At 42.4% G+C, this 72,089-nt stretch overlaps 1 protein-coding gene across 1 annotated transcript; it reads right to left on the reverse strand.

Annotated features, from left to right (window-relative positions):
- Nucleotides 1-14,997: 14,997 nt before the first annotated feature.
- Nucleotides 14,998-43,030, reverse strand: RND3 (Rho family GTPase 3). Its single transcript, XM_073545600.1, has 5 exons — nucleotides 42,687-43,030; nucleotides 42,062-42,149; nucleotides 19,169-19,278; nucleotides 18,067-18,201; nucleotides 14,998-16,724 (listed from the first exon to the last, which is right to left on the reverse strand). The coding sequence occupies exons 1-5, from the start codon at nucleotides 42,960-42,962 to the stop codon at nucleotides 16,473-16,475; spliced, it is 861 nt and encodes a 286-aa protein (XP_073401701.1). The 5' UTR covers nucleotides 42,963-43,030; the 3' UTR covers nucleotides 14,998-16,472.
- Between the last annotated feature and the right edge of the window lie 29,059 nt (nucleotides 43,031-72,089).

Genomic DNA, 72,089 nt, shown 5'->3' on the forward strand with positions numbered 1-72,089 from the left:
ACTGACACCACCATAGCGAATTAATGAGATGAATAACACAGGAGTTCCTCAATCAGGACTGGATTAGTGATGCAACAGATTTAACTCAGCAAAGTAGCAGAGCCGAGTTTAGAGAATCTCAGTGCAGAGCTGGCAGTGGAACAACAGAGTTGGATTAGCAGAGCTAAATTTGTCACAGAGTCCAATGCAGAATTTCTATGTTCCACCAAAGCAGTCCTGTTACTCCTCCTAAGAATGACAAAATGTGCAACAGCACCTGATGTGATGCAAATATGAGTTTGAAGTCACACTAAGGCTACTTGCACACTTGCGTTGTGAGGTGCAGCGCTCGTCCGCCGCTAAGCTCCGCCCCCTGCGGCGCCCCCTCCGGTCAGCTCCTCCTATGGGCGCATGACGCTGCATGCGACCTGCGTCCCCTATATTTAGCATTGGGTACGCAGGTCGTGCGCTGGTATGCTTTTGCGGGCGCATGCGCTCTTTTGGCGCTGCGCCGAGCGCACCAAAATGCAACACGGTGCATTTGGCGCACGTCAACGCAGCGCCAAAAGGGTGCATGCGCCCGCAAAAGCATACCAGCGCACGGCCTGCGTACCCAACGCTAAATATAGGGGACGCAGGTCGCATGCAGCATCATGCGCCCATAGGAGGAGCTGACTGGAGGGGGTGCGGCAGGAGGCGGAGCTTAGCGGCGGCCGAGCGCTGCACCTCATAACGCAAGTGTGCAAGTAGCCTAAGGGACCCAAAGAGACATATTTGTTTTCCATTTAGGGGCTTTTTTAACTTTTCACAAAAAAAGAGACCCAAGAAACTGTTCCTCGGGATCAAGGGCTTTGAGGATCCATCTCATCAGGGAAAACATAACAGTAAAGTTACACTCTGGTCACATCTGCATCATAGTTTTCCCTAATAATGATAGTACTAACACCACCATGGCATGGCATATTGACCTAAAGACTTGAGTTGCACTAGAGGTCCTAGGGTAGGACTGGACCAGTGTAATGGCAGAGTTAACTCAGCGAAGTAGCAGAGCTAAGTTTGCAGAAGTTGAATGCAAAGCTGATAACAGAACAACACAGCTGATTTAACAATACAGCAGAGCTAGGTTTGTCACAGAGTCCAAAGCAGATCATTTGTGTTCTGCAGCGTTTTTCTCCTCCCAAAAATAACCATCTGAAATATAGCTTCGGATGCAAATTTGAGCTTTATATCATGCTTTTGGACCCACAGAAAGTTATTTCTTCTCCCTTGGGGACTTTTCTAATTTTTAGCACAAGAAAAACCCATGAGGCCTCAGTGGAAAATAGCACAGACGTTTCTAATCTATTTTGGATTTTAGTGTAACATATTCTATTAGCTATACTTTATATTATAAACATATTTTATTGCACTGTTGACACTGATATAATACCACCATACAGGTGAATATAGCATATCATATTTCCTAGTGATTATGATTGGCAAATGGAGGAAAAAAAATCAATGACAGAATTATTACTAATCATTATTTGATCATGGTGCCATTTAAGGCCTCTTTATATAAAAATGTCACTGATAGTGACGGTTATAAAAAATGCTGCCATGGTGGATGAGCAAGCAGTCGCTGGGCAACAGATGACTATAGCAGAGCAACCAATCAGATGAAAGCTCTCATTTTCCCAAGACCTATTTGAAAATAAAAGCAGGATCCTGATTGGTTTCTTTGGACGACTGCTCCAGATTTTCCCTAGCGCTACTTTTGGGGCTCTGTTTTTTTGTGCAGAGTTCGCACTCTGATAATATACCGGCCTATGTTTTTTTAGTTGTGGCTTTCTATCACCTTGGATACCGGAGTTTCTGCTCCAGAACATTGTGTGCAGAACAAGTTCCTGGAATTTTCTATTTCCATGACAGGGTTCCTCGGAATCACACGTTTCCTGTACGAAGCAAAATGCGGAAGCTTTCCTGACAGAAAATGTGGTTAAAATGTCAGCAGTTTCCTCTGACAAAGGAGAGCAAATGCAAACAGTATATAGAATTGGCTCCTCACATATAATGCCCTAAGTGGCGGCCATCTTTGCTTCTCTCTTACATGGAAGGGGAAGTTCCTGACGTATATGAACATGTTATACTTTGCCTAATCCAAGCAGACGCCTCAGGAGAACTTCCAAAAAGGGCCGGCAACTATCCTAGGGGTCATTCTGATCACCTTCCCCCATTCCTCTGCTCCTCCTCACACTTAGGTATCACCACAGACAACGGCCGATCTGTGCAATTTGTGGATGTCGGCCCCCCAAATCACCAATGTCGGCCCCCCAAAATCTGATCATCACCAATTCTTGGGATAGGTCATCAATATATCAGTCATTGACAGCCCCTTCAAGGGGGAGTCTTCTCGGGGATCTTTATTTGAGGAAGTTGGGCCTGTGATTTGTATTAAGGGGAGGAGTATCTGGTCCGAGGGTCAGCATTTATTTTGGGGTCTGTATTAGTTTGTGTAGCCTGTGTTCATCTTTGGGTGGGTCATATGCAATACTTTGAATTTAAAGGGGTTTTCCATCCCTGAATATCCTTTTTTAAAAGCATCAAGCCTCCATCAAAATAGTAAACACTGCAATAACTGATCCCCCATGTCTCCTCTTCCAATGATGCCTGAGTCCCCGGCCCTTGTCCACATGTCCCCTTCCATTCGGATGGGTATGTAACTGCTGCAGCCAATCAATGGTCCCAGTGTTGATACATTGGTCACCCCTGTGATTGGTTGCAGCGTTATGTGCCTGTCCAGCAGTTAAAGGAGATATATAGAGTAGTGGTGGAGCCAGACAGTCCTGTTAGAAGGTCCTCAGGTAATTTGTATGTATCCTTGATCCTTGTCCAGAACAAAAATTCAGGGGTGGATAACCCCTTTAAATGCTGTACGTTAGGGATCTGCAAGTGGATTGGTGGATTGTTGTGCGGCAAGATGCATCAAATGCAACCCCAAATGGGTGTCTTTAAGGGGTTTTCTGGCTGTTCCCAGCTGGCTCATGGCCATTGATATATCCAAATTGAAATCAAGGCGTCCACCACTGGCGGAACGTATATGCATGACATGTACGATATTTGCCGCTGTCAGCTTTTTTAATGTATATCTGAACTTGCCAAATTTTCTTATAAAGTGTATAAAATTTGACAAATTTGATACATTTAGTCCAAGTTTCTAAAGCTTCTGTTTTTGCAGGTTTTCTTCATGTTGATGTTGCTTTGCCTGCAGTCCTGTGTAAAACTGCAAAAATAACACATTGCTGATACCACAATGATTTATGCCAAATAATAAAATCTTCATTGCTACATCCATCTGTAGAATATACTTCGGATGTTTTCGTGGGTCAGGCGGCCATCCCCTCTGTGATTAGATCTAGAGAAGGTTTCGCAATTTGTCCTGACCTCTTCAGTAGTCCGCAGAATCATCGGGGAAAAAAGTATAATTCTTGAGGATTGTTTAAGTGTATATTTCATGGCTCTGGGGAGAGAGAGAAGTCTACGACGAGCCTGGAGAGGCATAATGGTCATAGGAAAGTGGCTGAACTTTAACACGAATCTACTCACAGGGGCCGCTACTAATACATAGAATGTGGGCTAAATAATAGCGGCTGTGTACTACATACAGATGGGTTTGTAGAGAAAAGTGGACATTTTACATCATAAAAGTGATTTACACTATGGTAGACTATGCTAGGAGTTGTAGCTTTATGACACCGAAACAGTTTGCAAAACACTTTGGGCCGATTCATCATTTGCGTTTTTTTATGTTTTTAATCCACTTTTCTTTATTTGTGTCTAGTGGTATTTGTTCCAATTTATTGGTTTAGAATTCTTCAAAATAGTACGCATCATTTACACAAACTATAAAAAAAAATTCTTCATTTTTGTCTTTAACCTCTTTGGTGAATCTTTAGGGAAAAAAGTTGCAACTTTCGGCAAAAATTTGCACAAATATTTAAAGGGAATCTGACACCCCATTTTTGGCCTATAAGCTGCGGCTACCGACATCAGGGGCTTATCTACAGCATTCTGTAATACTGTAGATAAGCCCCCGATGTAACCTGAAAGATAAGAAAAACACGTTAGATAATACTCACCCGGGGATCCGGTCCGGTCCGATGGGTGTCGCGGTCCAGTCCGGCCCCTCCCATCTTCTAGAGATGACGTCCTCCTTCTTACTTCTCCCGTGGCTCCTGCGCAGGCGTACTATATCTGCCCTGTTGAGGGCAGAGTAAAGTACTGCAGTGCGCAGGCGCCGGACCTCTCTGACATTACATTACAGAATGCTGTAGATAAGCTCCTGATGGCGGTGGCCGCAGCTTATAGGCCAAAAATGGGGTTACAGATTCCCTTTAAAGTGTGAGGGACTGTAATAGATTTCTGCAAAAGTTTTGCAACTTATAAAAAAATTGTAATTGGATGAATCAGCCGGAAAACATCTAGAAAACCCAAGTCTGGGTCACTACAGTCATGGCCAAAAGTATTGACACCCCTGCAATTCTGTCAGATAATATTCAGTTTCTTCCTGAAAATGATTGCAAACACAAATTCTTTGGTATTATTATCTTCATTTAATTTGTCTTAAATGAAAAAACACAAAAGAGAATGAAGCAAAAAGCAAAACATTGATCATTTCACACAAAACTCCAAAAATGGGCCGGACAAAAGTATTGGCACCCTCAGCCTAATACTTGGTTGCACAACCTTTAGCCAAAATAACTGCGACCAACCACTTCCGGTAACCATCAATGAGTTTCTTACAATGCTCTGCTGGAATTTTAGACCATTCTTCTTTGGCAAACTACTCCAGGTCCCTGATATTTGAAGGGTGCCTTCTCCAAACTGCCATTTTTAGATCTCTCCACAGGTGTTCTATGGGATTCAGGTCTGGACTCATCGCTGGCCACCTTAGAAGTCTCCAGTGCTTTCTCTCAAACCATTTTCTAGTGCTTTTTGAAGTGTGTTTTGGGTCATTGTGCTGCTGGAAGACCCATGACCTCTGAGGGAGACCCAGCTTTCTCACACTGGGCCCTAAATTATGCTGCAAAATTTGTTGGTAGTCTTCTGACTTCATAATGCCATGCACACGGTCAAGCAGTCCAGTGCCAGAGGCAGCAAAGCAACCCCAAAACATCAGGGAACCTCCGCCATGTTTGACTGTAGGGACCGTGTACTTTTCTTTGAATGCCTCTTTTTTCTCCTGTAAACTCTATGTTGATGCTTTTGCCCTAAAAGCTCTACTTTTGTCTCATCTGACCAAAGAACATTCTTCCAAAATGTTTTAGGCTTTTTCAGGTAAGTTTTGGCAAACTCCAGCCTGGCTTTTTTATGTCTCAGGGTAAGAAGTGGAGTCTTCCTGGGTCTCCTACCATACAGTCCCTTTTCATTCAGATGCCGACGGATAGTACGGGTTGACACCGTTGTACCCTCGGACTGCAGGGCAGCTTGAACTTGTTTGGATGTTAGTGGAGGTTCTTTATCCAACATCCGCACAATCTTACGTTGAAATCTCTTGTCAATTTTTCTTTTCCGGCCACATCTAGGGTGGTTAGCCACAGTGCCATGGGCTTTAAACTTCTTGATGACGCTGCGCACGGTAGACACAGGAACATTCAGGTCTTTGGAGATGGACTTGTAGCCTTGAGATTGCTCATGCTTCCTCACAATTTGGTTTCTCAAGTCCTCAGACAGTTCTTTGGTCTTCTTTCTTTTCTCCATGCTCAATGTGGTACACACAAGGACACAGGACAGAGGTTGAGTCAACTTTAATCCATGTCAACTGGCTGCAAGTGTGATTTAGTTATTGCCAACACCTGTTAGGTGCCACAGGTAAGTTACAGGTGCTGTTAATTACACAAATTAGAGAAGCATCACATGATTTTTCGCACAGTGCCAATACTTTTGTCCACCCTCTTTTTTATGTTTGGTGTGGAATTATATCCAATTTGGCTTTAGGACAATTCTTTTTGTGTTTTTTCATTTAAGACAAATTAAATGAAGATAATAATACCAAAGAATTTGTGTTTGCAATCATTTTCAGGAAGAAACTGAGTATTATCTGACAGAATTGCAGGGGTGTCAATACTTTTGGCCATGACTATATGTTGAACATAAACAGGAAAATGCATATAAAATACATATTAAAAAAGCGCAAAAAAGGCAAGAACTAGATGCTTAATGCTTATGAAAAAAGGGCGAAAAATACCGAAAGCTAGAAAAAAAAGTGCAAATGCAGTAATGAATTGGGCCAATTATGTCTAGAAAAATACAAAGATGTATCTGTGCCTAAATGTCTGCACTGTAAGGACTCATTCAGACGTCCATCTTTTGTGTTTGTGGGTCGCCCTCCCAGGGCTGTGGGGTACTCGGTACCGGGCCGGTGTCAGGGGGATGTGTCACAGCAGCGGTGACCCGGTCCGTGGCCCTGGGCGCCCAAGTAATGGGGAGATGTAGTTAGTGGAATGGAATAGTTTGTGACGCTACCTGTGGTGTTTGGCAAGCAAGATGTTAAGCCAACGCTGCGTGCAGATCCTCTGGGGCTGATGGTGTGTTGCAGCATAGATGGTGTAGCTCCCCACAGGTGAAGCTGAAACCCCAGGGCAGTGTATAGGCGCAGGCGGTGTGAGGAATGCTGGTATCAGATGTAGCGGTGCTGACGGTGTTAATGCACAAATGAATGGAAGACACCAGGGCTTGCAGTTCCAAAGCTTTACTCACAGTTCGTGGTACACACTGGTACCTGCCTCCGCGCCGTGTCCTCCGGGGCAGAGACTCAATCAACCTCCCGGGCAAGTCAGGATTCTCCTCTCCAACACTCCGCCAACATGTACCTTTCCTGAACGACTCCTCTATTGCACCTTTTAGTGTGAAGAGCTCCAGTACCGTGGTACTCTGAAGTTCCTCCTGTCAGGTGTTCCTAACAACTCTACTTGCATGACAGACAGCTGTAGCCTCTCTCGGGGACTCCCTTCTCCGTAGTCCTGGCTCCCTATTCAGTTGCTGTTGTGCCCCAAGTCTTAGATGGGAGTAGTGCATTTACAGCCAACTACTCCACCGGTGTCTGCTGCAGAACCATAAGTGTCCATACAACCTTGGAGACCGGGCCCCGGCCTTGAGCTGAGAACCTATAGGCAGGGTTCCTCTTCCAACCCACAACTCCTCTATTCTCCTACTCCTTCGTTCCGCGTTGTTCCTTCTCTCTCTAAAGAAAGCTTAGGTTGCAGTTCTACGTCTTTCTCCTTCTGTTCCTTTCCCGTGCCAGCTGGCTCAGATCACTGAGGCAGCTGCAGCACTCCTTCCTCCATCCCTTCTTCCAGGGATCCCAGTGGCTTCCTTCCTCACTGACCTTCTGTCAGACTGAACCCCCAGACTCCTCTGTAATTCTAAACCTTCCAAACCTTTTATATGAATCTCAACTCCACCCACTTCCCAGCACATCTCGTGTTACGAAGCAAGGACCCACGAAAGGTGCTCTGCTACCCTCTAAGCATGGAGCCGCAATGTGGTCCTGCTGAACTATCCTGTGTGTGGGGTGCAGGTGTTGGAGTGTGGAAAGGAGTTCCCAACTTACCTAGGTGGTGGGGCACTACACCTTAGGCGAAGGTACAGTACCTCTGTGGCGACTGAGCCTCAGGGGCACCACATTTGTGTACGAATTTTATCCATGTCTTTCATAGATAGCACTCGTGGGTCCATGAAAAAAATCGGATGCCATTTTTCACAGACTGTAAGATGGGAAAAAGGTTTTTTTCGCGTACGAAAAAAAAACCTCATGGAACTTGAACCAAACTCATACTGAAATCGCTGATGAAGTTTGGACCGTTTTTTTTTCGTACGTGAAAAAACTGACGTGTGAATGAGGCCTAAGGGTTAGAAAGAATTTGATAAACATGTCCCTTTGCAGACTTCATGGCTGTTTCCTTGTTCTGTCTCGTTCCAGCCCGCCACATACGCACAGTACATACATTCATGCCAATCTTATTATTCTTTTCAGCACAGATAATCTCCAGGGACAGAATCCACATTCCTCTTATGGAAAAAGTTTACATTGAAGTTTACCATTGATTCTGGAGGATGCCATATAAGGAAGCCCCCCTACATACGTCTGGGGTTTCCTCTGATAACTCGGCCTCGGTTCATGGAGCTAGTTCTGCTTCTCTCTGGCTTAGCACATCTCTATATGACTCACTCAGCGGTAATTATAGAGTGAGATCTAAGCCTCAGTAAACAATAGCTGGGGGGATGTAGAAGGAGATATATTTGTCTATGTCAACAGTTTACATTGCGCAATTGTTTGGATCATTTCACTAATAACCTAGTATGGGCAAAGTAAAATGTGCATCTGAAGGCATCCGGGCTGAGGCATCACTTGGCAGCAACTAATGGATTTCTAACTTCTCAAATTTGACTTCTGAGTTACAGATGTAGAAGAGGGAGAGCCCAGTTTGGTGTTGAATTATTCATTATATGAATTCTCTGGAAGCCCAGAAGTAACACCCATGTTGTGAGTGACATCATGGCAAACTTAGCTCTGCTTCTTCTGTGCATGGTCAATGTCAAAAAGGGGGACAGCTCTGTAGAATATCATATAGAGTAGTTTTAAAGATACATATAATGAAAGTATTCATAACCCTTTAAGCAGCGAACACGTTTTCGTGCATTCGTTTTTTTCCACTTCTATTCCCAAAAGCGATAACTTTTTTTTCTGTAGGCGTAGCAGCATTTTTTATTTATTTTTTTTTGGCGGGACGCGTTTTATTTTTGAATGATGTCATTCGCTTTACCATTTAATATACTGAAGAAAAGGGAGAAAATTCCAAGAGAGGTTAAAAGATAATAAAAAGAATGCACCAATGTTTTTTTGAGCTTACAGCGCTAAGTGTGCAGTAAAAATGACCTGGCAATAATACAGCAATACCAAATTTTTATAGTTTTTTTCATAGGTTAGCGGTTAAAAAAATTCAGAATTTTGCATAAAAAGCTTGTTTGGCTATTTTCTCAGACACGATTCTGTCAATTGTGCTGCATGAAAACTTGTTTTTTTTTGCAGTCTTTATTAATCTAATATTTTGATTGCTTTTAATTGCCTCTTTTTAGTGGACATGCACTGACCAAAAAAAAACAAACAGCAATTCTATTGGTTTTATTTCTGCATTTACTTTATGAGATAAATGTTTAGCTATTTTATTATATTTTTAGCTATTTTTATTATATTTTACCGAATATGTGTTTTCTGTTTTATTTTTTTTGCATTTTGCTGTTGACGTTTTGGAAAAAGGGGAGTGATTTAAACTTATCTTTTTGTTTTTATTTTGCTTTTTAATTTGTACCTATAGGGGACTTTAACCTTTGATCACTTGATAGTTTATACCAGTGGTCCCCAACCTTTCTGACCTTGAGAGCCACATTCACCTTAGAGAGAGGGTCGCGAGCCACATTCAGCACTGAGAGAGGGTCGCGAGTCACACCCAGCTCCCACCCCCCTCAAAGTAGTGTCAACCAAAGCCCCCATTACAGGTATAATCATAACTAAAGCTTTTCCACAGATATTACTTCAAAGAAGTACACTGAGATCCAGGTATTGCACCATCCCCCCCATTCAGTATTCTCCCATCAAGCACTCTTAACACTCTGTCACATCCAGCTTTGAGCGCCCCCTCTAACAGATACTACCATCCTCCAACATACCATACCTAAAACATCTCTAAACCCCAAGACAGTATATGTGCATCCAGATCTTCTGTGCAGGGCCACTCACAAAATTCACCATTTTGAGCTCTCTTCATACCTGTTTGCTAGACCTGGAGCTAACACACCAAGCTGGCAGACAGTCGTGAGCCACTATTCATGGGACCGCGAGCCACATGTGGCTCCCAAGCTACAGGTTGGCAACCCCTGGTCTATATACAATATGTAATATTAAAAATATTGTGAAAGTGATGCTCTCCTATGGAACAAAACCAGTGGTTCCAACGTGGCCGACACGGCACGTCCCGATGATCTTTTTTACTTCCCTGCAGTGATAGCGCCACGTATCTCCAACCACAAGCTTCATCAGTTTTTTCCTTAAGGCCGGGGTCACACTGGCGAGAAATACGGACGAGTGAGAGGCGTTAAAAGCACGCATTACACACGGACAAATTATTCTCTATGGGTTTTCTCCCAACAGCCGTATATTTCTCGGGCGTATTCTACGGTCCGTGCCAATCGCAGCATGCTGCGATTGTCAGCGTACTACGCCCGTAATACGCCAATGCAAGTCTATGGGTGCGCAAAAAATACAGATTACACATGGACCACACATGTGACTTGCGAGAAATACGCACCCGGTGTCTTTTAGAAAAGCCGACAATTCAGTGCGCGATACAGTAAACTCACACTGACAGGTTTAATAAAGAAACGAAAGAATAGATATATACATACAGTATATATATATATATATATTTATATATACATGTCATTGTGACAAACATATATATTTATATTTCACAGAGTTCTTCATAGCAGAATAGCCGCTAATTAAATTGCCAGCTTCTATCAAATAATTCCCCAACCCGACATGAAATGACACATGGTTTACATTCAGTAAAGCATTTTATTTCATGTTTTTTTATATGTCCCTGACTAATAATTAGATGAGGGATGGTGTGCAAAATTTGGGAGTTGTAGTTGTTATTTTAAGGGGTTAATTCTTTGTTAAAATATGCGTAGGCTTCCCATTGCCCTATATTGGTGGCGAGTGGGTTAATCTAACAAAGGGTTAATGTCACCATTCGATTGTAAGGTGACATTAACCCCTTGTTAGAGTAACCCATTCGCCACCGCTACAGGGCAATGAGAAGCCCACGCATTTTTTAAAAACGAATTAACCCCTTAAAATAACAACTACAACTCCCAAATTTTGCACACAAACCCTCATCTAATTATTAGTCAGGGGCATATAAAAAAACATGAAATGAAATGCTTTACTGAATGTAAACCATGTGTCATTTCATGTCGGGTTGGGGAATGATTTGATAGAAGCCGGCAATTTAATTAGTGGCAATTCTGCTATGAAGAACTCTGTGAAATATAAATATATATATGTTTATCTCAATGACTTGTGTGTGTATATATATATATGCATTCTATGTGCCTATATCTATTATTTCGTTTCTGTTAGAAACCCTGTCATAGGGCTCCATTATATGTCCATTTTGCAAGGCGGCGAGAAAATCTTGCCATACGGATGCTGACATGCGCAAAATACGCAACCACACCATGCTTACGGATGACATACGGAGCACTATTTAGGGGCCATTCATCTGTATTACGCCTGTAAACTACGGACCGTATTTTGCGTCGGTTAGTGTGACCCCGGCCAAACTGCTAATATTACGGCATGTTAACGCTGAAGGTAAGAGCACATGAAAATGTGTTAGTAAATGTTATCAACTTGCATTTTAAACACATTTAATTTGCTGGACATCCCCTTTTAGGTCTTCTTGCTGTGTAACAGACTACCTCTCTCGGCTACACAGGCTTATATAAGTTATATATGTACAGATCCAGGAGACATCGTCACACTTTGCTGAATTGTAAAGGATTCTATAAACGTGGCGACAATCGTTGCAGAACGTGTCGACCTGCATATGTAACAAAAAATTACTCTTAACACGGACGGGTCAGTGTTCTGACATCAAACACTATATTACCGTAATTGTAACAGTGAAAATGCGGTATACTGTACATTATCAAATGTTCTTTGTGTGATAAAATGTGTGGGAGTAGCACAAGACGGAAATTAAAAAAACGCATCTCTGAACATTTGACTGACATCTATAATACATCTGATAGTAGTCGTACATGTCGGTATTTCATTCAACATTATAACGGCGAGACCTTGTCACTTCAGGTGTTTGAGATAGAGAGAATACTTACAACTCCAAGAGGCGACTGCGCGATTGTGAGGCATATTGGATGTATAGCCTGGACAAGTGTAACCCAAATAGATCGATCTCCTGTTTCATTATTTAGATAATCCACGTTACTAGAAGCCCTGTCCTGATTTTTTTGTTTTCACTTATTACTATTTTTGTCCAATGTTTTTATTTTCCAACTTTCTTGGTTTTATGTGGTGATCACGTGATCGTGCGTTGCACGCCCATTGCTGCTTGGTTACTCAAATGTCCTGCAACCATTCTGTATATAGCTCTGATAAAGAACGCTTTGTGTGTTAGAAACGCGTTGCTGCCCATGTTAATACCATGCATTGATTTTATTTTTTTTTATCCATTCCTTCAATAAATTTTGCAATTTAAGAAGCTGGATTTTTTCTACATTCGCTCTACAAGTGGGATTCCATACTTCTACGCGCCTAGAGCCTGAATGAGCTGGGTTTTTTTTTATCTCTTTTTATCTTATATACGCCACAGAGGAAATTTCCACCTTGCAATTTATTATCGTCAGACCCCAGAAACGAAAAGGGTTATATCTAAAATGTTCACATTTTCTGAATATACTTTGCGTCCTTCTTCCCGGAGATTTCATTGATCCATCATCCGACTTGTTCCCGTCACGTTTTCATCCACATTTATAATTATGTAATGTGATTAATAATTTAAGTGACACCACTGATGCCAGCTGCTAAAAACCATATTAGCATTTTATCCCATGGATACTGGAGGAGATCCAAAGCTCTGTCCTTGTAACGACTGCAGCAGAGGACATTACTTCTCAGGCCACCACTAAACAAGGACCAAAAACTAGGAAAAAAAGGCCCCCGTTTACCATCATTTGTTTAATGGAAGAACATTACATTGTGATAGTTATATTCATCAATAATTAGCTATTGACAATGTCTCTCTTACACCAATAGTATAATATGGCAGCATGGTGGCATTGCAGTACGGGGCCATCAAGAACTAAATCTGAAAGGAGTGTTTAGGTTCTTCCCGTATTTGATTGGAGTGTAGGTGGAACCCAGAGGAAACCCAATGACTAATAGAAAATATAGATTTTCTGCCTCATCTGGGCGTTTCATGCTGCCTACTCGGGCAGAGCCGCTCAACTCTGCTGGTGCGACAATAAAAGACACTGCCAGCAGCGGAAGCTCAGTGCGGCACCCGATGTGGTTCAGTAAAGCTCAATTTTTTTTAAAACAAAATATAAAATAAATTAATCTGATTGGTAAACAGCATGACGAGAAAAAAAATGAATTTTTTTTTGGTCGCTGAAACATAACTGGCAATCAAAATGGTATCAGTAAAAATGTCAGCTCAGGGTGCAAAAAAAAAAAAAAAAAAATTAATATAAAATATGTCTCCTCACATAACCCCAGATCCTGAAAAGTGAGAACATTACATGGCTCGGAAAATAGCAAAAGAGATCATTGGTGTAAAAAAAAAAAAAAAAAAAGAAAAATTAACACAACAACTATACATGATGTTTGATATCTGCGTACTCGTACTGACCTGAGGAACCATAGTGCCAGGTCAGTTTTACCATACATTGAAAAGGGTTAAAAAAAAAAAATACTTGTGAAATTGCACTTTTTTGCAATTTTTCACTGCACTTGGAATGTTCTTTGCATTTAGCGTAGCATTGCGTCGCTGACATAAAAAAAAAAAACGGAATTGTGACTGGAACTGCCCTTTAAGAAAATGGATGATGAAAGATACTGGATAAAGAAAAGATACTGAAGCATTTTCTGTCTGTACGGAACCTTGTACGTGACAATAATATCTGATATACGCCAGTAAAATCCATAAAGAAATGTTAAACTACCACCACAAAAATGATTCTTCTATGACTATTTATTCATCGGAAAACATGAAGCATGAATATTCAGTCTGGTCTCTCGGTGCTGACCCCGGGCATTGTTAATCTTGCTGAATGTGCCAATCCGCCTCATGAGCAATGTTCACTTGTGCGATTTCCATAACTCAATTAGGGCCCAACTAATGAGTTCCACCCGTCTTATGATACATTGCAGGCTCATAAGCGCACCATTATTTTCCTATTATGCGGCTTGCTTATTGTTCTGTGCCATCTTTTACAGTCATCCCTTATCGTAGGAGAGATGCTAGTCTAGAAATAATGATAGATGTGTTTTCCCGCCATGATTTCTTAATGGAAGTGTTGTGTAAATTAGGCCATAGTGCTGGTCTACCCAGAGATGATAAATGATCTTGACACCAACACAATGAGCTGTGATACATTAGTTATGTTTGGATGAGGATAAGTGAATGTATTAAGACACTTGTCTATAACACTGATTGCCTATCCTGAGAATGCATCAATATCTGATCGGTGGGGATGGGGGTGCGCACCCGACACTTCCACCGATCAGCTGTTTCGGCGTTGGCCAGAACAACTCCGTTATGGAGGTGCACAGCACAGCTCTTGTGGCGGAATAGTGGCCGTTGTCAGGTACTACACATCCACCACCCTATTAATTTGAATAGGTGGCGAGTGTGCAGTACCCGGCCACAGCCACTATTCAGTCTACACAGCTCTGTAACAGTAGTTCTGGCAGACACCGGGGCACAGATGATCGGCAGAGGTGCAGGGGGTCGCACCCCCCACCGATCTGACACTGATGGCCCATTCAAACCACTTTTAATCTTCAAATTCGGGTTTTTAATTCAGTCCCATTGCCCTCTAACGGTTTGCTGTTAAGAGCTGACCGATAACAGCGCAGTCCCATAATTGGAGCCACCAACTGTGAACCATATTACTGAGACCCGGAAGGAACCACAGTAACTCAACTATGAAGTGTAGACCCTGTAATGTTACGGAGTGAAGTCACAGTGATGAGGACCAAGCAGATCTGTGCATTTCATATACAGCCTATCGATTCGAAGCAATTCTTGATTTCCCCTTTGGTTGCCCTGCTCGAAAACTGAACCCTCCCAGTCAGGTTCTATTATAAATTACAGACGATCATTGACGTCTCAACTCATAGTCTCAGCTTGTTTCAGTAGGACCTTTCCAATACAGATGGACAGCCAGAAACAGTGACCTTAATGAAGCCTTTATTACATAAAGGGGGAAAAAAATAATGTAATAAATACTGCAGAAACATTACAAATCAAAACATACACAGAGTGACGGACATTGAACAAAGAAAGAAAAAAGAAACGTCCAGTTTTAAGATTGATATAACCAATCTTGGTTGTTACGATATTTAGAATACAGAGTAAGCACTTGCTAGCTATTTTGCTGTAATACTGCCCAAAGCACGTCGTATGGAAAGTGTACTGCGGTGTTTAATAAGTGGAGCCTAGCGGAGAAGGACAGGAGTAGGATCCATCATTGAACATTCCAGTAGAGGACTAACCTCTGGGAAGATGTCTGGAACGTTGGGTTTCTTCGTGCTGTTGTACAGATGTGACAGTGCTTGTCTACACATGATACAAGAGTGTTTAATGGTCATAACACAGATCTGTGCTTCAAATAATGAAGCCATTAATGGAGAAAATGCTTGCATTCAAACAAGCAACAGTTTGCAAGATATGCACTAGCTGAATTTTTTTCGTTTACGTGAAAAGGACCTCCCAAGAAAGGCTTAGAAGACTAAGAATTCCGACACGGCCGTCTCTATATTTTCATCTGCATCCTTAACAACTAAAGGGAGTTTAAGCTCCTTTGAAGAATGCTCAAATATTATGGCTGGCAAGAATCTTAAAAAAAAAACAAAACACGTGAATGTGAAAGAAAAAAAAGGAAAAGTATAAAATCAGATCATAGTTAAGTCAACTTCTAATATGTTAACTTTCAAAGACCTGTGATTCTTCAAGTCGCCGACCCTCTAACATCTAAGCACTTTCAAAAATCATTTGTACAAAATGGAATTCACGCGTTTCGATTCCCGGTTCCTTCCCAGTTGAAATATCAGCTTATCACATCCTCTTATTTAATTTTTGAAAATTACAAATTATAATAAAAAAAATATGACTTTTTATGATCTAGCTTTTTAAAGTACCATGAACTACCTAGGTCTACATAGCTGTGCAAGAAGATTATAGAACTTTGAAAAGCTGGAAGTGGGGAGGGGTAAAGGTTCCAAAATAATTTTTTTTCCTTCTGTAGAGCATTGCAATCGATCCTTGTGTAGAAGAGTGCAAACCCCAGAACGAAAGTCAACAAGAGTACTCAAAGAGAACTTTTTGGGTAATAAATGGCAATAGATATATGGAACTGAAATTTGAGAGATTCAGCTTTTTTTTTTTTTTAGAGATGATAAAAATGTTCTTTAATCCATCAACACACTTCCAATCGCTTCATATTTTTTTGGTGTAACTTCTTTCCAAAGTGTCCAACTTTCTTCTTCTGTTCGATCAACATGCTTCGTCGTTGCGTACCAAATCGAATTTGAAGAAAATCCTTAACGGCTCTGGTTTACCAACAGTATAGTGTCTAACCCTTTGGCAGTGACCTTCATTGAGTATTCAACCAAAATCTTCATTTAACTCCATCAACTAAGAACCTCATCACATTACACTGCAACTCTTGGCTTTGTCCTTTCTCAAGTCTGTGGACACTGAGGTCAGTTCTGGTCTGCTTGGCATGTGTGAAATTCTTTTTGTGGTTCTCTGCGTTTTATTCCTTTTCAGGTTTTTATTAGATTTATTTACACATGCCAGAGTTGCGACATGAAAAATGTCCCTTACACTGTTCTCAGACTGAAGGGCCGAACATTCTATATAGGTGGCTGCTCCAATTTGCTTGGCCATGTTTGCACCCTGTGGAAACAAAAACAAAAAAGTGAGGAAACGGGACTACTACCAAATATTTATTAAGGTAATAATGGAATCATGAAGAGGTCTAAAGCTGGGTCATACACATGAGAGTGTTGGCCAAGCATGCATGTTTTCAAAGGAGAGAGAAGAGTCACTACCACACCCCATGGAAGCTGGACATCTCCCCAAGAAAAAAAAGAAAGGATGAGGCACTGAAACTACAACTATCGGTTCTTTCGTTCCTCCAAAATCATCTGTTGGGGAAAGAGTCAAGAGGCCCCATGTATATCGGAAGGTCATCTGGTTTCGCCTAAAATTGGTGGGTTCATCTAATTTGCACGGAGTTGCTAAATCTCCTAGAAACATTTTGAGATTAGTCATCCTAGCCACTTCTAAACACTTAAAGGGGTTGACCAGTGATAAGTTACTGATCGGTGGAACAATTTTTTTGTTTTTTTGGGGTTAAAAAACAAGGCTGGAGTGGCAGGTTGGATACCGATTACATCATACATTATAAATACACTCCCAAATGCATGTAAATTTAAAATTTGGGTTAAATTTTACCACTTTTGAACAATTTTGCACAATTTTTGGAAAAGCTCCGTGATTGGGTTTTTTATGTACTGCCAATAATGAGTTGCTGTTTTTTCTAAGATGGCCAAATGTTTATCAGATAGTCAAAATGTGTGAAAGTAAATATTACAGTCAAGAAAAATATTAAAGTTGTAGAAAGAAAATGGCGAGTAGCAGCAATTCATTAGGACGACATAATATTTTGACATCACCAAAGTTGACAAATATGTTGCATGTAATATTGTAAGTCAGATGACGGTTTCCTAGTATACATTAGTGTTCACAAGAATGCTAATAAATGTTTTCTGAGAAAATGACAATGCAGGAACGAGCTGTTGCCCTTACTCATAGATGGCACTTATATAATTTTCTCGTTATATAACATTCACATGTGCCGCGGCCTCAATTCCAAGTCACATTCCAGAATTTCTTCTTCAAATTGTACAAAGCTAAACCCGTGAATCCAGCCAGATGATAATTGCACAGCATAAGACCTTCATCAGGCCTGACTTATAGGAAGGCCTAATGGATTTAGATAACATATTGTGATAAATCTTAACTACTACATACAGAAGGCAGAGAGCATGTAATTAGTCGAGAAGCATTATCTAAAATTAGCCATCTCGTGGGAACAGGGAAACCCGGCTTAGTTAGGAAAAAAAAAATGAAACCCACAAACACACATACTAAAAGAAAATAAATCTAGAAATCAAATCCACAACAAATTTCTAAAATATACATAAAACAGTAAGAGCCATATATAAAAACGCACCTGATCGTAAGATACCGGCGTCTGCCTGTGATTGGACAATTCCACCAGCGTCGTGAGGTCTGTGCGCAGATCAGATTTGCATCCAACTAGCAACATTTTGGTGTTGGGACAAAATTCCTGAATTTCACCTTTCCACTAAAAGAAGAGGATATTTTGAAAATATTAATTAAATTTTTTAAAAGCATAATAATATTATGAATAAATAATAAGGAATTCTAGATTACGTGTTGCCTTTTAAATAAAATGTTTGGGTTTTTTTCCTTTTATATATGAAAGTCACCAGAATAGTAAAATATTCTTTTCAATTGACTGATGACATTTTAGATAGTTCAGAATTTCTTACAATACAAAAAGAAAAAAAAACACACATCAAGAATGACAATTAAACAATTTCCTACAGAAGTTCAAGGAATGAGTAAGAGGCAACTTCTAGTAAAGTGCAGTTACATAAACATACAAGAATGACACTCATCTCAAACATGCCCGCCAGGGCAGTGACAAGCTGACGAACATGTGAAGAGAAGGAATCGCATAAGTTGCACGCACATACACCTTACATAAGTTTTGGTCTAACACTTGTTCAGCAGACTGCTCTCTCTCTACTGACTCCCTCAGCCGAATATTCATGTGATTCCTACCGGGAGAACAGAGCAAGCTGCTGCCAAAACTCATCTGGCAGCGGCTTATCTGCCCAAGAATGAATTGACATGGCAGGGGCTGTACACAGAGGAAAGCCCCTAAAAAAAAAAAAAAAAGGGTTGGGAGTGCATAAAAATATATTACATATCTACTCATCCTGGCTTCAGACAGAAGGATGCCTCCACCATAATATATATATATATATATATATATATGGTGGCACTATATATCAAGTATTGTCTTCAACAATACGGCACTGGATGCGCACGCTTTGACTCTGGCACCATTTTATTGAAGAATTGTACTCCAATGTCAAGATAGCAGTTCGCCATAGGGATCATGGCGACATCCGGCGCATGCGCACTGCTATGTTGACGTTGAAGTACAAAAATATAATATATATAAACACACACACACACACATATATACATACACACAGGCGGTTAAAAAAAAGTACGCTTACCTTCTTGAGAACACTATCAAGTGTCTCGGGGCGACTGATGTCAAAACATATTAAGACAGCATCGGAATCTGGATAAGAGAGTGGACGGACGTTGTCATAATATGGAGAACCTGAGAAGAGGAAAGAACATTTATGTTACTGTAACGGGTAATGAAAAGATCCGTAATGAATTTTTCAAGTTGCCAAAGCTTTAGAAAGAAAAAAAAGAATAATTCACATGTATAAAAAGGTGCAATAACTATAATAAGAAAATAACAAGAATGAATAGTTTCGAAGTACAATCAGTGGCAATAGTGCACATTCAATGTCCCTGTTTCCAACTACTCCCAAATACGGCATGTTTGAATTATTTAAAATTTTAATTATTTAAAGAAAATAAATAATAATATAAAAGATTTGCCTAGCCAGCAAGTACATTTAAAATGATTGAATTGCATAAAATAATGAATAACATAGGACATCGGATTCTGCAGTGCCACCGATCCGCTCCGTTGTTCCGTCCTACAGTGATTATGTCCTCCACTACCCAAGTGACCACTGCAGCCAGTCAGTGTCCTCAGTGTTCTCCCTCTGCAGCAGTCATACGGGTAGTCGGGGATGCCAACACTTCTGCACAGTAAACAAAGACCGATGCTACAGCGATGTCTAAATTTTTCATTCTGATGCTAGCGATTTCTGCAGGACAAACCAGCAGGAGACCCCGAGCTGTGGCACAAGAACCAAGTCATCGTGTCAGTAATGTGTCAGTTATGCTCTATACTAAGGATTAGAGAATAGCTTGTATACTAATTTAGTTTGTTTACAATTTCTCAAAATTCATGACTGCTTGCTGATCAGCATATTTAGCAATTTCATACATGCGAGTCCAGCAAAATGGCAGCCAAGGGTATTTAAAAAATAAATAATCACATTCATACCCTAGCCTCTCACCTGTCTCTAAAGCACCCCAAATGTCATCCTCTGACTTCCTAAGGCACCTGCTCTTCCAGCATTGGCTAGGCCTCTGTGACGCCCCTGAGGCTTCAGTCGCAACAGAGGTACCGCACCTTCTCCTAAGGTGTAGTGCCCCACCATCCAGGTAGGGTGGGAACTCCTTTCCGCATTCCAACACCTGCACCCCACACACAGGATAGTTCAGCAGGGACCCATCCATGCTTTATGCTGGAAAGGTCATAGGCTGCCTTTTGTGGTCCCTGTGGTAACACGAGAGGTGCTGGGGAGGCGGGTGGAGTTAGATATAAAAGAGTGGGAAGAGTGAGAGTTAGTGGTTAGTTGGTTAGAGGAGAGAGAAGATGGGTGTCTGAGGGACGTGCTGCAGCAGGTCCCATTGATCTGGGCTGCTGGCACGAGAAAGACCAGAGAAAGAGACTGATAATATTGATAACCTAACCTTCCATAAGAGAGATAGAACAGAACGGAACGAAGGAGAATAGAAGGACGGTGGGAAGCAGGTTGAGAAAGAGAGAGAACCCTTCCAGTCCAGAGAGCGCAAAGGCCGGGGCCCGGTCCCCGAGGTTGATTAGATCTTTATGTCCGGCAACAGACACCGGAGGAGTAGTGAGCCACTAACGCCTTGCTCCCATCATAGACTTGGGACACAACAGCAACTGAATAGAGAGCCGGGACGCAGTGAGGAGTCCCCGAAGCAGGCTACAGCTGTCTGTCATACAAGTAAAAACTAAGAACACCTAGAGAGAGGCATTCCAGGGTAACTAAGTACTGGAGTGATTCGCACCTAAAGGCGCATTGGAGGAGTTGTTCAGTAAGGTACATGTTGGCGGAGTGTGGAAGGGAGGATTCTATCCTGCCTGGAGGTTGGCTGGAGCCCTGACCTGGAGAACACGGTACAGAGGCAGGCAGTTGTGTGAACTGCAAACAGTGAGTAAAGCTTTGGAACCGCATACCCTGGTGCCCTCCAGTTATTCCCGCACCACTACACCTGGGTACCAGCCTCCATACCATTCTGCGCCTCTCCTCATCCATTGCACCTACACTGCCCTGGGACTACAGCTCCTCCTGTGGGGAGCTATACCATCTCTGCTGCACCACACCATCAGTCCCAGCGGATCTGTATGCAGTGTTGGCTTACTATCTTACTTGCCAAACACCACGGGTGGCATCACAAACTATTCTAATAAACTTTAACACCATTAACATCACCGCCATAGATATTGGGCGCCCAGGGCCACGGACCGGGTCACCGCTGCTGTGACACATTCCCGCCTTGACACCGGCCCGGTACCGAGTACCCCGCTGCCCTGGGTGTGCGAGGGCGACCCACCTCCACACGCCTTCATATGTGGGACTTCATATATCAGGACGTAATAATTTGGGTCGAGGCCAAGCTGGTGCCCAGAAATGCCAGCAAAGAGTGCATAAGAGACCAGCGCCGGAGCAGAGTGGGTACCTTGGGAAGCCAGTGGAGTACAGGTGGTGAGCGGCAGCGAAAGGAAAAGGTAAGGGTGGAGGTGAGCATGATAAAAAATATACAATACATTAACTCCCGTCTGACCCACCCGTGCATTATGCTTTGGGGTCAGGAGACCTCAGACCACAACAAAGTTTTTGTAATGGTAATCAGGGCACATTTGACTTGCAAAATTGAATTTCCGGCTGATATGCAAATACAAATTTTTGGATTTATACCTCCCCCTCTTTGGCTGAAAATTTTCAATAAGTGGGAAACCCCTTTAACTTGACTGACAATATAGGTGGGCTTGAGCTTTCCTAGCCACATGAAATAAAGCAGTGGGAGGATACAAGCACTTGGAAGCCGTCTGGTCTTGAAATACAACTTTGTATAGACAAAAGCAAAAGCATGAAGCCTCCATCAAGAAAACTATAGCAAGAAGATCCTGGTGATCTCACCCGGGAACATTCCCCAAGTGTTTGCTCTGTTCTACTTCAAATTACATTAAACAAGTGACAGAAGATTATTACAGTTTCCAAAAAATATTAAAAAAAAACAAAAAAAAACTGTCGTACGAGTACATGTTGTTCCAGGAGCTTCAGTATATAAATCCCCCATCATAATTTCACACAGTGTTGGCTGTGACTGTGGAATTTTACATGTAGCAGGCTCTGACATTGCAGCTCCCCAGCTGGTGTGAAATACCCATCGTAGCACGCTCCACCAGGAATGTAATGTTCTTGGAGAGCTAAACTTTTGCATGGTTCATTTGTTTCACTACAACTTCTTTTAAGAGCCGATCTGTTGAATGACATACTCTGGGCATGATATCACTTAGGCGGAAGGGAGTTGATAAGCGTAGAAACAAGTTTCGAAACATTACGTAGTTCCGAGGAGTAGAACAGTGGTGTCCAACTAGTGACCAAACTTGGATTTGGAGTTTCGGGAACCACAGGTTGAGGACCATTGCCACAAACCATAAATAAGAGTTATGCAAGTGGTTAAAATTTTAATTTTTTTTTTTTTGGTTTTACAGAAAAAAGATCTTCAAATGTCAGGCAGAGGTCCTGTAGGAAATCAGACCTATTGGATAGAAGGGGCATTTTATACAAAATTTTATGAAAATTTAGTATGAAATCCAAAAAGGAACGTAGCCAAGTGGGTTACTGGTTCACATTTTTATTTCCAATACCTAGATTATAACATTGAGCCAACCAGTATCAGAATGGAGTTTGTAGGTTCTTCCCGCTTCTGTGAAAAATGTATAGGGGTTGTTCAATATTGAACAGCCCCTTGTACAAAAAGTAAACTACCCCACCGCTCAAGAAAAAAACAAAACCAAAAACTCAGTCCAGCACCATTCCTTCCATTTCAGCGCTGTATCCTCAGCCAGTCAACTGATAATTAAAACAATATCACTTGGCCGCTGCACCCCTTTAAAGTTTTATCTATGCTAATGTTTCTATATTTTGGTTCCCTTATATTGAGAGAAAAACTAAAGTGATGCCCATGTCAGAACCTGCACTTGATGGACAACCACAAGCCCCGATAGGATCAGATTGACTCAACTGGGTTTTGTCGAGTTTCCATTGGGGTGGAAGTCACTGGGCAGGGCAAAAATAGTACAGCATCTCCAGAGATTTTAAAGGAATCTACTACACAGTCATGAATATCGATTAATCTGGATATCATAATTTACCCATATCCTCATAACATATACAAACCTGGAGGAAACGCAAAGATCAGCTTGTGCTTTGTAGGATTCAGGGTGACCATGCAGTAACAGATTTCTCCAGCATTGGCCACAGTACTGATCAACTGGAATATCTGCTGCCTGGATTCACATCACATAGGGCCTCTTCGATTTTTGCCATTAAAATCATAAAATATCTGATGGGTGCAGATCTCCCTTCAAGAACAGGATCCGCATTGTGCTGCTGCGAGTGGAGGTAGATGCATGTGACTTTAGAGATAATTCAAGAGATCTAATTTTTCTATTTATTTTGATCAATGAGGTTCATAAACTGCTTTAAAGACACAAAACATCAACCTCTGCACCCTCATTTCTTGATGGGTCAGATTTACACACTTAGGGTTGACCGATTTCTAAGAATCACCCCCAGTGATGGAGTGTGCTGGGACTCATTTTAAGAGAAGAAGCACAAGTCGTCTTTATAATGTCTGTCATCTGAATATACCTGGGGACGGGAAGCATAATCATGGCTCCCAGATATGGACATGTGAACTAGCAATGAAAAAGGCTGTGAAATCTCCAACTTCATTTACCGGTAATCAAGTTAATCCCGGCTTACACTTCAAAAAGGAAGCGATGCAAAACGGCTGCTCACCTTGTAGGCATTACGCAACAAGTTCATCCTCGAAATTTGATGATGTGATTCAACTGTGAATGAAAATGAATGCCATGTGTGATTTTCTCATACCTCGCCCATAGGCAGAAACTCCTAGCTGACATTCCTGCCCTCTGAAATCATCGCGGCTTCATCCAAACCACCATATATGTCCATAAACTGCACCCAAGATGGTGGTGGCATAAACCAAGTCCATTTGTCACACTGATTTCTAAGCATTCATTGAGCTCTTAAATTCTTTTTTTATGACAACGCGTGAAGGTTTTCAGGTTATAAACATACTCAACGGCTTTATAGGAAGGATATACGACACCTACAGACTTGTGGTGTTTCCCAGAGCTTCATTACAGGAGAAAAATGGGATTACGAGTCACTAATAGTAAGTCTATGAGTCTTACGAGTTACTAGTAGTAAGAGTCGTTGCAGATTTCTTTTTATTAGGATTTGTCACCTAATGGCTAGTAGTAATACATAATAAAGCACACGTCACAACGTTTCACATTTTTGCCCCCACCCTTTTCTAAAAAAAAAAATAAATAAAAAACCCTCATCGCAACCCAGGAAGCATTGTCAGGCCTACAAATCTCCCAAGCCAGCTGGCAGTCTCCACAACAAGAAACCACATCCCTCTGGACCTCCATCAAGGTCGCCAGCGTTCCCATAGACTGTAATGTGATATTTTTGCGCATTCCGTGCACTTTTGTGCGCATGCGTTTTTTTGACACAGGTTGGGCGCACAAAAAATGCAACAGGGTGCGTCCGGCACGCCTTGGCGCACACTGCAAAAAAACGCATACGCACAAAAACGCTTACAAACGCTAGACCATGCGTACCCATGTTAAACATTGGGGCACATTGCGCATGCGCATGTACGTGCACGATGAGCAGCGCAAAAAAAAACGCTAGTGTGAAACCAGCCTAAGTGTTAAAAAAATAAAAAAATACCCAACTGTACTTTCAGAAAACCCAGTAGAATTCACAACGGAATAAACAGTTTCTCTAAGAACTGGTGTAAACCAAGATCAATAAGTCATAATATGCAATGTATAGTTAAACAGCCAAACAGCAGTACCAGCACTATTCTGCGGCTGTAATCAGGGGCGGATATAGCATTGGTGCAGGCTACGCAGCCACATAATTATATGCATAATGTACATCTATACAGTGTACATCTAGAACGGTTTCCAGGCTACTCTTACGTCCTTAGCTGAAACCTCTAAAGACCCGAATCTCATTTTCACATTCCCACTTCATAATCTGCGTCGGCACGTATGGCAAATTTGAGTGGTGCTAGGACCCTGTAGGATCCCCGCTTGCACCCTGTAGGTAGGGCAGCCACAGGCAAGGAAAGATTTGCAGCCCATCAATCATCCTGCCTGCACGATTATCTTGTAAGGCTTGAATTTTATTAGGAAATAGGGCTGTAAAAGCCACTGGCAAGAAAAAAAAAAAAAAGACGAGGAGAAGGGCACATTTAATGAAGAGGATACAAATTATGCAATAAAAAAAAATATCTTGGCATATGTGCATGCATTATATCTCAACATGGCACTAGAGGTTACTAAACCCCCCTTTTTTGTAAGGTTTAGGGGAAAAGAAATGTAAAAGGTATAGGCAACGTATTACAGAGGTGGACCTTGCCCCTGTCTGGATCATAAACAGCAGGAAAATTACGATTACTTAAGTAGTAACTTGGAAGGTCCCTCATTCAGGGTCTCCATCCAATAGACCAGTGTTCAATGCCAAGGAAATCCTGAAAGCATGATCTGTTGCTCAGCTTTGAGGAACAGAGGGCAGAGCAGCTGGAAAGGGTGCCTCTGCCTCTGGAGGACTCCGCACCTTGTAATACTTCAGTTCTCCTGTGGAGGCACTGTAGGAAAACACTCAGATTAGAACTGATTTCCAGGAATCTTGGCAGTGAGATACCCTGTGATCATCTAATTTTCACGACACCTATACAAAAAAAGTAAAAAACCCTATCCTTTTTATTGTAGATGCCATTATAGGGTAAATGCAAAAATGTATAAAACACAACAGTACACAAGCAGCCGATACATCTCAGCTCACAGAATTCAGGACCAGGATTCTGAAACATATTTCAAAGTTTTTTCACTTTGTTATTCCCACCGGGCTTAGGAAAGCTAACATGTTCCACTGACCATGAAAGAAACTTTCAAGAACTGGCTGCTGCTAGTTACTCAGCATTATTAAAAAAAAAAATAAAAAAAATCTCCAGATTTCCTGTTAGCAAAAATAGGAAGCAGACTTTGCATACGAACAGATTCGGTTCTGTTGGCTGATTTCCAGGGACAATAAGAAACGTTATTACCACAGATTACTAAATATCGGAGTAAACATATAAGAGGATTAATAATTGGCGTTCATACGACAAGCTGCATGGTCGGACCACCGAGACCACCCAGCGGTACAAGTACATATAATGCATTTATGAGATTTGGAGTCTGAAAGGGTTGTTCCACCAAGTGGTGGCACATCGCCGAGATCTGGTCAAACCCCCACCGTTCCTGACATTTGTGTAGTGCTGTGACAACACTACAGAACCCCAAACGCGTTAGATGAACGTCATTCGGATCCGCCGATTTTGATGGGACCAGCAGATATGTCAGGGAGGGCCTCCTAACATTAAACCCCGTCCAGACTCCTAGTAGAGGCTTTTCTCCTCACTGCCCATTGAACACACACATGAATGGTTGGAAACCAATTATCTCATGTCCACGGCCAGCTTTAATTTCTTGTCTGTAGATACAGGGAACGGTAACAGATCCTACTTTTGTAAATGAGGTCACCAAGCAGTTTCCAGCACGCCGATGATTAGAGTGCCACTGCGCGGAAAAACAAAAACATGGCTGCCTTTTTTTTATCTCAGGATTGTCGGGTGGGGGAGGGGGGTCTTGAACTAAAGTGACGTAACACCATATTGTTAGGTATGACATCAAGATCGGTATATTTCAAATTATCACCAATCTCGGCACTGGGACCCCCACCAATTAATTGTAGTGGGGTCCAGAGTCATTCATTCCTTCTCATTGTGGAGGACATGCTACCTGTAAGAACTTTGAGTGGACTTTATCCCAATAGGCGTTTCATACACCATCCTTAGAGTCCAAGGGGCAACGTTTCTCATTGTGGCATGGCATGTCAGAGTGAGGAGACTTATAAGCCATGCATGCTCCTCTAGGAAATTAAATATGCAAATTGTCTCTTCACAGAGAAAGAGGACTAGAACTCTAGTGCCAGATATTTAGACATCCATGACCCAGAATACATCAATCTTACCCAGAAATAAATAATAAAAAAAATTATATATATTTCTGGGCCTGTGTATAATTGATGTATATATATTTTTTTTAATTTGGCAAACAGAGAATGAGAGAAATATGCCCTTTGTAGCCTTGCTTTTCTTTTAAAAACTTTAAAAAGTAAAGGAATGCAACTAACATGTGATAGACATTTTTTCCCCATAAAACTCCTAAAAAGTAGAAAAAGAAAAAAAAACCACCCCCTACCTCGCTTTCACTATACCATTTCACTAGTACCAGATTTCCATCTACACAGTACATCAATACAAACAGCTGTGTGGATCTGCAAGTTGAAAAGATCACAGCAAGATCCTGAACTAGGGGGTCCGAGATCTCAGCAAGGGGGATCAAATCGCTACCTGATGGAAACTACAAGCAGACAGAATTTACAAAAAAAAAAATAAATTGGGATTTCTTCCGATTTCATAATGTATCGTTGTCCTCTTCCACAATAACTTCTTACATTAAATAATTGCAAATTCGTGGTCAAAGTACCAAGAGCAGCTCTGAAACACAAACTTCTGCCCTAAGGCCGAGGTCAGACTTGCAAGAAACTCGCACGAGTCTCGCATCTCTATACCCAGGGGCACTGCCGGGATCGGAGCGCTCAGCTGCATAGAAATAAATGCAGCCGCACACTCGGGTCCCAAGTGCAGGCAGCAGTGTCGGGTACTGAGATGCGAGACTCGTGTGAGTTTCTCGCAAGTGTAACCCCGGCCTAACAAAGTGAAATGGTACATACATGCGTTATATGGAAACATCATTTTTTAGTTACAGAAGTTAAATAAAATGTTGTACAAAATTGGGAGGAAACTTTATTTTTCCTGATACAAAGCTCCAAATTACTTAAACAAGGAACGTTAGAGCACGTGCACACGTTGCAGATTTGTTGTATTTGTGATTTTTTGTTTTCCTGCGCAGATGTGTCACAAAACCAGAAGGGTTTCCTGATTCCAGCAAAGTGAATGAGAATCCTGAAGTCTCAATAACATGCTGCTTATTTTTATTTTTGACTTGCAGACTTAAATCTGCAACATGTCAATTCTTTTACCAAAACTACTTAACGTGTGCACATACCCTAAAAAAAAAAAAAAACAACCGCCCCACACACCGTATCTGTAACCAGAATTTATGACCAGCTTTTCTCAGCTCAATAGATCTTTTTGGGAGTTAGGAGTAATAAACTACAGTGCCATATATCTTCTAAAATTATCCTTGAAAAACCAATCGGCGCTTGTATGTTAAAGCTGCATTCTGGCGCATGCGCCGTGTCGGAGAGATTAGTTTCATTCTCTGCAGGCACCACTCCTGAATTCAGTCCCAGGTTATCAGACTCCCAATTATTTGTCTGCACGCATAGAACAAAAATACTCTGCCCACATGAGCGCATGTGTGTTGCGCATGCGCTACTTTACTGTTCTAACAAGTGTAGACAGGGGCCAAGTCCTGCTGGAAAATGAAATTTCCATCTCCAAAAAGCTTGTCGACAGAGGGAAGCATGAAGTGCTCTAAAATCTCCTGGTAGACGGCTGCACTGACTTTGGTCTTGATAAAACACAGTGGACCTACACCAGCAGATGACATGGCTCCCCAAACCATCACTGATTGTGGAGACTTCACACTAGACCTCCAGCAGCTTGGATTGTGGCCTCTCCACTCTTCCTCCAGACTCTGGGACCTTGATTTCCAAATGAAATGCAAAATTTACCTTCATCTGAAAACAACACCTTGGACCACTGACAACAGTCCAGTTATTTTTATCCTTGGCCCAGGTAAGACGCTTCTGGCGTTTTCTATTGGTCATGAGTGTCTTGACACAAGAAGTACGACACTTGTAGCCCATGTCTTGGATAAGCAGCAGTCCACTCCTTGTGAATCTCCCCATATTTTTGAATGGCCTTTTCTTAATCCTTTCAAGGCTGCGGTTATCCCGGTTGCTTGTGCACCTTTTTCTACCACACTTTTTTCTTCCACTCAACTTTCCATTAATATTCTTGGATACAGCACTCTGTGAACAGCCGGCTTCTTTAGCAATGACCTTATGTGGCTTACCCGCCTTGTGGAGTGTGTCAATGACTGCCTTCTGGACATCTGTCAGGTCAGCAGTCTTCCCCATGATTGTGGAGCTACTGAAACAGACTAAGGAACCTTTATAAACTCTTAGGAAGCCTGTGCAGGTGTTTTTTGCCAATTATTCTAATTTACTGAGATAATGACTTTTGGGTTTTCATTGGCTGTAAGCCATAATCATCAACACTAACAGAAATAAACACGCAAAATAGATCACTCTGTCTGTAATGACTCTATATAATGAGTTTCACTTTTTGTATTGAACAGCTGAAATAAATTAACTTTTTGATGATATTCTAATTTTGTGATTCATTTTCAGAGAAAGATTTTATTCATTTTAAAATCGATACGGACACAGTTTAAAGAAGGTATCAGACTCTCCAAACTGATATCTATCCTACAGGTCCCCAAATTCCCACAGTAGGTCCTATTATAAAGGAAACTCTGTGAACCTTGGCAAACACGGCAGTCTTTTTAGAAAGAGCCTAACATTTCTATACCCCACATTCCTGCCGGTATAAATTCAGCACATATGTTCCTTAGAACACATTGTTATTGGCTTACGTGGGAACGGCCTCTTGGATTGCGGCCATTGTGTAAAAGAATCCTTAGAAGTGGAATTTTGGGGGGTAATGTCAGTAACAGGCAGGAGCACAGGGCTTTGATGTAGAAGGGCAGATTTTCCTCCCCGACTGGTGAGTGAGGGGGCTGTAGATAGTGAAACTGAGCCTCTAGAGTTTCCACAGAGCAGTGACGATCAATGGATTTCCACTCCCAGGATCTGACATCTGTCTTATCTCCAGACTCGCTGAATATCTTTGCTAATCTTCAATTCTTGAGAGACGAGTCAAAATATTTCCAGTACGACAGTAAGCGCCACTTGTCCTCTCCCATTGTCTCCACACTGGAAAAATCCAGGGGAAAGTAGTGGAGCAGAAGGGCAACATCATATGGAAAACTCACTCATTCACAGTACCAAAACTTTAATTAATGCGCCGCTCTATTAGAGCAGGAAAGGATTAGAATTATTTTGGTTTGCAGTAATTTATACTCCCCGAGTTATCATCATCATCCAAATTATCAGTACCTGCACCTCACCTTGGTGTGCAGATTGGCCCCATTACCACCACCATACCCGCTTTAAAGAGCAAATGTCGTTTGAATTGTAAATTTCACAAATTAAATCGATTACAAAGTTGCCTATTTTCATACCAGATAAATCGGCTTCTTTTTCCTCCAGGATTGATCATTCGATCTCAATTTATTGGTAAGAAATCTGTATTCAATGAAGAAAGATGATAGTTGGTCCTTTTAACATTCTATGGAGGAGGAGAAGGAGCTAGAGGCTGACAAACGTTCTACTGCACGGTCTCCTGAAACAACAGATTTCTCCATACAACTTTATGAGCACCAACTGTCATCTTCTCTCTCAGTAATGGGAAAGTCTGTATTCACTAAAGACAGATTTTACCTGTGAATTTAGAATGATTGATCAGTTCAGGAGGAGAAAGACACATATTTAATCGAATAACAAATCAAAGTTTCTTAATTTTCACACATACTATTCATTTAAGGGGAAAAAAAAAGACACTAATGATTACTCAAAATAACTAGAGCAGGTCTGTACCTTGGATAAAATATTTTAAAAAGGTGTACTTCCCCTTTAACTGATTAGCTTTCTCAGCATTTGTCAAAGACTGGTAATAGCAAATATCAGGGTCTAATCACAACTGGTGGGGTCCTTAGAAATACACATATGGAGCGTCCTAGTTCTGGGTTGGGTCAAAATGAAAAGTACCTACCCGCCTGCTATGCCCGATTCCAATCTTTGCTGGCACAGAGCTCCTGCCGGCGATTATGCCGTTTCCGCTGACGTCATGTCAGCAGAGCATCAGTAGCTTTTCCGCCCAGCTCTGTCGAGGGGGCGTGAATGCCGATGTCATGCTGATTGACAGAGGGGTCTCTGCTTCTTAACTAGGGGAGCCGGCTGTCAGTCAGCATGACGTCGGAAGTCACATCCCATCATCATTGCAACCCGGAAAAGAAGCAGAGTGACCTCAGCAGAAGAAGCGGTCAAGAACAGCGCAAGGCAGGTAGCAACTACCTGTCGGTTAGTGTTTAGGCTTTCCCCCCCCCACAGAGTCCCAGATACCCCTATAATATGCACACTAGTGATGAGCGAATGTGCTCGGATAACGTGGCAACCAAGCATGCTCGGGTGCCAACCGAGTGTCTGTCTTTTCATGCTCGAATAATATGTTTGAATCCCCGTGACTGTTTGACAGCTGCAACACATGCATGGATTTCCTAACAAACAGCCAATCCCTGCATGTGTTGCGGCTGTCAAACAGCCGTGAGACATGCAGCCGTGGGGGACTTGAACAATTTTTCGTGCACGCCAAAGACACTTGGTTAGCATCAGAACATGCTCAGATAACACCTTATTCAAGCACGTTCTCTCATCACTAACGCACTAGCCTATTAATGAATTCGGAGCATCTTACAACTAGTGTGCTCCTTGTCAGGAAAGATACGACAGCCAGAGACTGTTATACATTTCCGCCATAATTTATACCCTACCCCTAATTTTTTGTGATCACACAATCATTGCCTACCCTTTGGCTAATTAAGGCGAGGTCCAGGACTACGATACCGATGAGCTATCCTTTGGTTAGATCATCTATAATCAGACCAAGTTGGAGGTCCTACGCCCAACATCACCCGCCGCTCAGCCATTAGCAGGGCCACGTACTATAGTGGCCATTCTCGGGTACTGCAGCTCAGCGGCGCCTCTCTCTTCCTCGATTGGCAACGAGCTGTAATGTTGATCCGACTAATTGTCCCTTCTCAGAAACAGTTTTTTTTTTCTTTACATTTTTCTTTAAAGAAGGGAGAACTGCAGAATAAAAAAGACTGCAGTGCATAAATTTAGAAAGGGATTACATTACCTTCTAGAAGCACAAAAAAAAAAAAAAAAAAAAGTACACAGGGTCATACTAAAGTTAGTTTTAATAAAGACCAGATCAAGGAGATCATCTTTCTTAAAAAAAATTGTAAGAATCTGGCCTGGGCCACACAAACTGTAGGGCTTATACAAGAGTCGGGAAGCGATTTGTCTGGAATGTCACATAAACAATCCCATACAATATCCATCATATACTGCTGCCGAACATTAGCATACTCTCCTCTCAAATGAAGCCCATAACATGTCCTAGCAGGGGCAAGTTGCACAATCGAGACTTGGAAGCCGTCCAGATATACTGGGGGTCTGACATTTTTTTGGCAGATCTTTTTAATCATTTTCATGCTTTGCTCGAAACTTCAAGCATCCCAAAAACACAAAAGGAGCTCGAGCACAACTGGGAGATAGCAAACATTTTTAATTAAAACGTAATATCCTTTCACATATAAAATTGCATCAGATTCTTTACACCAAAATTGGAAAGTACAAAGCCAAAGGCCAACTCTCCGCACAGGAACTGGAAGACGAAGAATCAAATGTTTACCGAGCCTTTAATGGGAGGAAGGATCTTGAGAGAACACGTCTGGAATCCGAATGTTCACACAGATTGCGTTTGGTTGGATCTGAACAAAAATAATTACAAAATCGCTATGGGGAATCTAAAGTAGATGTAACTGATATGTTCAAGAGTCGTCAAGAAGTAATGGGAGAGACATCCAAAGATAGATCGGTCATGTATTTCCAGGACTACGACACAAACGAAATATGACAACCACTCAAGATTCCATTTTGTGTCTCCAAAAGTTGACGATTCCCTTTCCCCACATACAGGAGTGAGGAAGAACAAAGTCAACGAAAAATGTCAAGGTCTAGAACGTAAATTCACCTTCTTCGTTAATCAGATATGAAAAATATTCACCAAGGGACATGTCATAAATTCCCTTGACACCAGCTGCTGGAGGGGACTGTAGATTTGGTAACTGTAACCTCATCCGACAAGTCAGAACTAATCAATCAGTAGCCTAGAATGTGATGAAGACATGGGTGGACTGACAGGCCCTGCTACAACCCTCAGGGGTGAAATCCGTAGCATTGACCCTGCACCAGGTGCCAAAACGCCGATAGTCCTCAGTGACCAGGAACCTAATCTGCTCATGTCAACTCTGATGAGGACCAATTACTGGGTGCCACACCATGGTCGTAAGCCTTCAGGAAACCATCATAGTGCAGTCAGCAGCCATAACGAGCATTCACTTGATAATTTGGAGAAGGACATATTTTGTAAAGACACTCGAGTGATAATTTTTCTTGTTCATTACAACCTCTGGAGCACAGTATATGGCTCCAATATCTACAGCAATGCTGAGCAAATAGCTCGCTCCATATTGCCTTGTGGATCCTACGGCCGCACTGATGTGTGATAAGAACCCAGGAAATTGCTTAGATTGGTATCAGACTTGTGGGAAAATGGACTCCCTGTGCTGGAGGTTAGGTATGATCGCATTAATAGGCCGCAGGGGAGATGTGGATATATTCCCTGGGTCTTTGAAGACTATAAGGGACATAAGTCCTGCCTATTAGCGCTTGAGCTTATTAATAGGACTTAATAGGACAGATCAATGTTGATAAAAGCTTCAAAAAGGACACCCGCCACCAGAGGAGACCACCGCCTCAGGTTAGGGCATATAATGGGTGAAGCTGAATCTATTAAACAACTTTCCAAGGTGCAGAAATGGAACAAACTGCTTAAGTAACTGGTTCCTTTTTCCTTCTGTATGCAAAGCTCCCGCTTCAAAAAGTTCACAATCCATCTGTCTGTATCTAGTCAATCTCTCCGGACACTGATTTATTGTAATTTTTTTTTTCTTTTTTTAATGGAGAGACCTCCTCTTTAATAGGCATTGATTTTAAGTGTCAGAGAAGGTTAAGCAAAATGATTTGCAGGGCCCTGATTCAGCAGTCACAATGGAAGACTGCAGCGGTCAGATCAGGCGCCTATGTGAAACTTTTTTTTTAATTATTAGGCCCAATCATAGCGTGATGCAGGTCATGATGTAATCACAATATCACATGGGCCTACCACTCAGAAAAGGCGCCCAGAATGTCGGCGGGTATTAGAAAGTTCATAGCACTCTGGCCTTCTGCTAACCAGTACTGACATGGCCCCTGCACCGGGGGTCACATGAGGCTTTTTGGTCAATTCGTACCCTAGAAAATAAAACAGAGAGTCTGTTATTCCTCCAGAAATGTATAAATAAATTGACAACTGGGAGTTACCATTCCTCATCAATAGGGTGTATCTTTAAAAGCACTAAGTTAACGGTATCAGCGTATAGAGACAGTGTAGGGATCCTCCCTATTGTTGTGGGAAAAGTAACACCCAGTTGTCAACTTATTCAAAACATTTCCAGGTGGTATTACAGAGGAAAAGCACAACAGGAGAGGAAAAAAATGCTCTAGAAACATTTAGGAGTCAAGTTAGCTCTTGCCATGGTCTTCGACCTATGGCCCAGTTGTTTAAAATCTACAACTACCAGCATGCCCTGACGGCTGCAGTGCTGGTATCTATCGTAAGCACTAGTACAGCTTCACTAGGAGAATAATGCGATCTTTTCTCCCTGGCATATGTAGAGATGGGTACAGCAGTAATAGGCGACAGGGGATGTCATTGTGCTTCGCTTTCATTACACGGCTCCACATTGCACATCTTTGCCATGCTAAGTGTGGCAGCAGCTGCTGGATGTAGGATAATGATGTGCCTGATGCAGACATGTAAACTTTCTTGCAGACCTTGGCACTGACACTTGGGAAGTCGCAGCAGGTTCCAACTACAGAAATGCTAGGAATTGATAAAGCAAAAGGCAAATGGCTCAGGCAGGAAGGAGGAGGTCTAGTGCTCTTAGGATGGTCCTAATAGTCCCTAATGAAAAGAGGATTACATATAGTGCTGTCTCTGTTACCCCAAGATCAGCTGTAATCTATGGAAAACCCACCAGCAAAAGTTCAGTTCTCCTGCAGCGCCACCACTGGGGAAATGAGGTATTACACAGTAGTTACTGAGCTATACAGGCTGTGCATACAACGCATGGAGAAGCTAAATACAGACTTTTTGTAGCCTCTCCCCGATCTGATGTGGAAACAAGGGATTGTCCAAGATTACAAAAAACAAGGCTTTTTTTCCCCAAAAACCAAGCACCCGCCTTCTACAGATTAGAATTGCATATTGACTTCATTTAAAGTGAATGTAGCAGAGTTGCTATACCTCATCTAGCCTGCAGACAGGAGTGGCACTTTTTTTTTGGTTGTTTGTTTTTTTAAATGTATCTAGTAAAAGATGGGGAAATTTATATATATATATATATATATATATATATATATATATATATATATATATATTTAAAGGGGAATTCCACAATACACAGTTGCCCCATCACATACTATATCCATGCAGTTACCATTGGAGCAGTTCAACTTTTTAAACAGATATTCCTAAACAGGACCAAATATTGGCTGAAAGTTACCCCCCTAGGGCCTAGGAGGTTGTCACAGCCTTGCCCCTGCCATTAAAAAAAACAATACGCATCATTAAAAAACAAAACAAAAAAAAAAAACACACACTAAATATTCTGTTACTGTGTAGCTAATTAAAGTCACATTTTTGGGTGGAAACAGCTTTCTAACAAGGAAGAGATGCCAAGAGAAGCTTTAAATGTGGTTTAGGAACTTTTACACAGGGTGTTCAAACTTTGAGGGGAACAAAAAAAAAAAAAGGCATCCGGAAGATCTAAACTTCCAAGTATGTGGCCTAATCAATGCCATACTTGTCTAATTGTTAACACAATTCTTGGCGGAAGGATGAATATACAGAAACCACAAGAGACGTCCTTGCTCTAGAACACTGGTTCCATGGAGAGGGGGGTGGACTTGATCAAGCTATACAGATTTAAAGCCCCCCCACCATACACATTACCAGGACCGGACGATCATCTGATATGTATGGTGGTCTCCCAAAGCTACAGGCAGATGAGGTTTGTGGAGAGAAGGATCAGGCACTTGGAATTTGTCTGGCAGCGTCTTTCTCCTCTGTCCTTGTTGAGGACACATGGACGATCAGTTGAGCTGAGCATCCATGAATGTGGTAAGGTTTTAAAACTAGAGACAGGTTAGGACCGTCCCGATGGGTACACCTTGTCACGGTGGGCACACCTTATCATGGTGGGCACACCTTGTTGTGGTGGGCACACCTTGTCGTGGTGGGTACACCTTGTCGTGGTGGGCACACCTTGTCGTGGTGGGTACACCTTGTCGTGGTGGGCACACCTTGTCGTGGTGGGATGGCCTTTATGCCTTTAGATCAAAATAGCGCTAAGTACATGTACTATTACTAGTTATTTGCTGTAGGGTATATGCTCATTTTTAGTTTTTTTTCTTGTGCCTTTTCTTAGTTATGAGTTTGCAGCTTTATGTGCAGCACATCCACACGTGGAATAGGCCCATTTAAATGGACGAGTGGCAGTCCGCAGGGCTTTTCCCATAAGTGTGGCCAGTTGCCCCGGTTTTCTCAGAACTTTTGGGCCAGAGGGGGATGGGTTTAGAGCCCACCCAAAAGTAGCCATTTCTGGATGGGTTGGTGTGGAAGATAATTGCCAATATTTCTATCGGTGATTATGAAAACAACAGTCCCCCACCCTGAAATAATTTTCCCCCTGCAAATTGTGGACAGGTTTTTCATGGACTTCAGTGCAGAATACACGCCAAAATCCACATGGAAATTGTGGTGTGTGCATATACCCTTAAATTAAGAATGTCTACCTTTGGGGAAAATTCTATTTTCTTATGTAAAACGCATGTATTTTGAGTTAAAAATTATTTTTGCAATCAGGTTTCATTAAGAAATTTTGACCGTTCGCCTTCTATAATCTATTGCTGGCTGCAGAATGAGCTAACTGAAAAATCTGTCAGTGAGCTCATACTGATAGAGGAGTTACAAACTCTATTAGTCATTTTTTTTTAACTCCTTTCAGCTGATTTATGACCAGAGGCTACATTAAAGGTGAAAGTATAGAACACAAAAAGAGCCTGCAAAAGACAGACTGTGCAACATTTTTAATGAAATGCAATTGCAAAACTTGATTTTTAGCCCAAAAGACACATGCATTTAAATAATAAAAATGTCCCCAAAAGATGGTCAACCGCTTTACCAAATAAGGGTCAACACACAGTGACATTGCAAAAAAAAAACACCACTGCAGAAAAATATTTTTGCAACTTTTTTTTTTAGGCCGGTGTGGAGCGCAGTTTCTGCAACCACCTTGAAGGAATGTTACCGTAGATGCATGAAGCATATTAGATATCAGGATACAGACAAAATCTCAGGACAAGGAGGTGAGAGGAGACACAAGTCAGAACAGGAGGGATTTTCCCATTCCCCTCACTTCCTCCTCCATCCGCTTTGGCCTGGGATCAGCTTTCAGGATCTTCCCCACCCTCTGCCCCCTGCCCCCTGAGATCAGCTTACAAGGACTGCACATGAGACCAGGATGTCCTTGAGGCTGCAGGACACAGATCCCCTCCCTGTCCCCTACAATGTGATGGGCAGGTCATCAAAGGTCACCCCCCCCCATTTGTCATCTTTCTTCTCATGACCCTTCTTCATTACTGCTCTCGGAAGTAAATCCTCCAGGAATGTCCAAACATTGCCGAAAATGGATGGATATATTCTCTAAAGTGAAGGGATCCAGCTGGGTTATGGAGGAGACTTATTTACAGTCGACGCTCCATAGGGGAAAAGTAAAAAATATTTATATGCAAATGAGTTTTCTGGAGGAAAATTACTTGCAACATACAAAATATCAAATGGAACAGATAGGCAAAGAAATGCAAATTGAAATTTCGGAAAAATTAGGCAAATTCCTAATTCCACACCATTCTGTTTCTCTTCCCCGGCACTTGTCATGTGACCGTTCATATGCAATTTGCATAGTTGCGGTCACGTGCCGCCCCATCCTTCGCTACACACTTTTGGGAGATGAATCCAGCATTGGGAATTCTAATTTTAACGCCTTTTTAGTGGATAACCCATTTCATACATTTAATCTCATTAAAAGGTGTAAATCAATGGTGATCGACACTGATCTGAACCCCCCCCCAAAAAAAAAGAAAAACAAAAAACAAACTCAACACATTCAAATCCTTTCACTGGAGGAACTACATAAATCCTGCTAACAAAGAGTTAAGAGTCAAATACAACCGGATGTGGGATAACTACTCAACCCTAAAAATCAATGGTAAACATCAAGTCACACTACACCAGCAGATCTCCAACCTCACAGTCAGCAGACTAGAAGCCTGAAATCTCTGGAATTTCAACTATTTCCATAGGAGTCACTACATGCCTCCACTACTTCCAGCAGTGGGTATGGGGCAAATGAAGGATTGAATGAATGAGGAATAATGGGGGAAGGATTATAGATGAACCTAAGAAGAAGAAGATGGGGTTGATAGTTGGAGGCTATAACGACAATTGACTGGTTGGTCAACTACAAGCCAAGTTCTGTATACAAGGGAACAAACAGCCTTACTGCCCCCATGCAGACTAAAGTTGCCCGAGCTCCTGATATCGGTGATCAGCCTAATGTGTATGTGGGGACTCTCAACTCTTCCTTGACAGATATTGGGAAAGAGAAGGATCAGCAAGTTGGATTTGGAATGACTGATGCTTTAGTTTTCACCGCAGATGAATTTAGCAGTGCCTCGTTCATAAAGAACAAAGGTCCAAGCCCAATGTTCCTATGTATGGAAGACATCGACCGACAGTTGTTTTGCTGACCGTTTTCTAATGTATGAGCTGGGACAGCTCATAGAATCCCACGGTTTGCAGTATCACCTCTATGCCGATGACACGCAGATCTACCTATCTGGACCCGACCTCGCCTCCTTACTGACTGACATCCCACAATGTCTGTCTGCTATCTCAGCCTTCTTCTCTGCTCGCTTTCTCAAACTGAACATGGACAAAACAGAATTCATCATCTTTCCCCCATCTCACTCTACCCCTCCACCAGACCTATCCATCAATGTCAACAGCTGCTCTCTTTCCCCAGTCCCGCATGCCCGGTGCCTTGGGGTGATCCTCGACTCTGCGCTCTCTGTCAAACCACATATCCAAGCCCTCGCCTCCTCCTGCTGCCTCAAACTCAAAAATATTTCCCGGATCCGCTCATTCCTCACCACGAAACCACAAAAACACCAGTGCACGCTCTTATCATCTCCCGCCTCGACTACTGCAACCTCCTACTCTCTGGCCTCCCCTCTAGCACTCTAGCACCGCTCCAGTCCATCCTACACTCTGCTGCCCGACTAATCCACCTGTGTCCCCGCTATTCCCCAGCCTCCCCCCTATGCCAGGCCCTTCACTGGCTTCCTATTGCCCAGAGGATCCAATTCAAAACCCTAACCATGACATACAAAGCCATCCACAACCTGTCTCCTCCATATATCTGTGACATGGTCTCTAGGTACCTACCCACACGCAACCTTCGATCGTCCCAAGATCTCCTTCTCTACTTCCCCCTTATCTCTTCTTCCCACAACCGCATACAAGACTTCTCCCGTGCTTCCCCCATACTCTGGAACTCCCTACCGCAACACATCAGACTCTCACCATCAACGGAAACCTTCAAGAAGAACCTGAAGACCCACCTGTTCCGACAAGCCTACAGCCTGCAATGATCCTCGGTCTACTGAACCACCGCACGACCTGCTCTACCCTCTCCTACTGTATTCTCACCCATCCCTGTAGACTGTGAGCCCTCGCGGGCAGGGTCCCCTCTCCTTATGTACTTGTGTGTCCCTTGTCTTACACTTGTTTATTACTCTTGTATATATTACACTTGTCTATATTTCCCCTTTTCACATGTAATGCGCCATGGAATAAATGGCGCTATATAAATGCATAATAATAATATTGGATGGCCTATAGAGAAAAACGTTGGACCTATTGGGCATTGTGGACACCCATGGTTATGGTTGGTCTACAGGCCAGAAGATGATCTCTCCTACATCCATGATTTAATGCCATAAAAACTGGGCCAAGTTTGTAAGAAACAAAAACTTTCCAACAACCCAACCTGGTTGACAAGTCTCAATTACGTGAGCCCAATGGAGATGCTTTTGTACATTTGGTGGTCATAACCCATGCTCCACATTGTCTATGGACGATTGGGTTGGACGACTCATTGATCATCAGTATTAGACATCTGTCCATCTGTGGTTGGGGTTGGACAATATTTTCACACACACACATCTGTCATCCCAATGACTTTACCATCTGCCGGATTGAGCAGATGTTGATCGGAATCGGACACCTTCTTTAACCGATTACATGTCATCAACTCAAGCAGCTGGTGCCACCATGAAAATAGCAGCTTGTGTGGGCAACCTTCAAGAAGCTGAGAAAACGCACACATACACACGCACATATGGCTTGTGCTTGGCTCCTGACAGATACGGTATGGGTTTTCTTAGCACTTCTTGATACACTATATATAGTAAGTGAGTACTTTCCCCATCTATTCCGGTCTCCATTGTACAGCATCTTCCTGTGGCGATGCTAGGAAAGCCTCAATTTTTTCTTTTCTTCCTTAGAAGAAAGCGCTGAGGAATATATTTCTACCACTTAAAAAGGAGGACAATAAATCATTCGGAGAGATATCAAACAAGAGATCATCGAAGCGATTAGGGAACAATGGAGGGAGCCGAAATCACCCCCCAAAAGAAATCATTGAATTGGAAAAATATGCTCCCTCGACAAATCCTATGTACAAAGCCCCCCGAAATGCTGCATAAGACGGCGCTGATAACTTTATGATGCCGCACTAGACATGATGAATGGCTATGACAATGGTCATTAGTCTGATGTGTCCGGCGGCAGAGGCTCAGCTGCCAAGATGGCATTTTAAGAAGGTCTGAGGAACCTGCTCAGACACCTATATAATCAAATTACAGGCTCGTTATAACTCAATGTCACCTTTACTCCAGGCTGGGGAAACTTTAACCATAAAAGTGCTTTACAGTAACTGGAATATGATCTCGGCGAAATATTTGAGGCTGGACGTCAGTGCATACCACATGCCACCCTCCTGGCGTGATGACAAAAGTGAAGCATGCCTTTCACATGTGCATACAACATCATACATGTCATGGTCATTGCAGGCCTTCCGGATACAGTCAGATATTATGCAATCGCTGGTGATCTCCAGAGCTGAACATCACGGTTGATTATGCAGGAGCAAAATCTCAGCCCTGGTAGATAGCACAGACATAAAGCAAGCACTGCATCAGTAGATTTGGAAAAATGCCCGCCTGGCAACAGAGAAAACTGACAGCAGGATGAAGACAGAGAGGAGTGACTCTTAAAAGGCAATGGTCCCCAGTGGAGTTGGGACTTTAATTATATGACCCTAGCAGGGGAAGCTTATCCATCATCACCAGTGCCAAGGAATACTGCAGAGCAAGGATAAGCAGGATGGGCAATCACCTTAGACGGGGACCCCACATTAGGCCCGATGTGACAAAAAGCCCTATAGAGGGTTAATGATAACGAACCATCCTTCCCAATTGACTCCTGAAACATATTCTCCCATACAACAGGGTGAAAAAAAAGGGATTCCCACCCTCCTAAACTGCATAGTTACATGATATCAAGTTCTACAGCAACCACCCCAACGCCCATCGGTTATAGATAGATAAAGGCTTTCTTACCGGACGTATCCCACAGACTCAGCTCTATCCTCTGGGTGTCAATTTCAAAACTGGCCGTGTAATTCTCAAACACGGTGGGAACGTAATTCTGAGCGGAAAAGACAAAAAAATCAGGTTGTTATCCTCTAGGGTCGTAGGTAGATGGATGGAATATTAAACGTTACACCCCTCCAAAACTTATAATTATGGGGGGGGGGGGGGCATTATAAAATCCTAAAAAAAAAAAAAAAAAACCCCAAACCTGTGGCTATAAAATAATACATTCTAGAAAATGATACATAGTATAAATATTTAGAGATAAATGATACATTATACATTGACACAGAAATGACACGTTTATAAAGGAATGATACATACTGTAGAACTGCAAAAATGAGACATAAGCAAAAACAAGTTAACCCTGCGATGACTGCATCTACAAAGGGCATCTCAGCCCCTGTAACCCGCAGAGCTTACAATCTACACCCAATCATGGCACTAAAGCGAACCTGTAGCTGATATTACCCTGGGTAGCAGTACTCTTATACCCCTGAGAACATATTGGGGGGGGGGGCGAGGGATTAGATCTCAGTGGGGGGCTTGTTAACCCCTGAGTAGCTGGATAAAGCTTTATTTTATGACTTACCTCTGGGAAGGAATCCTTGGCAAAGACATGCAGTAAAGCAGTCTTCCCACACTGGCTGTCTCCCACCACCACAATTTTGCATTTTACATTTTGGTTGGGATCCATCATAGATTTGCTAGACAGTTTCTGGCTGCTTCTTCTCTCCTTCATTGAGGTGAACTTATTCCTCTTTGCAGATACAAATAGAAGTTGGGCAGAGAAAGAAAGGGACAGTTTGTTCCCAGCAATTCCCCTACAGCTGTTGTATCCTCCCAGAGCAGAGCTGTAATAACACATCCAATGGAGAGGTGACTGAGCTTTGTTTCACTACTCCTGGCTGGTTTCATGTGTCCAGCCTCCTGCCCTATCCTTATGTCACAGATCCTCCCTTTTTTCATTGTAGGGAGCTCTGCTGTATGAACACCATGGCTGCAGCCTCCCACTGCTGCCTAGTGTCCGGCGCGCCATCTAGTGGACAGTAGTGATATTACAAGATGCAGGAGTTCTTAATCATTTTTTTTTGTTCTTGGAAGATTTCTTTCTTGTAGCTGTAGCAAAAATTGCATTAAACTTTACTGCAGTAGGTGAGTGCATAAATCAAAATGAGTAGAAATCAATTAAAGTGAGCAAAGCCTATAGATATTATGGTAAAAAAAATCTATTTACTGCACTGGAATGAATACATGTGCCAAAAGGGGCAAGGTCTGGACCATATTCCTCCCCCACCAGATGTGGCTTACAGCTCAACAATGTGTGGGGAAGGGAATGCAAACAGTCCCAAGAATTCAATAATTGCCCAGTTCTTCAAGGACAGCTCAGATTATAGTGGCTTACTGGGGACTATAGTCCCAGGGTGTAGCAATGGGAACTACAGGGCTCTGATGGCTCCACAATGGTAGATGCACACACAATGGAAATGCTGCAGATCTGCGCACATTGCAGCACCAGCCATGTGGAGGAGATGTGGAAGAAATCTTATCCAATTTCTGCACAGGAAACTGACTCTGGTGGTGGTGTTTTTTTTGTAAAAAATAGAAATTGTGTCAATTTTCTTGCAGATTTTTAATGCTCATTTAACCCATTTTAATATAAAAGTGCGAAATCCAAAGCAACAATTTTACTGCAGATTATCAGTGAAATCCCCTGGTAGTTTTTCGGTGGATTTTTTTTGTGTGCAACTGTAAATTCAAATATACCATAAAAAAATCACGGATGCAGAATTTGCTCCTATTTCACCCCCCGCTATATCCGCAGCAGAAATTGACATAATTTTTAAGGCCATGCGGCATGTCAATTTTTTTTGACTAAGCATCTCTTCTCTGCAGCATTACTGTGTGCATTATATCTGTGTTCTGACCTCATCGCGTTATTCCTGTATGTGGACATTGCAGTGCCTGCCTGTGACATCATTATGTTTCTCCTACTCAGTGATGTCACAGTGTACATGGTGACCTGTTTATGTGCGTGTATCTGCTATGATATCATAGAGTGAATATTCCTGTACAGTGCCATTACTGTATAATTCCTCTGCTGTACCATAACGAGTCCATTTTCCATTTACTGTGACTTTGTACATTTTCAATGTATTGTGACATCACTGTGAGCATTATCCCTGTACTGTGACGTCCATATGAGCATAAACCCTGTACTGTGACATCGATGTCAGCATTATCCCTGTACTGTGATACCTATTTGACTATTATCCCTGTACTGTGACATCACTGTGAGCTTTATAATCAGTAATGTGACATTACTGTGAGCACCATCCCTGTAATGTGACGTCATTGTGTATATTATCCCCATACTGTGAAATTGAAACCATTATCCCTGTACTGTGACATTATTATAAGCATTATCTGTGTAATGGGGCATCTCTGTACACATTATCCTTGTACTCTGACATCACTGTGAGGATTATCCCTGAAGTGTAAATTTACTGTGAACATTATTACACTACAACCACATTACTATTTTATAATGCCGCTTCTATAACACAACCAAAAGTATTATCCCTTTACTCTGACATCATTTTGTGCTTTATCCACATCCTGTGACATCCCTGTGAGCATTATTTCTGTACTGTGACATCACTTCAAGCATTATCCCTGTGCTTTAACTTCATAGTCTTATTTATCCCACTGCTGTGATACCACAGTATTTATTACCTTTGTGGTTTGACATTGCTTTTTCTATTTTGATATCACTTTGTGCATTCACCTTGTACCGTGACATGTCTGTGTGCATTCTCCTTGCCCTGTGATATCTCTTTATGGATTCGTCTTGTACCGTGACATGTCTGTGTGCATTGTCCTTGCCTTGTGATATCACTTTGTGCATTCTTTTACTCTTCTTGTGCTGTGACATTACTTTACCCATTTTCCTTGTACTGTGACATCACTTTGGTCATTATCCCTATGAATAAGGGAGACCAAAATAATCACAAGCTGATTTTACCACTGAGGCTGGCCATGGTGAAGTGGAGGCCACATAGTACGTTTTGCTATGTGGCCACATAGTTACTTGTTCCACCTTCGGTAGACCCTTCTATGGGGCCAGGAAATAGTCCTAGCTCTGTTAGCCCCATCCATCATTCCAAAAGGTATCTGACCCGACTGACCTCTTTAAATGGCCACAACCCAGAGGAGGGTGCAGGCCTCGGAGAGTTGTCTATATCTTATTTTCCTGCTGTTTCCAAATAAAATGTTGAATTGAATTTTCAACACTTCTGAATAATCAGAATTATTAAAATAAGTAGTCCCCCCCCCCCCAACATCTCACCCGGCAAAGACAGTAAGTCATTCCATCTTGCCAACAGAAATAATCAGACGCAAAAATCATTTGTAAGTTTCATCCTAAATACAATTATAAAGAACATCAATACATACAAATCAAACATATTGAATCGGGTTTCCAGGTATCGACTGAAGATTTATTTGTTACATTACATTTCAGTTTGAATAATGATTAAAGGAATAAAAAAAAGATAATCACTACAGTAATATACCTGCAGACCACATTATTCCGAGAATTTCCACACACTTTTATTTTTCTAGAAGACTACCCGGAGTCATGCCTTCTGAGGAACTTGCATAACCAAACGTGCGTTGGGGCGGTGGGAGCGTCACCACTATACCCTGTCCTCCAATGTAAGTCCCTTCATTAATATGTATTATTACATTTGCATGCTACTAGGTAGCACTTTCTGTTAGGAACGGCGGAACGCACTAAATAAAAATAAATAATAAAGTGCGTTCGCCGCTCGGGGTCCACCGTGCAGTAGGTGTTACACCGCTGCTAGGTAATGACAGATGAGCAATATGGCGGTATAATGTGCACGGGTTCAACTTCACCCGAAGTGCGCATAGCGGGCTCTGTTCACACACAGAGGTGCCGCAACAAAAACATACAAAATGCTGAGCCTGTTAGAGTAACAGGCCTCAGGTAAATGCACACACGGTATAAGGTCACAGGAGCAGGACCTAAGACAGAGGAGCTGCGTCCGTCTAGACCTACCGTGTGTGCGGCGTCGCTACTGCGAGTGCCAAGGAGGGCTCCAACTGCAGCGTGGCGTAGCACACTGCCGCTCGACGACAAAGCCAGAAACCAAGCGCAATGTCGTACGCTAGCGTACTGTAGAGGTGCGGTGAGCACAGTGGCTTAAGGCTTTCCACTGACTGGCGCTGACTGCTGAACTAATTCCCTATCCACATGCGTAATATCAGAGGGAAGGGGTTTTATAATGAGTCATTCACCAGAAACATACAATCGTCACCATTCACACATCGCAAGTATAGTCTATACTAGCGCATGGCCGAAGGGTCATGCGTGCTTTTTATAGCTGTGCGGGACCTTCCAGATTTCCGAGATGGACCAATGAGATCTGGAGCAGGACCTGGGCACATGTCTCCCGATCTCCAATGGGAGATCGTCTCATGAGCATGCCCAGTAGGAGCACAGAGGGACTTAGTTTCTGGAGCGGTCTGCTGCAAAGTAATCTTCTCTGCAGTAGAAAGACAGCAGGAGGCCGCAGAATGTGAGGCTCTGGATTCCTGCAGAGCAGACGCAGAAACCTGACGCCTAACACTTTCATTACTAATTATTATTTAAGATCTAGATTTTGAGGACATGCGGTAGGATCCTTTATTTCAAGGAAAATACATCTGATTCAGTATATATTTTTTTCAACCTCTGGTATTACAATTGTATGTTTAATATATGGTCTTTTTAATTATGTATTTAATGAAAAGATTTTTTTACGGTACTTATACTCTTTTCTTCTTGTGTTTTCATACAAATAAAAATAAGCTATACTTCTAATACGTAATGGGTGATAGCTTCCAGATTAGTTGAGGTCAGTGATTACAGCCAGTGGCGGCCGGCACGCAACTGCTATGGGGCCTGGTGTATGCTAACTTCTCGCAACATACATCCCCCATATATCTAGCAAAGCCATGTTAGTAAGTAGCTCTGATGACAGAAGATTAACCCCTTGGATGCTGCGGTGAACAGTGGACATAGCATTTAAGTTGTTACATCAGGGGGACCCCTATTAATTCTATTGGGTCCCCACAATCCATTTGTAGGAGTCTCATGGTTTGTTTATTGGAATGGGGTGGACTTTAATTTGACCCCTGGATTTCTATGTACACTCTTGGTTGAGATCCAACCTCTGAGACCCCCAATCATCGCATATCTATCTACAACATCCCCATAGAGAATGAATATAGTAGTTGCCAAGCGTCCTCAATGCTGCTCGATTCAAGCAATGATAAACGTGCCCTGTTCTGTAGATCGGTGGAGGTCTCAATGGTCGGACCACCACGAATCCAAAAATTATCATCTATCCTATTCTTGTTACTTGTATGCCCCTTTATGAATGGCAGGTGTACAGCTCTTATGGGCACTGTATAGTACAAAATAAAGGTGGTGCCAACAGAAGATGCTGCACAGGGCACATCCAACCTAAAGTTTAGAGCGTATGTCCGAAAATGCCCTACTATGTTATATCTACCACAAGGCTGGATGAAAATGAGATGCTCCTTCCAAATTTTGGGTAGGCAAATTATGAGAGTACAAGCATAGTACATCCAAAATGATGCAGCCTCCTATAAAAGTTACCATTCAGAGTCAGCAGTAAAAATAATAGCAATCTAAAAGTGCCACACTGTTCACAATAACAGTGGCCGAATATCACTATTATATATGTTTTAGAGGGGGAAATTTAAAATAAATGCCAAGAAATGCAAGATACTCAAGGGTGCTTTCCAATTCTGCATACTGTATAATCTGCCCCTGTTCATAGCTTTGGTGCACTAGGATTCAGCCTAACCAAGTGCCATAGAGAGAGCTGCCTCCACAGACTTGTTTCATGCCAACCAGGTAATTACATGAAGATGGCAGCGTATGAGATGAGTAAATGGTAGATGGCACTTTGGTGATTTGCACCATTACAACAAGCGCCTCATAAAGTTTTCTCTAAATTTATTCCACAGGTAGCTCACTACACATTTTTCATTTTGACCAAAAATATTTTCTTTTTTTTTTTTTAAATTTATTTCTTTATTAAAGAAAAATATTAGCGGCAGTACAGCTGAAGAGTACATTTTAAAATAACATTGACAATAGAACCAAAAATATTTTCTGACCGGTCATCAGCAGATCATTTTAGCAGCGCCTGTGAACTTGGGTCAGCACCATTTTTATAGAACGGTTGAAACTCTTTGTAACTATTCAGGGGCTGAAAAGTTATAGAATAATGCTGGAGGGATTTGTCCAGGTACCAACTTTCCCAGGGCTCCTGTGACAAAAGGCGGCAGGCTTTATGGAAATCCGAGGTGGGCTGGAGATGTTCCTGGGTTTTGTAGAGGGTCCTGGGTTGAGGAGAGACTTTAAGTCCCAAGAAATGTTGACAACTATGAGTTTTGCTGCTTTATTCTTTGTTGTCCAAACTCAGACTCCAAAAATATGAAACGTCCTTCCATTAGGACATATCGGTGACCTTAAGCTGGAGTTCCCATAAAGACATGGTGGACAAATTTTGGACGTTTGACCCTAGATATCAAGCCGTGATATGAGGTTGTGGAGGAAATGATTAATTTATAAGGCTCTGCCCAGCACCCTGGCGCTTCCAATCCACCCTGTACTTTGGAGCGGTTTCACCATGATGATGCGAGGACAGGAATGCAGTTGGAGATGAAGTCATTGAATAATAGTGAAGGGTGTGGAAGACGTTGTGGTTCTGAATAGCTGGATATGCAGATGCATCAGTCACAACTTCTCTGGACTCACGTGATTGCGGAGAATTATCTATAGTCTTCTCTAGTTCTTCCTTCTATTCAAATCTGTGAGGTTTCTGTAGGCTTAGTATATGGCGGACACAATCTACAATATAACTCAAGTCCTCAAATTTCTTGATATAAATCCCCCCAGAGAAAGAGCAGAAAGCATCAATGGAAAATCTTCACATTTTACAGGTCTAGATTATTTTGGGGGCTTAGTTGGTAATTCGCCATTTAAGAAGGGGTTGTCCAATAGTGTACAACCCCTTCGTGATTACTTTTGGAGGGAGCATCCAGGGGGGTATTATTACTTTTTTTAAAGGGATGCATTATGGGGATATTAATACTTTCTAAACAAGGCATGCATGGGGGGCATTATTTGTACCAGAGGATTATTTGTTTTCTGGGGGGCACTAAGGGGGCATCATTATTTTTTCAGGGGTATTAATACTTTCTAAAAGAGGCATTATTTGTTTTATGGAGACACTAAGGAGCCATCATTACTTTTAAAGGGGCACAAAGGAGGCATTAATACTTTCTAAGGGGGTATTATTTGTTTTTGGGGGCATAATGACTTTTTATGAGGCACTAAGGGGTCATACTTTCAAAGGGGCCTCTCCGGGAGGTATTGTTTGCTTAAAGTGGGAACTCATACTTTCTAAATAGGGGATGATTTTAAGGGGACATTATTACTTTTTAAGGGGCACGAAGGAGGTAATGCTATTTCATAAAGGGGGCATTATTTCTTTTGTGGGACCACAAATGCGGCATCATTACTTTTTATTGGGCTCTTACAGTTCGTACAAGGGGGCACTCAGGGGACATTTCTTATTTCAAGGGGGCAGTCATACTTTTTTAAATAGGGCATTATTTCGTTTTAAGGGGGCACTCAGGTGGCATTATTTGCTTTAAAGGGACGCCATTACTTTTTATAGAGCGCTATCGGCTCCGACTCTGATACAGGCGGCATTCAGGGGGCATTACTTGTTACGAGGGGGCACTCATACTTTTAATGGACATTATTTGTTTTACAGTGGCACTAAGGGAGCATCATTACTTTTTATGGGGCACGCAAACTTTGTAAGACTACTTTCACACTTGCTTTTTTTTGCAGCGCGTTTTTCCCTCAAAAAAACGCATTGAAAAAACGCATACAAACGCATACAAATGCTGCGTTTTTTTCAAGCATTTTTATGAGCATGCATGAAAAAAACGCAGCGTTTTTATGCATTTGTATGCGTTTTTAGTGCGTTTTTACCGCGTTTGCGTTTTTTTCCAACATTAGGTGGCCCCTCACACTAACCCATGACTAACACATGACTTTACTAACCCTAACCCTAACCCTGACCCTAACCCTGACCCTAACCCTAACCCTTAACCAAACCATGCCCTGATTCTAACCCTAACCCTGACCCTATCCCTAACCCTAACCCTGACCCTAACCCTAACCCTGACCCTAACCCTAACCCTGACCCTAACCCTAACCCTTACCCTAACCCTAACCCTTAACCAAACCCTACTAACCCTAACCCAAACCCTAACACTAACCCTAAACCCTAGCTAACCCTAAACCCCCTTAACTAACCCTAACTCTAACCCAAACCCCTAAATTCCATTGTCTAACTAATGGTAAAAAAAAACACATGCGCAAAAAAACGCATACATAAGCATGCCAATGCGCACATATGCACACCCATAGACTTATAATGGGTGTCTTGCTGTAAAAAAACGCATTGCGCGCGCATGCGTTTTTTTGAGGCAAGTCGGACGCCCAAAAAATGCAACAGGATGTATTTTGTGCGCCCGAGCGCATGCCGCAAAAAAAACGCATGCGCGGAAAAACGCATACAAACGCATGTGTATGCGCACATAAGCGCATCCCATGCAAAATATAGGGGAAAAAAACGCATGCGTTTTTTAGCGCTAAAATCCAGCGCAAAAAAACGCAAGTGTGAAACCAGCCTAAAGGAGTCATTATTTGTTTTAAAGGGGCATTATTTATGGATTAGGGGGTCTTGCCGCAGGCGCTACATTCTTTTTTTTTTTTTAATTATTAAAGTAGAATCCAGAGGCCCTAATAAGTCTAGATGCCCCATAGTATCTTTTTATATGGCTGATCCTCAATTAAAGGGTCGATCAGGTGAACGCTGAATACAGGGAGCGTTAATGGCCTGTGTAATATTAATGAAATACCAGAAGGCTGGTTATCCTAATATTACATATCACATCCCGTACCCTGTGTACAGAACATTGTGCTACGGCGGATGTTAACGACCCCTTAATATATGGATCCCCTGTGACACCTCTCTCCGCCGTCCGTCAGCACAGATGAGCTGTAATGATTTGCCTCCATGGCTCGGCCTTGGGGCTTGTAGTTGCCATAGCGATGGCTGTAACCGAGCCTGTGAAGAGACGACATTTTCTGTCCTGGTTTCAATTCCATGTCATCAATTTCTAGTCATGACTGGGAGGAAGGTGTTGAAGAAGGGAGGGGGGGTGTCATTACTTTTGAAATTTGTATTGTACTGGATATTTTAGACCGAGTGTTTGACTAATCACCTGCAAACTGAGGAAATTCACGCATTAGGTTATGGGATTTTTGGCAAATGTTCCCGTCCACACTCCGTCTATTTAGCAGATACCTGTATCCTCCACTAGCACTATGTGCACGCAACGGGTGTTTCAAGAGAATACGCTTTAGTAAATGCTGGCTTTTTTTTTTCTTTTTTTGCGGGTGTTTGCTGAGCGCTTTTTCGTTGCTTTGTTTTAGTGCTTTTTGAGTGTATTTTTTTTACTGGCGTTTTCGGGATTTTTTTTTTTTAAGCACCACTCCAGCTATTCTTGTTATATATTTTTTTGTTATCTAAGGTCGTGCTCTATTATAGTTTATGGGGCCGTTCACATATCCGTGTTTTCATAGAATCATAGAATCGTAGAGTTGGAAGGGACCTCCTGGGCCATCTGGTCCAACCCCCTGCTCAAAGCAGGATTCGCTAAATCATCCCAGTCAGATGTCTCTCCAGCCTCTGTTTGAAGACTTCCATTGAAGGAGAACTCACCACTTCTCGTGGCAGCCTGTTCCACTCATTGATCACTCTAACTGTCAAAAAGTTTTTTCTAATATCTAATCTGTGTCTCCTCCCATTCAGTTTCATCCCATTGCTTCTAGTCTTTCCTTGTGCAAATGAGAATAAAGTTGATCCTTCTACAATGTGACAGCCCTTTAGATATTTGTAGACAGCTATTAAGTCTCCTCTCAGTCTTCTCTTTTGCAAACTAAACATTCCCAAATCCTGCAACCTTTCCTCATAAGACAGGGTTTGCAGACCGGTCACCATTCTGGTCGCTCTTTTCTGAACTTGCTCCAGTTTGTTGATGTCTTTTTTAAAATGTGGTGCCCAAAACTGGACACAATATTCCAGATGAGGTCTGACCAAAGAGGAGTAGAGGGAAATAATGACTTCACGTGATCTAGACTGAATGCTTCTGTTAATACATCCTAGAATTGCATTTGCCTTTTTTGCAACTGCATCACACTGTTGACTCATATTCAGTCTGTGATCTATTAGTATACCCAAGTCTTTTTCACATGTGCTGTGAATTTTTGTGAATTTGAAATGTGCTGCATTTTTTATGCAGGGAAAAAAATGGAGACTATATTTGATCAGTCACAGCTGAAACTTGCTCACATTCAAGTTTATAGGGCGGCAAAAAATGATAGCAAAATGTTTTTTGCTGTTTAATGGGTATGAGAACCTTGGGTATTATTTTTTATTCCTTTAACAACAGATGCTAAAATGACGGTAAAAACAGACAGAGGGACCAAAAATGGATGAAAATCAGATCTAGCACAATGAAACATCTGAATGAGGCCTTGAAGGGAATCTGACAGCAGATTTTTGTGTTGGAATATGTTTGGTGCAACAACTCCATTCCTGTCTATGAGTGTTTAGTTGCTACATTTGTATGCCGTTCATAAAGATAGAACAAAAAAACTCCCAGAGGCTCACACAGGGAAAGCATGTGACTGTATTTTCCTGTTTTTCCTGTGTCTGTGTATGAGAGAAGCAGCCTGCTGTAGATGCTGCACAGATAGAGACACACAAATGATTTATTCCTGATCTATTAAGCTTATCACATATTGTTCCTGTTTGTTCCTGAATAAAGAAGCTTTGTTGTCACACGCTTGGAGAGCATCCTGAATTATCCGCTGCCAACATTTTGCTATGTAATCTTGGAACGCCATGATAAAGCAGCATGACCCTGATTCCAGCGATATGTCAGTTGTTGGTCTACATGCTGTCATTTTGATACAATCACAGTATTCTCTGCTGCAGATCTAGCAGAGCTCGGATTGCTGAGCTGTACATAACCCCGCCCACACCACTGATTGGCAGATTTCTGTACATTGAGAAAGCTGCCAATCAGCAGTAGGGGTGTGTTTACCCAAAGCAGGAGGACTATGAGGCACAACACACCTAGTCCTGTTGTGATAATCTGCTGATGAAACTCTGATTTCATTAAAACAGCAACACACAGCCAGGTAAGTGACACATCGCTGGAATCAGGGTCTCAGCCCCTACATCATGCTGCGCTCAGATTATATAGCAAAAAGCTGCTGACAGATTCCCTTTAAGATTAACACGGAGCGTAAACTCTATCAGAATTGCTCGCACTATGCGAGAGTTGATTTTCCAATTTTCCATCCAGGATGCTGAGTCACCTGCTAATTGTATACAGCATAGAAAGTATTTACCCTCATTACCATAAAGACAATATCTGAGGTTACGCCATTTGTCATGGATCGTGAGTTGACTGTCATATTCCATACTCACGCCTGAGCCGCTCGCTCCACCCGCTTACACCGACTTTCTAGTGAGAGTCCTGCAGTAGATGATATCTGGTAATAAAGTTTTATAGCAGATGACAGGACTCGGCTTTAATTTATTCTGTCACAGAGACTATGTATAGACCTGGCACAATGCAGGGAGGTGTGCCCGCCATGTAATTGGCACTATTTTTATTACCGATAGATTCCTCACTGAAACAGATGATGGAAATTAGATGTAAAACCTCTTATTTAGGATCCGAATAATTAACAGTCTCTGGAGCAAATTAGAACAGATACTTGCAGAGCAGGTAATGTGTTATGGTTATGATGGCTATTATGGCATGCACATGGTGGACAGGGTTCTCTCCATTAAAGGGACTATGCTGCTATACCGATACACTATGATATGCCTAGTGTGGAGTCTAAGGATTTATTCTAATGCTCTTGTCTCCTGACTGATCAAGGGGCTTGTGACCCAAATCCTCCAGCCTTTGATAACCCTTTGAGGCTGTTGAGTTTGGCTCAGGAGATCCACGTCCATACCATATCTGTTCTCGGGCCTTGAGACATGGGTGTATAAGGTTGCGGTGTTTGGTCTTTGGTGTTCTGTGTCAAAGCCGAAACCAGAGTATTCCTCCCAGGGGGTCATTTCCATCTAACTTTCGGACCTGCCCCTGCCTCAAGAACATGAGTCCTGTTTTGTCTGGTGCTTGCTCAGTTCTACACCAGAATGCATGGGTCTTCTTACTAAACATCAGGCAAGTCCAAGCTTGGACTGGCGCACAGGAGAACAGGTGAATCCCCCGGTGGGCCCTTGTGCATAAGTGGTCCTCTCACCCTCCTATATGAGCAGTATTTGGCAGAATACACTTCATTATCTAAGTACAGACAGACGCAGCATCTCACCATTTATTTAATAAATTACCCAGTTTATTATCATATACATTCATGAATGATGGTAACATAATATTTGCTTGTAGTTGAACAGTGGGCTCTTAGAGTCGATTCTACTGGTGGGCCCTTGACACCCCAGTTCGACACTGTGCAAGTCCCAGAGGTGGGTCTCACACCTGTCAGACATGTAGGACACATTAGGAGGATATATTATAAATGTCTATGGTGAAGTGATCTATTAGACAGGATAGAATGCAATTTTTTGAGGGGGATGGACTAGATAAATTCTAATTTTCAGATATTGATGCCTGGGAGGGATCTAGTCACGGTGTGTGAAGCATGCCTACTTATTTTTTTTTTGTGACCACACACCTTTTCCAGACCATGCCGCTCTAATTAATTACACCCCCTGCCATACCCCAATACTTTCGCCCTACGATGTGAGACTGCACTCTACGGCTCTGCCTAATGATGGTGTATCCTGGAATAACGCAGAGGAGCATGAAACTAGTATCGGATTTTCTGTGGTATTTGAGGCATGATGCGCCCCCAGAGGTCTTGCACTGCGAATCAGTTTAGCCTGGTCTGTTCTTTTACAAACTCTATAGATCATTTTAATTCCAAATATCTAAACTGATCCAGAATAAAAAGCTCACATTTTTATTACATACAGTGGGGAAAAAAAGTATTTAGTCAGTCAGCAATAGTGCAAGTTCCACCACTTAAAAAGATGAGAGGCGTCTGTAATTTACATCATAGGTAGACCTCAACTATGGGAGACAAACTGAGAAAAAAAAATCCAGAAAATCACATTGTCTGTTTTTTTTCATTTTATTTGCATATTATGGTGGAAAATAAGTATTTGGTCAGAAACAAAATTTCATCTCAATACTTTGTGATATATCCTTTGTTGGCAATGACAGAGGTCAAACGTTTTCTGTAAGTCTTCACAAGGTTGCCACACACTGTTGTTGGTATGTTGGCCCATTCCTCCATGCAGATCTCCTCTAGAGCAGTGATGTTTTTGGCTTTTCGCTTGGCAACATGGACTTTCAACTCCCTACAAAGGTTTTCTATAGGGTTGAGATCTGGAGACTGGCTAGGCCACTCCAGGACCTTGAAATGCTTCTTACGAAGCCACTCCTTCGTTGCCCTGGCGGTGTGCTTTGGATCATTGTCATGTTGAAAGACCCAGCCACGTTTCATCATCAATGCCCTTTATGATGCAATGAGGTTTGCACTCAAAATCTCACGATACATGGCCCCATTCATCCTTTCATGTACCCGGATCAGTCGTCCTGGCCCCTTTGCAGAGAAACAGCCCCAAAGCATGATGTTTCCACCACCATGCTTTACAGTAAGTATGGTGTTTGATGGATGCAACTAAGTATTCTTTTTCCTCCAAACACGACAAGTTGTGCTTGTACCAAACAGTTCCAGTTTGGTTTCATCAGACCATAGGACATTCTCCCAAAACTCCTCTGGATCATCCAAATGCTCTCTAGCAAACTTCAGACGGGCCTGGACATGTACAGGCTTAAGCAGTGGGACACGTCTGGCACTGCAGGATCTGAGTCCATGGTGGCGTAGTGTGTTACTTATGGTAGGCCTTGTTACATTGGTCCCAGCTCTCTGCAGTTCATTCACTAGGTCCCCCCGCGTGGTTCTGGGATTTTTGCTCACCGTTCTTGTGATCATTCTGACCCCACGGGGTGGGATTTTGCGTGGAGCACCAGATCGAGGGAGATTATCAGTGGTCTTGTATGTCTTCCATTTTCTAATTATTGCTCCCACAGTTGATTTCTTCACTCCAAGCTGGTTGGCTATTGCAGATTCAGTCTTCCCAGCCTGGTGCAGGGCTACAATTTTGTTTCTGGTGTCCTTTGACAGCTCTTTGGTCTTCACCATAGTGGAGTTTGGAGTCAGACTGTTTGAGGGTGTGCACAGGTGTCTTTTTATACTGATAACAAGTTTAAACAGGTGCCATTACTACAGGTAATGAGTGGAGGAAAGAGGAGACTCTTAAAGAAGAAGTTACAGGTCTGTGAGAGCCAGAAATTTTGATTGCTGGTTTCTGACCAAATACTTATTTTCCACCATAATATGCAAATAAAATGAAAAAAAAACAGACAATGTGATTTTCTGGATTTTTTTTTCTCAGTTTGTCTCCCATAGTTGAGGTCTACCTATGATGTAAATTACAGACGCCTCTCATCTTTTTAAGTGGTGGAACTTGCACTATTGCTGACTGACTAAATACTTTTTTTCCCCACTGTACTAGATAATCACTTTGACTTAAATTGCCCTTTTAAAGGGCTTGTCGAGGGAGTGATACTTTTTCTAAAATCCTGAAAGCTGAAGCGTAAAATAAAAAAACAAGAGCTACAAACAAAGCAATGCTCACATAACCATCTCCACCCAATCCTGTCCCAACTGTGTCACTATGGGTTCATTCAGGAGGGCATGTTCTTGGTCTGTGTGCGCGACGGACTGCACACCGATGGCACACTGACCGATTGCAGCCAAGTGCTAGTATACATGGACGTTTTCCAGGCAGACAATAAACCGTAGCATGCATCATTGCGGCCCTTTTTACGATTCAGAATAGTGCATGTAATAAAAGGCAACGTCTGCACCCGTTCCCAATACGGACGAACTCACTGACATGCACGCAGAGCCGATAGTATCTATATTTTGCAGATGTGATTGACCCGTTTGTATTTTTACATCTGCTTGGGCCTGGCCTACAACTGACTTCAGTGATAATGTCCCATCACTGGGGCATATGACCGCTGCAGCTAATCAATGCTGGTATAAGCAGTGGTGCAGCTAAGGAGAGATGAGGGGGGTAAATGGGGCATTTGTTGGGTACTGGGTATTGGGCAGGTAGGTACCAACGAGCAGCTTTTCCGGGACAGTGATATTTAGATAAAAGGTGCGGGCGGTACATTCAACCTTTTTGTCCCGATAAATGGAACCTCTGAAGTGGGTCAACCTGGGCCTATCAAATGTCTCTGTGATGGGACGTCATCTCACCATGACGGTGTGCCCCTTTTTAATGCCATCCCACACCTGTGTGCTCTTTATAAAGTCATGCGCCATACTAAGAAGCATTCGGTCTATACATGCGTTCGGGCTTCGTGCCTAAACTTGCCAACCTCCATCAATATTACAACCGGCCCTATGATCAGCTGATTGACGAGGATCCTACCAGTGATCATCAGGGGCCACCAAAACTTTCTCTGCAGGAGAAAAATAAAACTACAGAGGCAGAGCTGCTCAAAGTTTGGATACCACCCTCTTTGGTAAATATATACCCTATCATGGCATATGGATATAGGGTTGACTTTGACCTAAGAAGCTTTTTAGATCCTATAATATCCTATATCCTTTATAATCCGAGTTTAAAAAAAAACTATTGGAAAGTGATGAGTGAGATAAAGCAGAACCGGTTCTGGCATTCCAATTTCTTCTGAATCATCGGATAAAGTCACACGTCGCCGCTCCTTGGGCTGTAACCTCCGGCAGTCGGGCATCCGCCTCAGCAGCACTTAGTAAATTATAGTTTTACTTCTTATTTCCATATCTATTGTTCGCGACATAAAACAAATCACAGCGGCCGGTGGAACATTCATTTACATGCCGGTAATTCAGCGTCGAGTAGACTGTCATTTCTTCTATAAAGAGAAATATGTAAGTGTACCTCTCGCCTACGTGCAAAGTTCTCTAACATATTCATTTTAAGAAAAATTTTGAAATCCTGAAGGATAATTCTATATTTCATATTAAGACGTGTTAAAAAAAATAAATAATTTTACATCTTCACTAAACAGGCTGAGATTTCGAAATAGCTGCACAATTACTGCATCTGAGTGGAAAAAAAAACACTTCAAAGGGGTTGTCCCAAGTTTGTAAGTTATCCCTTATCTAGAGAAGGACCCTATCACTGCCATCTTGGTACTCCTGTGAAGCTCAGTGACAGACTGAGCTTCCTAGGAGATCGTTATTTGCACTATATACTGCAAAACTATATTGTCAACATACGTCCAAAGTTATATCAATGGCACATCAAACAATATAATTAACATATACCCAGTTCATACCTTCAAGGTGCAGAGTAAAGAAAAGGTTCATTACATTAAAACCCATAATATCTTTATTAGAAAATAGATTAAACACATAGTTAAAATGTGAGCGTGCCCAGTAGAGAGACACCGCCAATAGTGCACTGCCATTCACATGAGAGATCTAACAAAAATTATTAGCAAATATATTTAGGTAGACGTTAAGTTTAGCATGTAAGAGTCAGCTACAATGTGAAACCAGACAGATAATAAAACAGCAAAAAATCAAAAGTAATGAAACTCCCAAAATGGCAGTATACACTGACCCCTAATAATTGCTCTGAATGGAACACAAAGAAAAAAAAGCAGTCCTAATACGATAAGGCTTAATCACATAACATAGTTCATTGCATAGTTCTTCAAATAATCCTAATCTGGGTAATAAAACCCTACAAGGAATTCTGTAATAATTAACTAATTCATATGAACAGAGCATATCTATAACGGTAATAAAAAAACAAACAAATTCGAGGCAAGTATCTCCAAGTAGGATATCCCAAGAGCAAATAGGTGATGCAGGCTGGAAGCGGTGTCCCCCTCACCCTGACGCGCGTTTCGCCACTCGCTTTTTCCAGGGGCCCTGAGTATTAAAAAGAAAGCAAAACTGATAATCTTTCAATTTTCACACTGGCCACTGGGGCTTTTTTGACTCCTAATTCCTTCAGCAGTCTGATTATCATCAGAGGCAGGATTACAATGTCAGGTAACACCTTTTATACATAACTGATAACACAGGATCCACCAATCACAATAGGCGATATCACAGCTCTCTCTGCTCCCCTTCCCTTCACAATGACCTTTACAAACTTTCTCTTTAGACATTTCAATACAAAAGATATAGTCCGAATCCCACTTTTATGACACGTTTTCTTTTCTGAAACATCTGGAAATTAAAATCTTAAAAAGTCTTAGTGGATTAATATTTTTTAAATTTTTAATACAGATTGTAATCTGTAAAAAAAAATGCGCAAAAAACTAATATATATATACATTTAACACAAAAACTTGATTTAAACAATAGGTTATTTAGTGTGGATGGATTCCATTTAATGTCATGGCTAGCCGGTTTTTGATATTAACCCCTTAATTATCTGAGATGACGTCCAGTTTAGGGCTAATGATGGAAACAATGGGCATGTCCGTACCATACACAAATAGAATTGATGGCACATGAGTTTGATGAAAACTGCAGGAGAAGTCGATGACTCAGTTGTGATGAGCTCAGGCAGGATCCACTCTTAATCCACCTCGATGGAAATGTAAACCGGTATATTTTACTTGGGAGGCACGTTGTAAAATATTCACATGCATACAATGAATACAGAGGAGAGGGAGACTTTTTCTTTTAACGTAAAGTGAATCATGATTTGATATTTGACAATACGCAGGATGTTTTAAGTAACGTCCCCATCCATATAGGAACTCTAAGAAAACATCTCATAAACATTGTTTTGAGCCTCTTCCTGACCAGGTAATTTTTCATATTGCAGTATATAATGGAATTACTGGTCTGTTATGAAGTACAGCCACAGTATGGACTTCATGGGAGTACCAAGATGGCAGTGACAGGGGCCCTTTGTAGGTCCCTAGCTGCCATGATAGCCCATCGGCTCCCTGCAACGTCATTCTGGGTGGGGATGATGGGTTTTGGGACCATTGTGCTAGGCAGTGACGCCATTTAAATGCCAGTCTCAGAGATTGACAGCAGCATTTAAATGACTAAACAGCAGCGATCAGAGCCAGCACCAGTCATTGCTGTTAGTGACAAATCGCTGGTTGCTGGCACAAAGGTTTTTTTAGATGATCAAAAACAAACAAACAGTTTTCTAGTGAAAACGTTCAGGAAACTTTTTGTTGTTGTTGTTTGTTTCTTTAGGGAGTTTTGGAGGAGTTATTCATTTCCTCAAGTAGTTTTGAAGAGTTTTTCAATAATTTTGGAAGCAATTTTTTTTTCAATAATTTTGGAAGCAATTTTTTTCCTGACCTGTTTGTTTTGCAGCTTTTTGATTGGACAGTGCCTACTTGGGAGTAGATTCCATCAAGAGCCATTTCAAAGAACTGACCTGCATTTACTTTTCTTTTACCAGGTGTTTTTCAAAACCTGAAGTGGAAAAAAAATGTTCAAAACATCAAACTTGTTAATATTAAAGTGGTTATTCAATAGAGATGAATAGGAAGAGTCAATAGTTTTTTGAGCAATTGAGCAATTTTTAAAACTTTTTTTTGGGGAGCAGACCCACTCTAAAAGAAAAGTAATAAAAACTCCATGTGCACAGGGTACGCTCTGTAGCTTTCCTGAAAACGCATTTAGATGAAAGCTAAAAAGAACGAACATATGCACTGCAATGTAAAATAGAGATGGACTGTCAAGGGTTTACTACAACAAAGAGGAGCCAGAAGACAGCAGCGTCTGATTTCTCCAACTCGTGCACTGATTTAGAAGCACTTCATCTTCATATTAAACAGTGCAGTGGTTAATCTCCTCAGTTGAGATCTCCTGGAAGCTTTCCTGCATTAAGGTTCTCAGCTGTGCACTGTTATCCACTCCATCTCCTATATAATCTGGGTCCTGCCTAGCTCTCATTGTCAGAGTAGCTTCTGCTGCATGGCTGGAGGTTGTTGGTTGTTATTGGAGAAGGCGTTTGGTGGATTTATCTGTGACTGTTGCTAGGTTTCAGTGTGTAATAATTCCCTTTCTACTCCTACTTTGGTTTAACCACGTTGTATATCTCAGTTGTTTATGTGTGTGTATTTGTATGACTGGTATTTTTCTTTTATCCTTGTTCATATTACCTTGTTAGTCTGGTTGGTGTATTATGGTACCCTACTACCCCCCTCTTCCCTGGGTGGGGGAAGGGTACAGACTGAGGGCAGATTCAGGAGCTAAGGCAAGGTACATGACTCCAGGGCCTTCACCATCAGAAGTAATCCGGGGAACAAGGCGAGCAAGGGCTCCCCTAGCATTAGGGACAGGGAAGGAGCCTCTGGTCCTGGGACACCTTACAATAGAGTAGTGACATGGACAGAGCAAGAAATTTAGCTTCTAATCAGACAGGAGGTAAACTTAATTTAGTTTTTGCACATGCAGTGGGCTGTAGGTTACACAGTGCATGTGACATGCATGCTGCTTCTGCACGAGGCACAGTCTACAGCCTCTCCTGGACCTTTATTGTGCTTTGACCTGAATCTGTGTCTAGTATCTATTACCTGATATATACATGCTTGATCAAGACATCATAGGACCTGTCATTATCAAAGCTACTAGTTGTAGACAATGATTTTCACAATTGATGGCAGGCAGACGATGGACTGTTCCCTTTTAGAAGCAGGCTAGTGGTGGTATGGGAAATTTTCTCTTATTTTATGGGGAGTGGCAATCACTAAAGTGACAGTAGAAGGATATATTTTCTAATAGAAAACCAGACAATGACATTCTTTCTTACTAACTTGCGCAAACTCTACAAATTCATGTGTTTGTCAGCCTTGCCCAGTTCTGGGTACACATACTAATTAGCTAATTCACATCACTGGTCTGGCTGTTCCTATGTGTAACATGGCCGCTCATCTCATCAGCTCTTGTTCTATTGTGCCGAATGATCTCTGATCAAATATGTGATCTTGTGTCATGGCAAACATCGCCTAAAAATCTTGCTTTCCATTCAAGGCAAATAATATTCATTAACTGCAGTTAAAGCACATCTTAAAGGAACACCAAACCCACCCTACTTACTGATATACGATCTATCATTTACTGTTATCAGCCATGTCAAACTGGGATGGGCAGGACTGGTATTTACCTTCTCAAGTTGTCCAAAATAAGACTTCCCGGACTCTCAGCAGGCAAGGCTGCAGACATTTACTATGTGCGCCCGACAGGATATGTGTTTCTGTTGCTTGTAATGAGTTTTACAGAAGCTGTATACAGTTGTGTGCAGGGAGCTCCACCTAGTGGCTGATGCAGGAAGCCAGACTTGCATAACTGTATTCTTTGGCTATGGGAAGCATGTAATTATCACACTGTGACTGTTCGTTATTAGGGAAAGGGGCCCTGAAGTGTCCCTAGGACTGGGGCCTTAGCTACCCATGCTCCCAAAGGTATACCTCTAAAGGTGAGGAGGTTTGGGCCACCAGCCTTACTGTTCTCCTATTATTCCCTAAGCTGTCCCTTCCCCCTCCCACAGGAGGCCTGAGACAAAATTCCTAGTGCATCAACACGTAAGACAGACAGGGATAACAGAAAGCAACAATCATACAAACATTCACGAAAGGTAGAGAGGTATATAGGGAACGCTAGTACTATACCAACCAAATAGGAATAGGACAAGGAGGAAAGCATACACCTAAAAACAGCACGCAGCAATCTCCAGTAGCAACAACGATCTCCATTTCAGCATAGCATCTCCAAGGAGCTAGGAAGCAAAGCTTTCACTGGCAAGGAAGAGAAGGTCTGACCAAATTTTATAGGGAGAGGAAATGGCCAGATCTGGAACAGCTGTGAGATGGAGCTGCAGATTTTTCTTTACCAGCATAGAAAGGGTTGTTAACCTCTTCAGCACCATGGGAAATGAAATCAAATGAACATGAAACACAAACACACAGGCTAAATGGAAGATCTGCAATTCACAATATGCAGTGATTTTTTAACCCCAGATCTCCCAGGAGGATATGACCTGCTTGTAACAATAATGTACCCGTATAAACTCTTGTATAAGCCAACGCAAGTATAAGCAGAGGCACCTAATTTTGCCACGAAAAACTGGGAAAACGTATTGACTCGAGTATAAGCCGGGTATGCATTGTCCCCACATCCCTATCCTGGTTTCCATCGTTCCTCATCCCCATCCTTGTCTGCATGGCTCCTTATTCCCATCCTTGCCTGCATGGGTCCTTATTTCCATCCTTGTCTGCATGGCTCCTTATTCTAATCCTTGTCTGCATGGCTCCTTATTCCCATCCTTGCCTACATGGCTCCTTATTCCCATCCTTGCCTGCATGGGTCCTTATTCCCATCCTTGTCTGCATGGCTCCTTATTCCCATCCTTGCCTACATGGCTCCTTATTCCCATCCTTGCCTGCATGGGTCCTTATTCCCATCCTTGTCTGCATGGCTCCTTATTCCCATCCTTGCCTGCATGGGTCCTTATTTTCATCCTTGTCTGCATGGCTCCTTATTCTAATCCTTGTCTGCATGGCTCCTTATTCCCATCCTTGCCTACATGGCTCCTTATTCCCATCCTTGCCTGCATGGGTCCTTATTCCCATCCTTGTCTGCATGGCTCCTTATTCCCATCCTTGCCTGCATGGCTCCTTATTCCCCTCCTTGTCTGCATGGCTCCTTATTCTAATCCTTGTCTGCATGGCTCCTTATTCCCATCCTTGTCTGCATGGCTCCTTATCATAGAATCATAGAATCGTAGAGTTGGAAGGGACCTCCTGGGCCATCTGGTCCAACCCCCTGCTCAAAGCAGGATTCGCTAAATCATCCCAGTCAGATGTCTCTCCAGCCTCTGTTTGAAGACTTCCATTGAAGGAGAACTCACCACTTCTCGTGGCAGCCTGTTCCACTCATTGATCACTCTAACTGTCAAAAAGTTTTTTCTAATATCTAATCTGTGTCTCTTCCCATTCAGTTTCATCCCATTGCTTCTAGTCTTTCCTTGTGCAAATGAGAATAAAGTTGATCCTTCTACAATGTGACAGCCCTTTAGATATTTGTAGACAGCTATTAAGTCTCCTCTCAGTCTTCTCTTTTGCAAACTAAACATTCCCAAATCCTGCAACCTTTCCTCATAAGACAGGGTTTGCAGACCGGTCACCATTCTGGTCGCTCTTTTCTGAACTTGCTCCAGTTTGTTGATGTCTTTTTTAAAATGTGGTGCCCAAAACTGGACACAATATTCCAGATGAGGTCTGACCAAAGAGGAGTAGAGGGAAATAATGACTTCACGTGATCTAGACTGTATGCTTCTGTTAATACATCCTAGAATTGCATTTGCCTTTTTTGCTGCTGCATCACACTGTTGACTCATATTCAGTCTGTGATCTATTAGTATACCCAAGTCTTTTTCACATGTGCTGTCACTTAGCCCTATTCCTCCCATTCTATATATCCTTTTTTCATTTTTATTGCCCAGATGTAGTACTTTGCATTTCTCCCTGTTAAAAACCATTCTGTTAGTTGCTGCCCACTTCTCCAGTTTATTTAAATCTTTTTGAATCCTCTCTCTCTCTTCTCTAGTATTAGCTATCCCTCCTAGCTTTGTGTCATCAGCAAATTTAATCAGTTTACCCTCAATTCCTTCATCTAAATCGTTGATAAAGATGTTGAACAATACAGGGCCCAGGACAGAGCCCTGTGGTACCCCACTTGAGACATTCTTCCAACTGGATGTGCAGCCATTTACGACCACTCTTTGGGTCCGATCACTAAGCCAGTTATGAATCCACCTAACAGTTGCCTTGTCCATTCCATACTTAGTCATTTTTTCAATAAGGATTGTATGAGAGACTTTGTCAAATGCTTTGCTGAAGTCAAGATATACTATATCTACAGCATTTCCTTGATCCACCCAATCAGTGATACCGTCATAGAAGGAAATTAAGTTAGTCTGACATGACTTATTAGTTAGAAACCCATGCTGACTCTGTTTAATCACTTCATTCTTATCCAGGTATCGACATACATGTTGTTTAATAATTTGTTCAAAGATCTTTCCTGGTATAGAAGTCAGACTCACCGGCCTATAGTTGCCTGGGTCCACCTTCTTCCCCTTTTTGAAGATAGGAACAACATTTGCTCTTCTCCAGTCTTCTGGCACTTCTCCTGTTCTCCAAGAATTTTCAAAGATTATGGAGAGGGGTTCAAAAATTTCTTCTGCTATCTCCTTCAGTACTCTGGGGTGTAATTCATCTGGACCTGGAGACTTGAATTCATTTAGGTTAGCTAAGTGTTTCCTCACTATCTTTCTGTTTATAGATATCCTGGATTCTTCTATTCCCTTAATAGGACAGTGAATAACAGTTGATGTTGCATTTCCTTTCTGAGAGAAAACAGATGCAAAATAGGAATTTAAAAGTTCAGCCTTCTCAACATCCTGTCTTACCATTTCATCATTTTCATCCTGTAAAAATCCTATAGCATCTTTGACTTTTCTTTTACTTTTGACATATCCCCAAAATCCTTTATTATTGCTTTTGACATCTCTTGCAAGCCTCAGTTCATTTTCAGCTTTAGATAATCTGATTTGTGCCCTGCAGGTTCTGCAGACAGCATTATATTCTTCTTTAGATATGCCTCCCTCTTTCCATTTTATAAACATTTTTTTCTTCCTTTTTAGCATGTGCTTAAGTTCTGTGTTCATCCATCCTGGTTTCCTTAAATGCTTCCTATTCTTCCCTCTTTTCGGAATTGTTAACAACTGTGCTTTGAGAATTTCATTTTTCAAGATTTCCCATCCTTCCTGGACATTTTTGTCTTTAAGGATATCCAGCCATTGGATCCCTCCAATTCTCTTTCTGAATCCCTTAAAATCTGCCTTTCTGAAATCTAACCTTGACGTCTGAGTCTTCACAGGTCTTCCACCTCTAGTTATCCAAAATTCTAAAATAGCATGGTCGCTACCTCCTAGGGTCCCAGCCACTTTTACCTCCTCAACCATTTCCTCACTGTTTATAAGGATTAGATCCAAGGTAGCAGTTCCCCTTGTTTTCTCCCCTACCTTTTGGAAGATAAAGTTGTCAGCAAGAGAGGATAAGAATTTCCTTGACCTGTTAGTTTTGCCTGAGAGAGATTCCCAACAAATGTCTGGATAGTTGAAATCTCCCATGACAACTATGTCATATTTTTTGGAGAACTTGGCCATCTGATGCATAAAGAGTTCATCTATATCTTCGGCTTGCACAGGCGGCCTGTAGTAAATGCCTACAATGGTGTCCTTTCCATTGTTCTGTCCTTGTATTCTTACCCAAACAGTTTCCACAGAACTCCCAGTCTCTGAAGCTTCAATCTCTGTGCAGATATACGCGTTTCGAACATACAATGCGACACCCCCTCCTCGTTTATCAAGTCTGTTTCTTGCAAATAAGTTGTATCCTTCTAGTCTTGTATTCCAATCATGTGTATTGTTCCACCAAGTTTCAGTGATTCCAATTACATCATATTTCTTTTCCTGTGTTAGTAGTTCCAATTCTCCTTGTTTGTTGCCCATGCTTTGTGCATTAGTATAGAAACATTTTAGTTTGTGATTGGTTTCTCTTTCTCCAATATTTTTATTAATTAGATTCTTTCGTCTTTGTTCTTCCTTTCCACTTCTAATAGCAGAGTTCTCAATAGCATTTGTCAGGTGTATGGCTTTTTCTGGTCTTTTGCTTCCCTTCCCATGTTGTTCTAGTTTAAAGCTCTCCTTACAAGTGTAGCAAGGCGACTTCCAAATACATGCTTTCCAGTCTTCGTAAGGTGCACCCCATCTCTAGCAAGTAGTCCATCGTATAAGTAGTTCACTCCGTGATCCAGAAATCCAAATCGTTGCTGACGGCACCATCGACGTAGCCAGTTGTTCACCTGCAGAATCTTATTCCACCTCCTTGTTCCATGGCCATCCACTGGGAGGATGGAAGAGAAGACCACCTGCGCTCCCAGTTCTTTCACTTTCTTGCCTAAGTCTTCAAAGTCTCTGCAGATGGTTTCCAGGTCGTTTCTTGCGGTGTCATTTGTCCCCACATGTAGTAGCAGGAATGGGTAGTCATCTGTAGGTCTGAAGAGTCCTGATATCCTGTCAGACACATCTTTAATTTTTGCACCTGGAAGACAGCACATTTCTCTTGAAGTTATATCCGGTCTGCAGATAGCGGCCTCTGTTCCTCTCAGCAGGGAATCCCCCATGACCACCACTCTCCGTTTCTTCTTCACAACATTTTTCTTTCTCCATCCAGGAGGACTCTGTGGGCGTACAAGGTTGCTGTTTGTTGGCAAAGTCTTATCCTGATGTATTTCTTCATCGTTTTCCTGCGTGAGAGCCTGGTACTGGTTTCTGAGCAGTATGGGTGCTGACTGCCTCCTGATCCTCCTGCTTCTCTGGGTCACATGTCTCCATTCCTCTGTTTCTTCAGGTGCACTTCGAATTTCTTCTCTTTCTGTAACATGAAGAGATAATTCTGCTCTGTCCAAGAACTCTTCACCTTCCTTAATGATCTTCAACGTAGCTAACCTCGCTTCGAGATTTTGCAACTTTTCCTCCAACAGGGACACAAGCTTGCATTTGTGGCATGTGAAGTTTGGCTTTTCCACTGGTAAATCTGTGAACATGTAGCAAGAAATGCAGCTCACCAAATGGCTCCTGGCCTCTTCCATCTTGAGATTTCTTAAAAACGATGAAAGATGAGCCAAACTTTTCCGATTTCCTCTTTTCAGCTGCAACCGCCAAAACCCAGTGATCGTTGAGCTCGCGGAGACTCTTCACTTATCCCAGAAGGCACTGGGAATATGCAAATGATCTCCTCAAGACTCTTCCCCTGGTTTTCCGATTTCCTCTTTTCAGCTGCAACCGCCAAAACCCAGTGATCGTTGAGCTCGCGGAGACTCTTCACTTATCCCAGAAGGCACTGGGAATATGCAAATGATCTCCTCAAGACTCTTCCCCTGGTTTTCCGATTTCCTCTTTTCAGCTGCAACCGCCAAAACCCAGTGATCGTTGAGCTCGCGGAGACTCTTCACTTATCCCAGAAGGCACTGGGAATATGCAAATGATCTCCTCAAGACTCTTCCCCTGGTTTTCCGATTTCCTCTTTTCAGCTGCAACTGCCAAAACCCAGTGATCGTTGAGCTCGCGGAGACTCTTCACTTATCCCAGAAGGCACTGGGAATATGCAAATGATCTCCTCAAGACTCTTCCCCTGGTTTTCCGATTTCCTCTTTTCAGCTGCAACCGCCAAAACCCAGTGATCGTTGAGCTCGCGGAGACTCTTCACTTATCCCAGAAGGCACTGGGAATATGCAAATGATCTCCTCAAGACTCTTCCCCTGGTTCCTTATTCCAATCCTTGTCTGTATGGCTCTTATTCCCCTCCTTGCCTGCATGGCTCCTTACTCCCATCCTTGTCTGCATGGCTCCTTATTCTAATCCTTGTCTGCATGGCTCCTTATTCCCATCCTTGCCTGCATGGCTCCTTATTCCCATCCTTGTCTGCATGGCTCCTTATTCCCATCCTTGTCTGCATGGCTCCTTATTCCAATCCTTGTCTGCATGGCTCCTTATTCCCATCCTTGTCTGCATGGCTCCTTATTCCCATCCTTGTCTGCATGGCTCCTTATTCCAATCCTTGCCTGCATGGCTCCTTATTCCCATCCTTGCCTGCATGGCTCCTTATTTCCATCCTTGTCTGCATGGCTCCTTATTCCAATCCTTGTCTATATGGCTCCTTATTCCCCTCCTTGCCTGCATGGCTCCTTATTCCCCTCCTTGTCTGCATGGCTCCTTATTCTAATCCTTGTCTGCATGGCTCCTTATTCCCATCCTTGTCTGCATGGCTCCTTATTCCAATCCTTGTCTGTATGGCTCTTATTCCCCTCCTTGCCTGCATGGCTCCTTATTCCCCTCCTTGCCTGCATGGCTCCTTACTCCCATCCTTGTCTGCATGGCTCCTTATTCTAATCCTTGTCTGCATGGCTCCTTATTCCCATCCTTGCCTGCATGGCTCCTTATTTCCATCCTTGTCTGCATGGCTCCTTATTCCCATCCTTGTCTGCATGGCTCCTTATTCCAATCCTTGCCTGCATGGCTCCTTATTCCCATCCTTGCCTGCATGGCTCCTTATTTCCATCCTTGTCTGCATGGCTCCTTATTCCCATCCTTGTCTGCATGGCTCCTTATTCCAATCCTTGCCTGCATGGCTCCTTATTTCCATCCTTGTCTGCATGGCTCCTTATTCCAATCCTTGTCTGTATGGCTCCTTATTCCCCTCCTTGCCTGCATGGCTCCTTATTCCCATCCTTGTTTGCATGGCTCCTTATTCCAATCCTCCAAGGGGAGGCCAGGACTGTAGTCATGGCCAGAGACACTGAAGCATCTGTGTCCCGACCTTCCCTCACAGAAAACTGTATTCCACTTCTCAGCGTACCTGCATCTCCAGGTTCAGGTCCCCCTGGGCGTTTCCCAGGTGGCGATGGCCCTTCTTCCAGGCGACCCCCAGTAATAGAGACACAGTCCAGGATAACTTGAACGTTTTCTTTACTGTTAACTTCACACGTTATATCCACAGTTGACACATCATGGAATTCACATTCAACTACACTTGCTTCCTCATCTTTAATTACTTCGCTTATGCTTCTGCGCGGCACACGTCCAGACCGGACCGTCTTAGACTGCTCCCCAGATACTTCCTGGCCTAACCTCGCCATGATGACAATTCCTTCTGCCTGTTTTACCCCAGACTCGAATTCAGCAGCCACCCAGTTTGCTTGCCTCTGGTAAAGCATCCGGCCCATCTGTACCGTTCCCTGCGAAGCTCCAACTTCCTTCAATTCTTCACTCCAACCAATTCCTGCCCTAAAGGTGTCTGCCCAGGCTATGAGTCGCCACATCCTCCTTCTCCTGTATTGGCCCACTGCAATGATGCCCAGTGGCCGTGGATAACGTGCGCTGCAGCTACTTAATGTCGCATGGCTGCCGAGCCGTCCTGGGCCTGTAGCGCATGTGGACACTTTGAGCACCCTGGCCCCATCTGACCAACTTCCCTTCTGCACTAACCTTATCACTCAGCAGCCCCTCCTACACTTAACTCTATACTTCCCACTAACTATTCTATATACTAGAGTGCCCCCCTCTGGTGTTCAACCAAAAGTAGTATGCTATCCCCAAACTGTAGTAAACATTATTACAATATATACAGTGAAGAACATAACAACACAGTAATGGTAATACCCAGAAGGGGTAGCAGTACGATAACATGAATTAGGTAGTACATAAAACATGTAGCAATACTAGTAAGCAAACCGACATAAATAAAGCAATGAACATTATATACCAACCCCTTTACATCTGCATGACTCCTTATTCCCATCCTTATCTGCATGGTTTCTCATCCCTATCCTTGTGTGCGTGTCTCTCATGAGAAAAGAATTAAAAAAAACATCCTACTTACCTTCCCTGAGTGCCCTCGCAGCATATTGTTCTTGTACCAGCAGCAGCCATCTGCGGGCCAAACGATCACGTGTCCCCGCTCATTAAGGTAATGAATATTCACCTCTCTCCACACCTATTGGAGGGGAGAGAGGTGAATATTTACTACCTTAATGAATGGGTACCCGTGCTAGTGCGGCAGCTGCAGGAGCCGGTGGCTGTGGCTGACGCTGTGCACGCTATAAGAGAAATGAATATTCATTGCCAGCGCAGTGAATATTCATTTCTCTTTAGCAGCAGGCCAGGCTTTAGCCGCAGCCGCTGGCTCCTGCCTCCTGTGACCCGCTGCTCCCCCGCCATCTTCTGGGACAATGATGACTCATATATAAGCCGAGGGAGGTGTTTTCAGCACAAAAAAATGTGCTGAAAAACTCGGGTTATACAGGAGTATATACGGTATATTAGGTCTTGTGCTCTATGTGTAATGCAAAATCTATCATTTTGGATATTTCATCGATACCCTTGGAGAACACCCCCAAACAACCCTTTTTGGTGCAGTTTTGCAAAACTGTGATCCTCTTGTGGGCCAATTGCTGTGATTTTCTCAGCTAGATCAGTACTTTTGGCAAGTATGACTCCGTTTCTATATGGCATTTTATCCGATAATGGGGTCACGTCAATCAAGATGTTAATGGAAGGGTATTGCTTTTAGTTATGGCGGAGCTAGATCTACTTATGAGTGTAGCAGGATCAAGGATGAGGACACTGAGACTCTATCAATCAGGCTAGCTGGATGGACATTCAACAGCTTGTCGGAGGGACACTGAGGAGCTGTCAATAAGGATGGCTGGAGATTCAACAGCAGGTAGGAGGGGACCTGAGGAAATGTCAATCAGGCTGGCTGGAGATTCAACAGCAGGGAGGAGGGACATTAAGGAGCTTTCAATCAGGCTGGTTGGAAATTCAACAGCAGAGGGGGGACACTAAGGGGCTGTCAATCAGGCTGGTTGGAGATTCAACACCAGGGAGGTGGGACACTGAGGAGCTTTCAATCAGGCTGGCTGGAGATTCAACAGCAGGGAGGAGGGACATTGACACTGAGGAAATATCAATCAGGCTAGCTGAAGATTAAATAGCAGGGAGGAGAGACACTGAGGAGCTGTCAGTCAGGCTGGCTGGAT

This window comes from Dendrobates tinctorius, unplaced genomic scaffold (assembly GCF_039654945.1).
Source record: "Dendrobates tinctorius isolate UK_male_01 unplaced genomic scaffold, ASM3965494v1 ptg000143l, whole genome shotgun sequence".
Lineage (NCBI taxonomy): Eukaryota > Metazoa > Chordata > Amphibia > Anura > Dendrobatidae > Dendrobates > Dendrobates tinctorius.

Coding starts and splice junctions, on each gene's coding strand:
- RND3 (XM_073545600.1), bottom strand. CDS start 42,962: ATGTGTTATTACAGCTCTGCTCTGGGAGGATACAACAGCTGTAGGGGA. Junction 42,150..42,686: donor CCAAGGATTCCTTCCCAGAG/GTAAGTCATAAA, acceptor TTTTCCGCTCAG/AATTACGTTCCCACCGTGTT. Junction 16,725..18,066: donor CGCCGGTATCTTACGATCAG/GTGCGTTTTTAT, acceptor TTGTTTCCACAG/GGTGCAAACATGGCCAAGCA.